General features: G+C 39.4%; 3 protein-coding genes across 4 annotated transcripts in view; 1 reads left to right on the top strand and 2 right to left on the bottom strand.

Moving 5' to 3' along the window:
• Window positions 1–1,679, top strand: part of LOC306845974 (kinesin-like protein KIF2C) — a 9,325-nt gene extending 7,646 nt beyond the window's left edge. Inside the window, exon 21 of the mRNA XM_079379004.1 lies at window positions 687–1,679. Coding sequence (XP_079235130.1) covers window positions 687–751 — 65 coding nt within the window. The 3' untranslated portion in view covers window positions 752–1,679. The remainder of the gene's footprint in view (window positions 1–686) is intronic.
• Window positions 1,680–14,413: 12,734 nt separating this feature from the next.
• LOC306845619 (protein patched homolog 1) lies at window positions 14,414–39,170 on the bottom strand (the record flags this gene model as incomplete). The annotated part of the gene is made up of 22 exons (XM_079378524.1): window positions 39,012–39,170; window positions 37,307–37,499; window positions 29,316–29,505; window positions 29,149–29,218; window positions 28,891–28,982; window positions 26,585–26,780; window positions 26,365–26,486; window positions 25,554–25,701; window positions 24,529–24,660; window positions 24,263–24,418; window positions 24,089–24,181; window positions 23,887–24,012; window positions 23,080–23,198; window positions 22,241–22,980; window positions 21,209–21,351; window positions 20,931–21,111; window positions 20,558–20,838; window positions 19,331–19,468; window positions 19,094–19,236; window positions 15,193–15,583; window positions 14,587–15,094; window positions 14,414–14,448 (listed from the first exon to the last, which is right to left on the bottom strand). Exons 1-22 carry the CDS (start codon window positions 39,165–39,167, stop codon window positions 14,414–14,416), a joined length of 4,353 nt encoding a protein of 1,450 aa, XP_079234650.1. The 5' UTR covers window positions 39,168–39,170.
• A 7,451-nt stretch (window positions 39,171–46,621) lies between these two features.
• The window catches only part of LOC306845621 (translation initiation factor eIF2B subunit gamma-like), a 39,199-nt gene continuing 13,731 nt past the window's right edge, over window positions 46,622–72,089 (bottom strand). The window contains exons 4-12 of one of the 2 annotated variants that reach the window (XM_079378526.1): window positions 70,049–70,208; window positions 69,651–69,762; window positions 58,946–59,035; window positions 55,818–55,951; window positions 55,507–55,697; window positions 55,314–55,376; window positions 55,065–55,213; window positions 50,359–50,462; window positions 46,622–46,795 (exon numbers count right to left, since the gene is read on the bottom strand). In XM_079378526.1, coding sequence (XP_079234652.1) covers window positions 46,743–46,795; window positions 50,359–50,462; window positions 55,065–55,213; window positions 55,314–55,376; window positions 55,507–55,697; window positions 55,818–55,951; window positions 58,946–59,035; window positions 69,651–69,762; window positions 70,049–70,208 — 1,056 coding nt within the window. In that variant the 3' untranslated portion in view covers window positions 46,622–46,742. The remainder of the gene's footprint in view (window positions 46,796–50,358; window positions 50,463–55,064; window positions 55,214–55,313; window positions 55,377–55,506; window positions 55,698–55,817; window positions 55,952–58,945; window positions 59,036–69,650; window positions 69,763–70,048; window positions 70,209–72,089) is intronic. The other variant, XM_079378527.1, reaches the window with a different exon arrangement.

The raw sequence follows: 72,089 nt of genomic DNA, 5'->3' as shown, positions 1-72,089 counted from the left end.
GTTTGGGGTCAGTAAGAGGTTTTTTTAAATGGTTTATGAAAGTTTATTATTAATGGTTTGTGTAACTATTGCAATTCAAAATACTCTATTTTTAATAAATTTTAGAATGTAATTTATTCCTGTGATGGTGTAGCTGAACGTTTAGCAGCCATTACTCCAGTCTGCAGTGTTACATGAACCTTCAGAAATCATTCTAATATGCTCATTTTAGTGTTCAGGAAATATTTCTTATCAGTGTTGAAAACAGTTAAGCTGCTTAATGCTTTTGGGTAGACTGTGATCATTTTTGTTTTCAAAAGAACAGCCTTTATATGAAATGGATGTCTTTTGTAACATTAGAAATGTTGTTACTGTCACTTATGATCGATTTAATGAATCCTTTCTGAATAGTATTCATTTCTTAAAAAAAAGTGTAGTCTAGACTTTTGAAAAGAAAATGTACATTTTATTTGGGAAAAATTAATTACCTCTGAAGGTTCCCAGAGCATCTTGCACCTACTCACAGAATTATGTAACATTTACCTCAATATTACTACTCCCTCTCCTCGTACACCTCTGTTTATATAACTTGGTTGAGTTTCACTACATGTTGAAGTGACACAAATTGTGTGGTTTGAGAGGGTGTTGAGAAAAAGCCTGCCATTTCCTGCTGAGCATTGAAATTGTTTTTCTTCTCCTTGTTGTAGAGTCTTACCAGGCTTTGAGATCAGCTATTGAAGCAGAACAGAGGGTCAGGATGTCACCAAACTAATCTAAGATGAGATTCAGCTGCGAAAAACTGGAAAGAAACCTCTTACAAAAGCTAATACAATTTCAATTTGTTCTTTTAATAATCTTATCTGCTATCTGGCTAGAGATATATCAAGTGTTTAAGTTTTTTTTTTTTTGTGTATGTTTTAATTGTTTTTGTGTACTGAATAAAGGTTCCCTTATCTTGAATCTTTTGTAAATCACATTTTGAATGCTGCGTCCTGGTTCTTCAAGGCCGTCTTCATGAATCATCAGCTGTTTGTGCTGCATTTAGATTCTTACTCCTTTCACGTCTCCGCCTTGGAACTGCTTCTTTTTTTTTTCATTCTGATGACGCCAAAATGAGAGGCGGTTTGAGCACTCCCATCACCCCCCAGCCTTGACATCCAAACCGCCACTATATACAAGCCACAACCAGTGTATACACTTGCCCTGCAAGCACAAGCTGACACATGACAAATCAAAGGCCTAATAAACAGCTCACACTGAACAGTTTACCTCAAAGGATGAAAATAAACAAAATCGGCCTGTGGGTGGGTGGCCCCATATCTCCGTGTGAGGCCTAAAAGCTGAACTGCTTCCTCTGAGCTCTTTGGGTGGCATTTCCCACCCCCCTCCAGCTATTTACCCCCTACTCTGTAAATGCAAATAGCTGTGCTACATATATTGCACTAAACTTGGGAATATGTATCTTGTTCTAGCACTACATTTTATGTACAGATACAACTGTATTCATTTTACAAAACTCCTTAACTTTTCATTCGTGAAATCTAATTTTCATTGTAAAGTTGCTGTCCAGTGCCGTTTTGGTTATGTTCATGTGTTAAACATGTTTCAATGTAAAATATTTGTTCGGAATGTGTATTTTAACATGTCAATCTTGTGGTGAACCGATTAACATTTTCTGTTAAATAAACGTTTTGTTCAGACCTTTTTAGTCTGATTTAAAATTATCCTCACTCGCACATTTGGTCCAAGGGACTTGGAGGTTCACCTCAGACGAACCTTAATTAACTTCTTGAGACCTCGAGTGTTGATTCTAATTGAATCCTTCAGTGGTTTTAAGAGACTGAAATCATTTTGATCCAGTGTTGCATTGTGGTTTTGTTATCTTCTTGGGATGTAACTACCCAGCTTAGTATCCGAAAGAACACTTGGAATAGAATAGGACTAAAAAGGACTGCTGGCTTGTTACAGACATGGTTTCTTCAGTTCAGCTATCCACCATGCATTTGAAAGAAGATGAGAGAGCTGAAGGAGCTTTTGCTGGGCTTTTCGATTTGGAAATGCGAGCCGAGTCTTGTATCTGTTGGCCCCGAGTCTGTTTGACTCTGCTCTCTGGATTCCAACTGTCCACATGAATATTTTCTCAGTGTGGAGAAAATTGGCAGTGGCCGATGCTCAGTTCCCATCACCTCCACAGACTAAATAAACAGACAAACCACCCAGCGAGCCCATCGGAGGACCATGCAGAACAACCTATGTTTTTCTTTTCCTTCTGACCCCTTTCTTTCTTCTGTCATTCTGTGGCTCTGGATTGTCTGTGAATGGATCTGGAAGGGGAAAGTATCCGGCAATGCCAGAGCTGTGGCAGGCCTGCCTAAATGGTGTTTGGAGAAGAGCCTTTCTATAAACACATGCCACACATTACTCCAGTTACTTTTTTTCTTTTGCATACACAGTCTATGATGTGATTTTCTGTATTTTACAACAAATTATGTTGGTCTCTAAATTTAAAAAAAAAAAAAAAAGCTTTCTGTGTAAGAAAGATGGATTACAAAGATGTTCACTTTCCCACCAGTTAGTTTTTAACTTTTACATTATTATGCTTTAAAGTCAAGCAACTGCACAATATCAAAAAGGAAAATAGTGTGTCGATGTAAAATGAAAAGATTAAAAAATTAAAAGATTTTCAGTTAAAGGCATTTCATTATTGAATTCAGTGATGTCCTCGTCCAGCTCAGTTCAGTTTAAATAGTGTCTTTGCAATAAGGTCGACGACATTTTTAACTAATCTTCATCTTGAACATCCATATTTTTCATTGACCCACATGCAATTAAATTGATTGGAAAACTTGTGGTTAAAGACTGTATTTTTAGTCAGCTTCAAAAGTTGATCAACTATAAAAACAGATGTTGCCATTCTTATGGTTATTAACTCGAACTGTTCTGGATTTAGTTCTTTTTAAGGATGTCACAAGGCTGCAGTGTTTCAATGTTAAATTTGTTGTCAAGCACATAACATGTAGTTACCAATAGAGGGCAGTCAAACTATGCACACAGAACTCGCCCATGAATGTTGCATTAAAAATCTAATTTCCTGCATTTGTAATAATGTTGTGGCGTTCATTTGCATTTTTATTTATTTACTTTAGCATGTTTACTCATTTAAAAATCAGTGTAGCACACTAGGAAATTCCCAGCATCTTATTTGGCCCTGAAGCATCAAAATAGTTTTAGAGTCAGCCACATTGGAGCTTGCTTATATTTCATGCAGTTTGGCATCTTGGCACGCTCATTGGCACCAGCACTGGGCATCAGAATTTAATATATTCACAGAGGTGTTTTAATATTTGATTTTGTTCATGAATGCTTCACTGTTTTCTAGGAATTGTTGAATATTCCTAATGCTAATTTTGAATGTTTCCTATGTCTTTTGAGATTTTTTTGCAATTCTTTTCCAGTTGGAATGATCAAATGAAAAGATACAGGTGCTGGCGGCAGGCCTGTCTGCGGGGCTGTGGTGAGTCTGGGTTTCCCCAGCTGGATATGCTTGTTTATGCTTCCATTTCAAGGCGGCTAGAGCACAGCGTGCCCGTCAACACAGGTGTGCAAACCACAGAGTCTAACAAAGAGGGTGTATTATTAAAACTCATGCAGACGTTCATTTTTTTTAGACCTTTATATAAATACACTGCGAGGAATAGAAATTGTAACATGTTATTCGATTTTGCTTGTGAAATGTAAAAACAAACACATACAAGGCGAGTTTCTATAATCTGAATGCGACATATTCGTTAATCATCCTGCTTTACAGTTCAGTTTTGTAGTTCTGTGGTCAGTATGTATTATTACACAGCTCGCTGTAATACTTGATTCTAATTAATATTGTTAAAGACTTAAAAAAAAAACTAACTGGTTCTCTGTGGCCAGAAAGGCCCCGCTCAGGACCAGTCAACACATACATGCTTACACTCTCTCATTTAAACATCCAGAGAAAGAGGGACTCGCATGTCTCCGCTGCAGTGATGGATTTAGGCGATGAGAGGCATTTTGTTTGGAATATTGGGCCTCCTTGTGCCTTGGCCCTGTCCCTTTGGGCCGAACATGCCAGACTGAATACATAGCTCTGAATGAGGACGAGAACTCCCTTGTAGCCTACGAGAACACCATTTAAAGTCGTACTATGTTAGTTTACAAGTGTCCACGTTTACAAGTACTTTTTAGTGCGTTTATCCAATTTAATATGTCTATAATTAAAGTTTAAAACACACAGTTCACTTTTTTTAATTGTATGAAAGCTGAATATGACTGTTGTGGGTTGCTGTTTTTCATATTTCAGTCGTTATTATAGTCTGAACAGCACCTCCTAGTGATTAAACACCTTCATAAATCGAGATACCAAACTTCTACTTCCAAGTTAATGCATGTGCTTGTAAATTCTTGCAGTTTTTGCACTAAAACATGAACTATTTTAAACTCTCATAAACATTACACTTCAAATCCTGCTGCAAAAGAACACTGCAATTACAGAGAGTGGTTTAATACTAACACTCATTCTGTTTAAAAAAATTTTTTTGAATAAAGCTTTTTGTTTTTTTAAATCACACAAGTTTGCTTGACCTTGAGTCAAGCTGTAAGCAGCTACAAAGAATGTAATTTACCAGAACCATCTGTTTTGCTTTCAAAGTTTTTAAAAGTCCAAACCTGTCATTTACAGTAATTGTTATATATATATATATAAATCTTGGTAATAAGTAAATAATTTTTTTTTTTTTTACTCTCTCAGTGTCGCAAACATGACACATAACCCTAATATTTAACAAAAATAAATAAATTGAACAGCATTGTAACTAAAAAAAAAGCTTGAGCACACATCTTTGGATTGTCTTTGTTACCCACAAGGCCACTTCCATGTCAGTACTGTGAATGCGTTTAAAAAAAGTGCTACAGCTACCATATATGGACAGACGTTTAAACCCAGAGCACCCAAGGACACATATGGCGCAGCTTTCAGCACTACACAACATGTTGTGCTGGCCACATAAAATGGCTCTGCCAGCCTCCTCACTACGTTCATTACGTTTTATTGCCTCTCACATGTGTTTAATTATAATCTGATGGTCTTTTACCCCGAGTGCCATACCGCGCACAACCGCTTTATGATTATTCCCTCTCCTATTTCGAACGTAGACAGCTCTGCCCTGCGAATTGCAGTACAATTTGTAGAGAGCAGTCTAGAAAGATTTACATCCCCAAATAAAGCCCTTGATAATTAATTGTGAATGACTACACGCATGCTCTGATTTGTGACTGCATGTTTTGAGTTTGAGCTCCATCAAGTTGATTCTTTATCGTCTATTTTCTATCTTAAAAACAATTTTATACACTATCATTTTCGTTTCTATAACGTGTGAATATATCTCCTATAGCATGCTAAAACAAAACCAATCAGAGTGCCTTGTTATCACTAGTTTTATTTTGATTTCTCGAGTCTGCTATTAGCCTATAGCCCATTAGCATCGGGAGCGTGGCTGCCGCTAATCTCACTTAGATTGAGAATACTCTATTCACACACATTAACATTGTTTCACTGTTACTTGCTTAAATGGCGGATTTGTGTCTACCTTTGAGTGCAGGTGAGGACACATTCGAGCTGCATTCGGTGCAGCTGGAGCTGGAGGCCGTGGAGAAGCAGATCCGCTACCTGGTGGAGAAGCAGGCCCAGCTGAGAGAGCCACGCTGGAAACATCCCGGGCTGACGCTCACAAGTCCGGGGTAAGTATACAGCACGCTGCTAACACTCCCACCACCTCTACTCCGTGTGTTTCTCTGCGCAGACGCTGTGCACCCAGATCTTCCCAGATGTCCTTCACTCCGGAGCCGGGACGCTACGGACCCTGGGTGCACCAGCAGCGGAAGACGCGAGCCAGGCCCCGGGCGATGACCTCTCCGCCTCTGGTCTTCGAGGTCTCCACCCAGAACCGCTTTGCTCCCCTCCGCGAGACGGAACGCAACGCTGTGATCGTCGGAGACTCCATCGTCCGACACGTCCGTGCTACGTTAGCTGAAGGTAAAGTGGACACTCACGCAGATACCTGCGATCCTGAAGGGCGACGAGAGCGTCGACACCAAGCTGCGGCAGACGGAGACACTGAAGAGGGACTTCAGGAGCCTGATCGCAGCACATCGCCCGCGACGGCGATCATCTTGTCATGACCGCTTCCCACATATCGACAAGGACACGAAAGGTTCAGTAGAATTTTTGCTTTAAACGAATGGTTATTGTCATGGTGTAAAGAACAGAAACTGCTCTTTGTTAATAATTGGAATATTTTCTGGGAGCTTCCTAGGCTTTTCCGTCCTGATGGTGGAACTCCTGTTGGACAACATATCCAGGACGCTACGCTCCATCTGAAAAGAGCCCCGTCAGACTGGTCATGGCAGCAGTGTTGCAACAATACATAGTGATATTCTCAATGTTACTCAGAAAACAGGATACAGGAGTTTATGAGTTTAACTCATTCAAAATACTTCTGCTTATTGTTACACTGTTAGATATGCAAAAGAAATCTCTCCTGTCTCTTGCTCTGGCTACTGTCTATAGACAGCCAGGGCCATATACAGATTTCCTAAAAGAATTTGCAGATTTCCTCTCATATCTATTGATCAATGTTGATAAAGTGCTAATTGTCCGAGATTTTAACATTCACGTTGATAATACAAATGATGCGTTAGGACTTCAGGAGTCAAGCAAAACGTCACCGGGCCCACTCATCATTTTAATCATACACTAGATTTAATTATATCGCATGGAATTGATCTTACCGATATAGATATCATACTTCAAAGTGATCATGTTACTGATAATTTTCTTGTATCGTGCATGCTGCGTATTACTGATATTAATTATATGGCTCCGCGTTATCGTCCGGGCAGAACTATTGTTCCAGCCACCAAAGACAGATTCACAAATAACCTGCCTGATTTATCTCAACTGATCTGTGTACCCATAAATACACATGAACTAGACGAAATGACTAGCAACATGGGCACTATCTTCTCTAATACATTAGAAGCTGTTGCCCCCCTCAAATTGAAAAAGGTTAGAGAAAAACATACTGCGCCATGGTACAACAGTTATACCCATTCTCTCAAGAAAGAAACTCGTAATCTTGAGCGCAAATGGAGAAAAACTAACTTGGAAGTTTTTAGAATTGCGTGGAAAAACAGTATGTCCAGCTATAGACAGGCTCTAAAAGCTGCCAGGGCAGAGCATATCCGCAAACTCATAAATAATAACCAAAACAATCCAAGGTTCTTATTTAGCACAGTGGCTAGATTAACAAATAAACACATGCCACCCGATCTAAATATTCCCTCACAGTTTAATAGTAATGACTTTATGAATTTCTTTACTGATAAAATAGATAAAATCAGAAATACAATATCAAATGTAGATTCTACTGCGTCTAGTATTTCAGCTTCATTCATCGCACACAAAGAAAAACTGCAGTGCTTTACAACTATAGGACAGGAAGAGCTAAATAAACGTATCAGTGCATCTAAACCAACAACGTGTTTATTAGATCCTGTACCTACTAAACTACTGAAAGAGTTGTTACCTGTAGCAGAAGAACCGCTTCTCAATATTATTAACTCATCGTTATCTTTAGGCCACGTCCCAAAACCATTCAAACTGGCGGTTATTAAGCCTCTTATTAAGAAACCACAACTAGATTCTAATGAACTGGCAAATTACAGACCCATTTCAAATCTTCCATTTATGTCTAAAATTTTTGAAAAAGTTGTGTCTGCTCAATTGTGTTCCTACTTGCAAAAAAATGATCTCTATGAAGATTTTCAGTCAGGTTTCAGGCCTCACCATAGTACAGAAACGGCACTTGTTAAAATTACAAATGACTTGCTTCTTGCTTCAGACCAAGGCTGCATCTCATTGCTAGTATTACTTGATCTTAGTGCTGCGTTCGACACTATAGACCATGACACACTCATAGATCGATTACAAAACTATACTGGTATTCAAGGGCAGGCTTTAAGATGGTTTAGATCCTACCTGTCTGATCGCTACCACTTTGTTCATTTAAATGGGGAGTCATCTCAATTATCACCAGTAAAGTATGGAGTGCCACAAGTATCTGTCCTAGGTCCTCTGCTATTTTCAATATACATGTTGCCCCTTGGTAATATTATTAGAAAATACGGGATTAGTTTTCATTGTTATGCTGATGATACTCAACTATATATCTCAACAAGACCAGATGAAACTTATCAACTATCTAAGCTAATAGATTGTGTAAAAAGTGTAAAAGATTGGATGACCAATAATTTCCTCCTATTAAATTCAGATAAGACAGAGATATTACTCATTAGACCAAAAAACAGTACACAGAATCTCTTGGATTACAATTTGCAACTAGACGGATGTACTGTTACGTCCTCTAAAGTCAAAAATCTGGGTGTTATATTAGACAGCAACTTGTCCTTTGAAAATCATATTTCCCATGTTACAAAAACAGCATTCTTCCATCTTAGAAACATTGCCAAGCTTCGAAACATTCTACCTGTTTCTGATGCAGAAAAGCTAGTTCATGCATTCATGACCTCTAGACTGGACTATTGTAATGCACTGCTAGGTAGTTGTCCTGCATCTTCAATAAACAAGCTACAGATAGTCCAAAATGCAGCGGCTAGAGTTCTTACCAGGTCAAGAAAATATGATCATATTACTCCAATTTTACAGTCTCTGCACTGGCTACCTATTCAGTTCCGTATCATTTACAAAATATTATTACTTGCCTATAAGGCCCTAAATGGTTTAGCTCCTGCGTACCTAACTCGTCTTCTACCACGCTACAATCCAACCCGCTCCCTAAGGTCGCAAAACTCTGGACTTTTGGTAGTACCTAGGATAGCAAAGTCCACTAAAGGAGGTAGGGCTTTTTCACATTTGGCTTCCAAACTCTGGAATAGCCTTCCCTGATAACGTTCGGGGTTCAGACACGCTCTCTGTTTAAATCTAGATTAACGACACATCTCTTTAGCCAAGCATTCACATAATGCATCTTATAATCTTGTACTGCAGTTATATCTGATCAAATGTACATTATTATTATTCTTTAGCTTGGGTTGAACAAATAATTTTTGCTTAGATGGAACAGCAGCTACGCTAATTATGTCTCTATTTGTTTCTCTGTTTCTGTCACGGGATTAACATCCCGTGGTAACTAGGAATTACAGAAGCTTCAGTCTGGATCCAACCCTTAATGATCTGAGATGACCGAACACCTGAGAAAGATGATGCCAACCCCTCAGAGGACCTCAGAGGATGCCAACGCTCAGACAACATACAGAATTACCAAATTTTGCCATAAATTAAATATATTAAGGTTCTGCAATATATAAATATATTGTGGAAACTTAATTTCCTGTAGAGCTGCTTTGCAACGATTTGTATCGTAAAAAGCGCTATACAAATAAACTTGAACTTGAAGCACACAATGCAACTCTAACATGGCTGGCATTCAAACTGTTGCCAAACAAACCACTTCTAAACGCTGGATTTGCATTACAAGTTCATATTTAGGCCCTTCTGTAAACATTGCTGGGCAGAATGAATAAATTAAAAGAACATTACGTTAGTTCCTGTTTATTTAAAACATGTTTACACTGCAGGGGCCGTCTTAAAAATTCATATTGTTCTTCCGTTGAAGCAGGACCTAGAAATTGCAAACACATTTGTTAGTTTGAAACAATTTCTGTAAATATTGATCTGCGCTCTGTATAATCAGGTCAGTGAACTAATGATGATAGTTAGAGACTATCAAGACCTATAAACAAGACCTATAGATGGACACAGGTTAAGAAATTTCAGAGCACTTCCTGTGGTATCATTATATGAAGGGCTTTGTTTTAGGTTCTTCAATACCCAGAACTTCTGCAATGGTTTTACTACTGGACTTGTTTAGACATAATAATATTCCATTGATTCTTGGGAAGTAGTACCAGGACAAAACAACTGGCAGTGTCGACAAAATTATTTTACTTTCATTATATATGTTTTAAATGCAGGAGCCATATTGGTTTTCTGGTGTTACTAGCTACTATAAGAGCTATTTTAAGAGCAGAAAAAAATGATAAAACTCACCACTGCCAGTGTTACCTAACTGATGCAGGTAAAATAAGGAACGAGGACCTTCAGGATGAAGGCTGTCTGGGATATTGCCTGATTTGAAATGTTTTATAAATGTGCTGAAAATATCTTAAAATATCGATTAGGATGTTCATAATGAACGTGCAATTATGAATGTGAAAAATATTTAATTATTAAAAAAAATACTGCTGTGTTATATACATCACTGATGTACGGTTTGGGGTCATAAGATTTATTTGATCAAAAATACAGTAAAAATAGTAATATTGTGAAATATTTAAATTTAATATGACTGTTTTCTATTTTAATGTCTTTTAAAATGTAATTTATTCATGTGATTATTCAGTCATTAATGCTTGTTTGGTACTCAAGGAACATTGTTATTATTATCAGTGTTGAAAAGTGGTTAATCATTTTTTAGGGAAACTGTGATTTTTGGGGCGGATTCCTGAATAAATGAAAAGTTCAAAAGAACAGCATTTATTTGAAATAGAAATGTTTTGTAGCTTTTAAACAGTATTTTGATCATCTCTTATTTCAGTGTTCTGGTAAAATTATGCCAGCCTTTTTATGAAATTTTCATCACCACCACCACCCCATTCCAGCCACATCAACCATCCAAAAACCATAATACTGGTTAAAACAGATAAACAGTGAATATAAATGTAATCTTTTAACCCATTTTCAGTCATGCTGAGAGAAAGAGAGACCCGTGCCAGTCACCATAAATGTAAAGCACACACACACACACACACACAAACACACACACACTTCTAACTAATCAGCCCTATTGAATTCAACCAACAATGGGTGTTCATCCTCTGGCCACCCAAGCAGCACAGCAGATCATGTGTTCCTTCTTTTGTTCTCACCCAATTTTTGTCCTCCCCTTTTTGCCTGCCCCATATAGACACTGCTTTGCTCCGATTGTTGCCATCCAGACGCAGCTATCTGTTGTTAAAGGTGTCAGCTGTTATCTCACCCGTACATTACAGACTATTTAAAAGATTCTTTCAGTTTGTGCCAGCTGCTGCCCTCCATTTCTGCAGCACGGCTCTCTCTAAACTGCTCTAACAGTTGTGTTCTCACACACACACACACACACAGAGCTCTTTCTTTAAATCTCAGTCTCAATCTACTCTGATAAAGTTTATAGAATAGGAGGAAGAGAGTCAGACCCCCCCCCCCCCCCCCCCCCTTTGAATTGCACAGTGCCGTTTCCTACCTTGCTTTGGTGTTTATAACCCGTTAAGTGCCAGAGGATACAGTTTAAAGTCACATTAAATCTTTCCACTAAATCCTGTTATATACATTAATGCAGAAGCCGCCTAAACTTAACATTTGAATGACAACTGAGTGTATTTAAACTTTGATTTGCTTGTTGGCCCATAAACTCTCTCAGTAGGTACACTTACATGCACTAATTTTCATCAAGCTAAATGAATCCAGATTATTTCAGGTCTACACTCCCTTTTTCAATCCAGTTGAAATTTAATTCAGATCAAGCTCAATCAGATCAATTAAGATGTTTACATGAAGGCTTTTAATGTGACTGATCTATCAATTCGATTACTATAGATTATTTAGGTGCATGTAAACATAGCTATTGTAAGTGCATTGCAAGGTATTGTAGTTTCACATCAGCAGTTTTGACATGGAAGCAGCTTTCAGCATGTTCCTTTTGAGAAACCGAAACTCTAAGATGTAGAACGTGTTCGTGCCCCACGGCTTCAATCGCTGCTCTCTAACTCCACAAGGCAAAACCCTTGACCCGCTCTCTGTCTTTCCTGATACTAAGGGGCCTCGACAGTAACTTCAAAAGCCAGAGGTGTATCAGATTCAGACAGGCCCGAGGTAGCTGACAGATGAGCTTGTGTTGTGGGAAGCCGAGGAATTTATAGCACACGCCTTTCATCTCCATTGGTGGGCTTATTGTACTGAGGACACTAGCCTGGGGAGTCACAACAATAAAACAGGAAGTGTGGAGCTGATGCATCTAAACTGCCTTCCCTCCCCACACCTAATCACCTCTCACATCTTTTTAGTATTTAGTCACCCGAAATAGCGTGGCTTTTTGTTTTGAGTCTCAAAATTAGTTTGGTATAACATATACAAACAAAACATCAAAATATGATAATGTTTCAAACAAAAAGCAGCCATTGAAGAAAAACAATGAGTCGAAAAGATTTGTTTTATTTTTATTTATTTTGTTAGTTGAATTCCTATAAAGGGTGAAGGAAATGATGGTCACAAATGGTTTTTCTTTTCTTTTTTTCCTCAAAGTTTTCTGAAGTCACAGTGTTTTAGACAACAACAAAAACAGAAACTCTTCAAATCTTTACATGAAGAAGGAAAGGCAGAGTCTACACAAGGTGGACAATCGTAGCCACCCTTTCCTTCATTATTTCCAACAGCAATATGAAGATTTCAAAGCCCGCTCCACCCAATCTCCCCCCATCCCCAAAATAAAAACAAAATAAAATCTCAGAAACAAATATATATAATTATATATTTATATTTATAATATATTTACTCTTTAAAAATATAACTTCAGTCTAGTGACTAACATCTGTACAAACTACAAAAATAAAAATTTTATATAAATAATTTATATGGCATGACATACATTTGAAACAAAACCCCTATGCAGGACCCCCATCCCCTACCCTTGTCTCCTGTCTGCTCAAGCCACTTCTGTCCTTAAGCTGTACATGTGCTTTACATTGCTTATTTTGTGTTGCTTTGTTTTCCAGATACAGTAGCTACTTGGTTTGTTTCCGTTAAAAAACATATTTTTTTACATAAAGAGAGAGAAAGGAAAGGAGAGTGAGAGAAGCTGCCACTTACATTAACACTTTTTTCCCTGCATTTAATCGGGCAGTGACATGACCAATACTGAATGAGTGAGCTTTTATCGGAAATTGGACCTAAGAAAGAGAACTGAATTGCAGACAGAATACTTAGAAGACTAGCACCAGAGCTGTTTATCTGTCCCTACACTGGCCTTGTGGGAGAAGCCCAGAGGGCAACTACCAGGTAAACAATTGCACAGGGCTTTTGCTATTTACAAAGCAGCCAACAAGATGGACAAAAAAGAGAAAACAAACAAAAATCTCCTTTTGCACTCATGCAAAATTCCCTTTCTGAATGATATTTGGGTAAACAACATGTTTGCCTGATGTCTCCCAAACTTTAGCTGGGGCATATATAGTGACAAACTGAAGCTTACTCATGTATGGCTAAAATAACCATAAAGTAAAATCAAAAAAGTATCATTTAACCACCCCTTCAAGTATATAAATGCAGACTGCAAATGAGTATATAATGGACCAATGTAACAGGAAACACTAGACCCATATTCCTGCTGTTCATTGCAAACTGTACTAGACATAGACTGTTTCACACTTAAAAGGATGTGTAAAACCATGAGAAGTCATAAAACAGATGATAACATTACACTGATAGTCCATGTCAGTGACAATGTTGACCCTTAACAGTATAGGGATGTATTACTGAACAGTTTGACAAATTAATTTTGTAAGAAAATAAAAGTTAAGAAGGCACAATGGTTGCTGTCAGTAAAAAGTCAAATAAATAGGCTAAAGGAAAAAAAAACTGAGGAAATTTTAACTGAGAAAACAGAAAAACTGTTATCTATACAGGTCTTGATTTTGTACAGTGCAATCAAAGATAAGTCTACATCTTTGAACAATACAGATAATCTTCCTATTGGCTGCCGTTTAAGAACTTGTTAATATAAAGTTAAATCTTGGCTTATGTTGGGGAAAGGAGTACTGCATATTTTCAAGACACGTTATCTTAAATTTGAAGTGTAGCAGCAAAAAAAAATGAAAAAATTAAAAAAAGAGAACACTGACCTTGCATTTCAATAACCTAATATAATTTCACTTATTTTACATATATCACATTTTATAATCTATACAATGGAGGGAACAAGGCCTCCAAATACTCTTATACATCTTACTTTTACACAAGAGAATACACAAGTTATACAGCACATTTTAAAATAGTTTCCCTCTTTTTAGTATTAAAAAAATTATATATATATATATATATATATATATATATATATATATATATTTCTTTATAAATGTCTAAGAAGACCTTTTTAATAATTTTAAAATAAATCCTCTTGTCTGTGTGAGGTCTATGTACAGTTCAAAGAGATAAAAGACACCGGGCTGGGGTTGGGAAGTTCCCAAAACAACCAGAGATTCCAGACAGAAGGATGTGGGGGCTGGGAGCAGTCTAGCAATCTTTGGCTGCTTGGATCCATGCACCACCTGTAACACATGCAAAAGATAGAACATTGTTATGACCGGTACAGACAGCTGTCTGCATTTTCACAACAATCTAAACTACGTAATTCTCTAGTACTGGGATTTGAAATTTGAAAGCTATGAGAAGGTCAGAGTCTTTACCTAGCGCCTGGTTAGTTTGATGCTGGTTTTTCTCTGTGGATTCCAGATCTTGAAGTTCCAAAGAGTCCCTCTTAAAATGTGTAGCCTTCCCATACGTTTGAGAAGTCCTCTTAGAGTCATCAAAACAGTCTGACTCATTATCCTCAAACCCCTCATGCATGTAACCCTGGTATGACCCCGGCAAACTGGGGTGCACTGCCACTGTCACAGAGGCTGTTGCTGTAACCATAGTGATTGCATTGTTAGGGCGCTGCAATGCCCCAGGGCTGTGGGCTGGGGCTGTAGTCCTGTTTTGCTGCTGCCCTCTACCTGGTTGTGGCCCTGGGCCACACTGAGTAGTCCTACGAGGACAGTGGGTCCTGTCGCTAGGTAAATGTTGTCTCCTCTGCCCTTGGTACTCATGTTTGTTGTCCCACCGTGTGATCTGCGAACTGACTGAGTTGACTGCATTCTGCTTGGACTCGCTGCTCTGTCCTATAGAGATGTTTTCGTTAAAAGGTTTCACCACCTTGGAAGCAAGAACAAGCACAAACACATTACAAAAGTGCTCAAGCACTACATTGCAAACATTTTGATTCATAATTTTTTTCTGTCAGGTCAACTCACTGTGAGCTTAGGGAAGCTGGGGTTCTTGCTGGCTTTAAGCAGAATATGAGAGGTTGGTGGTTGAGATGGAGACGTGATGTATGCGCTCCTGTCACAGTACTTGTACTCCTCCTCGCCGATTCCAGAGGTGGTTGTGGTTTCAGAATAGTATTCAGAATCAGAGGTCTCAGAGAATGCCTGACGTGGTACCTTGGGGATGTGCCCAGCGTAATACCCGTGGTGGTTCATAGGAGGAGGCATGGGCTCAGGAGAGGGACTTTGCAAATGATTGCCATTGTTAGCGGGTACGACCTCAGCTGGGGGGCCCATGAGCGAAAGCAATACCGGAAGTAGTACTAAACCATTAAGGATCCCCAACAATGTCAGTATGGCCAAAACTGCAAAGAAGTATCTGCAGGCAAGAAAACAAGTGAAAAGAATGTTAACGTTAAAACAGCCACCAAACATCCACAGCATGTTCAAACATGATATGAGACAATAGGGTCATCATCTGAGAGGAAGGTGATATTCAAGAGTTCCTGTAGGATGTAGCTTCCCTTCTTATCCTTCATTTCCTTCCCTACATTTCCTCTCTCCTGGCGACCTAACAAAGCTGGAGAGAAATTCCTGGGATCCATCTTCGTAGTGAGTACTAGCTCTCTCTCCCTCTGGGAGCCCTCATCTATCACCACTGCCCTGCCACTTCCTGAGGAGATGTGTTTACATTAGTGAACAGATTCTATGCGTCAGAAACACTCACCCCTCTCCATTGCTTTTCTCCCTCTGCTTTCTTCCCTCCCTCTGTCCTAAAAGCTGCCATTGCTGTTAATGTAATTTTCTCCTCAGAAACTTAATTATTGAGATCCTATTTCACCCTGGCCAGAGCACGCCACCTCTATGTTTATGCTGAGCAGGCCAGGCCAGACCTTTGCTTTCTACCTTTTTCTTCCTCCTACTCTCTGTCCCTCCTCCTGGCCCTCAACAGCCATACTGGCTCGAGAGCTAATCACGAAACACTTGTGTGGAGATCTGCTGAAAGGTATTTCTTTCATGTGCGATAAACTCTTATTTGCAAAACTGTAAAACTGACCTTAGAATCCACCAACAACACTTTCTAAGGTCAATTAGTATTCCATGTGCAAAAGGGATTTGTTCTGACAAAAATCTCTCTCTGAAACCAGTATGATTAAGACTAATACTAAGACCAGCTATTTTCTCAGTGGAGGTGACTAAAGCAGGAACCTCAATCCAGGGCTGAAGACAAGCAGGAAACACCGCCCTCCACCTCCAGAGCCAAGAACATGGAGGTCTGGTTGGCACAGGCGCTAGCGGGTCTGGTGGAGCAGTGTGAAGTGGTTCAGAGTTGCTTAAGGCTGGAAGCAGCGCTGAAAACGTATGTTTGAATAAAGGGGCCAAAGGAGAGGGTGGTGAATGAGGTTTCCCAGGCTTTAGCTCATGGGTGAGCTCTAGCAGTAAAGGCTAGAGATATAAGGCTTAGAAGAGCTGTAGCAGTTTTGCCCTGTATACTGGTTTGCGTGTTAACATCCAGTGCTCACTAATAGACTGCAGGGCTGTGAGGGTGTCTGCGCCTCTGTGCTTCAGCTCAGAGCACTGAGGGAGGGCTCTGATTCACCACAAGAAAGACAGTGCATGAGAAAATTAGAGAGCACTCCAGTTAAATGGTTACACTAAAAAGAGACAATTCAGCTGTGGTTCAGACTTCTGGAGGTAAGAAAAAGAGGAATAGAATCTGGAAAAAAGTCTGGAATGTTCTTTTAACCTCCCACCCTCTGACCATTTTTGCTTCTGTCACATCTACAAGAACCTTGGGTTTAAGAAAGAAAGAAAGAAAGAAAGAAAGAAAGAAAGAAAGAAAGAAAGAAAGAAAGGGGAAAAAGTTCATCTTTGGCATATCTGCTTGGAGCATTCCAGACGTACAGTGGAAACTGCTGTCCATTGACCCGTCTCCTCCAATGAGGCCATGTGTTTACTTTGGCTCTCTGAGAACCGTCAAACAAATGAATCAAAAAACCCTGTTAAAAAGATTACAGGTCTGACGGTTATCGCACCACTGAACCTCCATTTTGGATCTATTTTGGTTTTGTCTCTATTGCAGCTCCCTGAGGAACCAAGATCTGTACTGTATCACAGAACCTCTGGTTTTAAAAGACTATAATTACCTATTTTCAGTCATTATGCACAGTCAGGGAGAGGTAATATTTAAATTGACCTCTAAAACCCAAATTTCCAAGGTGGCCCGTCGGGGTCTGTGTGTAAAACGCAGCACTACCGGAGACTCTGGTCAGAATTATATGCCACATTTAGACCAGAGACTGAGCTATGCTATGGGTTTCTCAGATGGAGACAAGCAAGCCTGCTTTCATTCCCTCCACTCCTTCCTCCCACTTCTCTCATGTCTGTGTCGTTAACATAGATGAATCAGACAGCTTAAGTGTGAACTGTTTTCTTTTTCAGTCATCTCTCTCTACGGCAATGGTTAGAAACATTTAGAAGAATCACATAGTTTGAGTGACTCTTTGATAGGAGTTCAAGAAAGGCACAAACATCCTTTTCAACACAGTTTGTAATGTTCAGTGAAAACATGAAGGCTGTTTAAGAATGGGAAAAAAAAAACAGACAAAGCAGCCAACCATCTCTGGCTGCACTTATGTCCACCTTTTGTTAGTTAAAAGCACTCATTCTGTATGACGGTCCTGTATACATGAAAAGATTGGAAAAAGGACGCATGTTTATTTTACTAAGTCAACATTCCGAAAGTGGAGCGTGATTTATTTAAGGAGTAAAAAAAAAAAAAGAAAAAAAAATGGGGAAAAAAAGACTAAACCATCCATGGGCCTTGCCTGGGTTAGACCTCCAGAGTAGACCTAGTGTTAGGAATTCTGTTGTTTATATAAACTGTAATCTTTTCCATTCCAAGTCAGGGGTTGGAAAGGGTGGCTCGTTCTAAGAGGGGCCGCTGAGCTTGTTCTCCTGTTTATTCAGTGTCCCACAGCCAGGAGATGTTTACAGCAATGTATTTATGCTACTCCCCAGCTAAAGGGCCAGACCTCTCTCTTTTTCTCTCTACTTCTAAACAGGACCTCCCACCGTGAATGCCCCAATGCTGGCACACCGCTTGCACCAAATGGTTTGCTCCAATCCCCAACCCCCAATCTTTCCTCCGGGCTTTACCACTGTCCAAAGGCAATCTGCTATAACAACCCCATGCAGTCTCCTGGAGACCCAAACCACACTGCTCTTCCTCGTTTCCAAATTACTCTTTAGTGCAAAAAGTGAGTGCTTGAAAAATGATCAAGAGGCATATTTTTTATTTTCAACATGCAGCTATGTTGTCCTGGAACCTCTAACTAAGCCATTTTTTTATGTCATGGGTCTGTTTGAAGTGGATCTCAAGGTTGTGGTTTACTTTCAGCAGAGCCTAGATCCAGTTGAAAAAAAAAAAGCTTTTTGACATTTTTTCTTTCTATGAAGCAGGCATTAAACCAGGCAGAAAATCTGCCCAAATGCAGTGGCTAGAGGGAGTTCACAACCAACTTGATTGGACAGTTGACATCCTCCCCGCAATCAGGGTGGGAAAAACTGTGAGCATGTGTGTGCATGTTGAGTCACCGTGCAGTGGGTTGTATATTTACATGTTTACAAGCAGCTGCTGCACTCGCTTGATGTTTCCTCCATTTGTTGTGCATTCAAGCGGCTCAAGGATGTTTGTAAGAGTGCTGTGGTGGTCTAAGGGGAGTTAACATCCAGACTGACAACACCAGGTGATGAGGAGGCAAACGTTACCCCCTGTACCCTACAGCCACATGCACAACTGTCTCCCTGCCTAAGGCCCACCACCATTTTGGACGTCAGCATATGGGCTGACCTCAGAGACCCGCCTAGAGAAGTGTCAATCACTCACCTCATGATGAAGTCAAACTCCGAGCCGGCAAGCATGAGCACTCCCAGCAGAGTAGAGATGGCGCCATCAATCACAGGAGCAAACATATGCTCCATAGCCACGGCTGAACGAGTGTTTCTGTCCCCAATGGCAGTCAGGAAACCCTACAATGTGGAAAATAGAGAGAATGAAACTAGTCTATTTTATTTATTGGCAGAAATACAAATACTGATGAATTACTGTGCAAGATGCCCTTACCAGTGCAATGTGCACAGTAAACTCCACTCCAATACCAACGGATGCTATAAGGATGACGACAGGAATGGCACTCAGTTTGATACCAATTAGGCCCATGATGCCAAAAAGTTCCACTGTCATCATGGCCAAAATAAAAACCTGGCGAGTAGAAGACAAAAATTTGCATGTTAGCAGTTACATCACAATGAACTATGTATATGGAAATAGCACTACATGAATCACAATGCAAAAATGGGCCTCACTGGACCAATATCCTCTACATTTTATCTATATCCTCTACATTTCACATGTCATCTGCCCCGAGTATCAGATTACATAATGAGTATATCCTGACCCCTCCCCATGTTTTGTCAATTGCAGGGCTAGGGAAATGACCATTCGGCTCTCACTTTCCTGGCGCAGTGTAGTCCTCAGTGCTTTCCTACTCAGGAGAAACAGTTTTTCTATAAATTAGATAGGGCACTTGGTTACGTCTTTGCCCTGAAAACCTTTGATGCTGGCAGGGGTTCCAATTTGGTCATGCTTAAATTGGAGATGGTAAAACCCATTTTACTGCAGCCACATATAGGCTGTGAAACTGAAGAGGACAGAGCTGGTTTTGAGTTTTTAAAAAAAAGCAAGTGCAGTAAACTTTACTTTATCATTTAAATAAATACCATAGGCTTTTACACAAAAATGTCTTACATGTTACAGCCAAACCAGAAATACATGTCAACCAAGGCCAATGGCCACTTCTAGTTCCTTGCTTCTTTATATTGATCTGCGGACCCCACCAGCCTGTGTGAAACACCTCCTAGCCCATGAACTAACTCATCCACCCACTACCCCCACTATACACAGTCCCTGATGGATGGGTTTAGCAGGCCAAGGTCGTGACTGGGCAGATCTGTCCTGTCCCCAAATTTCTGGACAAAGGCAGTTGGAGGTAAAAGCCTTCAGGAGAGCTTTGCATTTCTTCTTTAGAAAGTCTTGCTGCTCCCATTTGAATGACAAAAGAGATGAGGGGGAGAGTCCGTATGTGTGTGACTGTGTGTATATATATGTGCGTATGCAAGCAGCACCCTCTAGACAACCCGCCAAGGCCCTCCCCAGAAAACTGCCCTGGTGGCAAAGTTATTGAGCTGTGCTGAGGGGATCAGTGGGAGCAAGAGAAATAAGAGAATAGGAGAAGGGGCTAGAAAAAAAAGGAGTTAGAAATGGATTAGGGTGAGAGGAAGGCAGACTTACAATGACGCCTGCAGTCCAGGGGTTGAGCAGGAGGATGGCGCACACCAGGAAGGTGCAGGCAAGGACTACGCTGATGGACAGCAAGAACCAGTGGCGCAGACCAATGTACTGTTCCCAGAACAAAAAGGGGTAGCCGTTGGGATAGTTCTGGATTCCCTGACGTATAAATTCCTCGCAAACTGTACGCACACTCTCAATGGCTTCAATGAAGTCTGAGGCTTGTCTGAGGCCATTTAGGTAGAAAGGAAACTGAGCGAACTCTAGAGGCTCTGCTGCAGGGACTGAAAGAGAGAAGAGGTAATACTTTTGAAACATGCATCCATAAATATGACTTTGACAACCTTTCTAATGTCATTGTCTTTGGTTTACTTACTGCGAAGGTTCTCCCCAGTGGTGTCGTACTTATCATGGATCCACTCCCGAGGATGGGGGTAAAAGTTGGCTTGGGAGGCAGCGTAGCCTAACGGATCATTACTGACCCATACTGTCAGGTAGATGTAAAAAACCTCTGGTGGAATGAGACCATCCTCGTCCACCAGACGACGAGAAGTGAGCTTTACAAGAAACAATATGTGTAAATGTAAGTTTTGGGATAGATGCAAAGTTTTGGATGGGTATTTAAACTGAATGCTCCAATAGTTGACCACACACCTGGCTGTAGTTAAAAGGTTCTTTTTTAGAGCCAGTTTGAATGAGGAGCTTGTAGGCCAGCGCTCCGTCCTCTGTGCCATTGCGAAAGCTGTCATGGGTGATTCTGCCAGCTTCCCAATCAGCATCAAATGTAGCCTGCAGACCTACATGGAGCATGGATGGGTACAATTAGACCTACTGTGAGAAAGCTGTTCAAACCTTCCTACTTTTCTTTTCACAATTCAGTAAGCTATGACAGAGGATTGTTAAAATCGCTCCTCCCTTAGAAAGGGGGGTAAAAACTTGGGTCAGATTTAATGCCAATCCACACACACAAACAGGCGTATAAACCAAAAGTCCCCCTCCCCTCACTGGGTTCTCCATCTTTCTGCCTGGTGCTGAATAAATGTGTGTGGGCTGAATAAACTAACCAGAGAAAGCCTTTCGTGCTCTCCAAATTACAAAGTCTGGCAACAGCTGAAAAACAGTTTCCACAACCATTCTGTAATTACAGAGATCTCCTCACAAGAAAAGGAAATAGCATAGGGGAGAAAGAGAGAGTCTTTCAACTACCTCCAGTTTCCACAGCCTTTCAAAATAAATAGCTTCTTTTCAATTCGCTGGGTTTTAGTTATTGTGGATTCACCTCACGGTTAAGCTCTTAATACAAACTAATGTGAGCAGAGAGGTCACAAACAGTCTGAGATAACCCCTGACCCTCCCATAATCTTCTCTATGCCCAGGTGGGTGAAACACAAAAGCAGATGACAGAAACGAACTTTCACTGAACTCCTTTCTTTCACCTTTATAGATAAGAGCATTTCCCACTCAATGAATGAGCGCAACTAAAAATAGTTTGTGGCATTTTTCACCATAGCTATGTTTCATATTTACTGATATTTTGTAGATACTTATATATCCTTATCTATAAACAACACAATAGTGCAAGATAAGGTATGGGCTGATTTTTCAGACATAGTGTTAGGCATTGTGAAAATAGTTGTAGTAGTAAAAGTCGTAGCCTCAGCAAGCACTGCTAGAAAAATAACTTACCTTTGAGCCAGTCCTGGAAGTAGTGCAGCCACGTTCTGGGAAGTTTGTGATTGCTGTCCTTAACTACATATTTTACAGAGTTGAAGGCATTGTGAAGCTGAAGAAGCTGTCTCTGAGAACGGGCATAGTCAAAGCCATCCATGGTAACCAGGTACATGTTATAGAAGGAGAAGTATTTAAATTGGGCAGTGATAAAGTCATACTCCTTTGTGTCTCTGGGGACAATATCAGTCAAGTAGAGTCCATCATGAACCATTGTGGTACCGTAGAGGCTGAGGCTCAGAAGAGCCACAAAAACGACGACCACCACAGTCTTAGTTTCGGGCTTTAACAACAGGGGGGCATACTTTTCCCGTGCAAAGTTTGACAGATTCCAACGAAAGAAGGGCAAAGGCACACACTCGCGGCCCTCTTTGGGGTCCTCCACCTGGGCTAGAAGGTCTCGGGTGGAGCTGGAGGTGGTGAACAGCTGGGAGCCATAAGGGTCAGTGGTCGGAGTGGGTGTGGATAGGACCATGGATGGAGGACTGGTGGAGATCTGGGAAGTGGGTGGCAGAATGGTGACAATATGCTGACCAGCTGCATCACACTGGGTGAATGCCTGCACAGTGGTAGTGATGTGGGTGCTGGTGGTTATAGTGGAACCAGTGTAGGTGGGGGTGGCTGGAGCGTGCTGGTGGTTGTCGTTAGCGTCTGAGAACTCCTGAGGCTGGATCTGGATCACCCGAGATGAACAGGGGCTGGAAGAAAAGAAACATATAAATCCACATTTTGTGTAACAAAGGCTTTGGCATAATAAAAAGGGTTTATATTAAGTAAGGGCAGTGCATCTTAGTTACCTGTAGAAACAGCACAGGATGTCCAGTCTTTTGTCCTCCCGCCTGTGCAGGTCCAAACTCAGGATGGCAGGGAAGATAAGTAGAACCATGGCAAAGTTAAAGACAACCACAATAGCCGCCTGAATAAAGAGTAAGAGAGAAAGAGAGACTTCAGGATAAAGGCCAAGTCTTTTCGTTCATGAGTTCTACGCTGCCACCCGACTCCACAGCTGCTGTCTGAACTTGAGAAAAACCACTCTGCATTCAGGATCCCTCGCTGTTTTAGTGCCTCGGATTGAATCCCAGAAAGTAAAATATGCACCCTAAATCAACCAGCAACCCCCTCCCCCATCACTCCACAAATAGTCAACAATCCAAGGAAAGGGGACTCCCAAGGTCACAGCGAGTCTGAGCAGAACCCCCCAACTCCGCTAGCCTTAGACAGACATTATATTTTGTATCATTACAGTGCAGACCACCCAGGGTTAGCCTGGGGAGATCAGAGAAGTACAGTCTGATGGCTGGGTGATATACTGATATATTCACTCATCTCATTACCTCTCTCTCTCGGTATCCACTCCCCACCTGAAAACCAGGCTGTGACTTTGGTTGGATCAGGGGGTTTGACCATAAAATAAAGAGAGAATGCAAGAAAGAGCAACAACAAAGGCCATCCTCACTTTCAATTAACTTTGACTGCTTGTTTTTTTAAAGCCAACTTTCACTGCCCTTTTCAGAGAGTCAACGCCCCTGCCAGTCTTTCTCAATGGGCATCACAGGGTGCAATGGTTGATGACATGTACTCACACACAAAATACAAACTCCTACCTGAAGTGAGAAGGCCCGGAGAGCAGGAATAGGCACTAGGGCAGCCATGAAAAAAGCAAGCATGTTATTGATGGAGGTGAGAGCCACACTGGTGCCAGTTCTTCTTAGGCAGTCACCTGTCCTCTCCTATGGACAGATATGGCAAACAATGAGCTGTGATCTTCAAAAACAACAACAGGAAGCCTAAGCAACATTTTCGTACCTTGAACGGGATGTTGGATCTGGTCTCGGTAAAGGAATGAGCCAGCAAAAACATGTCATCAACTCCAATGCCCAGGGCCAGGAATGGCAGCACCTGTGGAGGAACACACAGCTCTGAGTTACAGCCAAGCCCTGAGGCTGAGTGTGAATTTAAGACGTTTAGGTGTGTATTTACCTGTGTGGTGGCGGCATTGAAGGACAGCCCCAGCAGCGAGCACAGACCAAGTCCTGCAGCCACAGACAGAGCAACTAGAAGCACTCCTGCCAGCCCTACAGCACCCTGAGACTTAGCACAGTCCCAGCGCAGCATGGTCACGCATGCGTATGCCAGCTGTGCATAGAGAGAGACACATGTAAGGGAATAGCTCCACACATATGCAGACATGCTCATCACATTTCCATTAGCCTTAACTAGAGTTGCCACAGTAATGGATGTCTTACCATGAGAAGATAACCACCTGCCACCCTGATTACACTGACGTCGGAGAAGGACTTCATGATGTCATTAAGAGTAGTGGTAGAGAAGGCATAAACGTTGGAGGAAGAGTTCTGAGGAATGCTCCCATGGACAACCTACACACAAAATCACAGTTTTAAACATCAATCCAGAGAATACAACTACAAGATTTTCAATATTTGGATTGGAAAGAGCATATATCCATGGGTCAAATCAAAGAGGCTTGTGACTGGCTGCAATTTAATAAATTTCGGCATGAGCAAAGTTGCTTAACCTAACATTGTGTGTTTTAAATGAACTTGTGCACTCATTGCGGAACAGAACAAATCTTGAATTACTTTTTCTGACAAGCCACACAAATATTCATTCTTCTGTGGGCCGTACCCTCATCCACCTCGTATTTTACCCTAATAACACACAAACAAGATAGCACGAGACCCTATGAAGTTTGACAAGTAAGAAATAATGAGCACAGATGCCAGAGGGCAGAGGTCAGATGGATCAGATGAGATCACATGGTCTCTCAGGCAACTCCATCAGCACCATGAATGGCCGACAACCTTAAGGGGAAAGGAATACCTCTGCACTTTGTTTTTACAGTGCCCTATCCCCCCAACCTCCCCTGACTCCACTTCCCTCACTCTTGCTATCTTTTTGAGGCAGCAGACATTACTGGAGACTCTTCTCACTCTGTAATTCTCTCTCTCTCTCTCTCTCTCTCTTTCAGTGAGCATGCTGGGTGTCAGTTATCACAAAAACAGCTTGTTCCTATAACTGGGAGTCTGTCAGTGGCCTCCTAGGAGGACTCCGTTTACTAGGCAGCTGAGGATTGATGGAATTCAGGCAGACGTTGCCATCCTCTGGTCTAAGGAAAACAACCCTCTTGCACCACTTGTGACCTCCTATGCTCTTTTTACCTTTCCACCCCAGCTGGGCACCCTCCACAGTCACTGAAACCATTCAGACCTCACAAAGTGATGTGTGGGTGTGTTATGAAACAGGAAATTACCTCAACGAATTTCCTCTGCCAGGACTCCAAGATGGCAGTGGCCTTGTCCTCGTTCCAGTTGATGTCATGGATCTCATAGTCGTCTTTAAAGTGCTCATAGAGCTGTTTGGGACTCATGAGGAGGAACATGGTCTGAAAAGCCTCCGCACTATACAGGAAAACACAGAGGGCTGAGTGAGATCTGAACGTACAAACATGCATGTGCGGATACCATTGTGTTGCAAAGTGATAATAAGAAAACGTTAATAGGGAGACATTATAATAAAGACTGGAATGATGCGTGTGGTCCCATCTTGGGCTTCTATAAATTACTCTAACACTTCCACTGAGATAAGAACAATGCTCAGATACTGGGCAAAAGGCCAATAGACCGCTCTCTGCAGAGACTTTCATTTATTGCAGATTAAACTGTGCATTGAAAATACACACATATGAGATTAAATTACAGGTGTCAAATATTTGTGCTCTTGCTTTTAGTTTACCTACAGTTTGTTTACTTTGTATCATATGTTCTTTTTTTCTGTTCAGTATGTTTTCATTTTCCTCTACTCTGCATTTCAGATCTGCCCATAGGTTATGTGGTTGTCCATCGTGTTTAATTGGTCTTTCCTATACTGGGGTCAGAGGTGGAAACTGATCCCTCTTCATGTAAGGAATTCCTTGGATGTGTGAGGTTATTAGGAGTCAGAAAGATTCCTCCCTCTTTCGGGTTTTCTCTCTTACTTTCTCTCTTGTTAGGGCCTCCTAAGAGAGGCCCACCCACATGCCCCCTCCTCTTGCCTCTCCCTCTTTCTTTCCCCCTCTTTCTCACCTCTGCAAGGCATTCTGGGAGTCCTTTACTCTTTCACCCAGGATCAACTCCTCCTGCCAGTGCATGAACTTCTTGGAGAAACCATGGCAACCACCCTGAAGTTCAGCAGCAATGTCGGGGACCTAAATAAAGCACAGACCACACAATTAATGCAAAAGTATACATTTTACAGACGCATATTAATAAGCTATTGTCATTAGCATTACAAAACTGTACTCACCTGCCGTGGATCTTTATTAGGGGCACTGTGAGGGCAGTCTGTGTCACTGGGATCCAAGCATGGGCGGTTCATATAGGCGTGGCCCACCTGAGCCTTATCTAGCATCTCTCGGAAACCCTCTAGAGATGTAAACTGGCTCAACTCCTCCATTAGTTTGAGGGGGTCCAGATTCATCCACTGAATGTCAGGCATGCCCCTATGACAAGAATCACAAAAAACTAAATTGAGACATTTCAATTAAGTTAGCAGACTAAAAGTGTCAATTGTATTACTTTTTTCAAATGACAGCACACTTTTTCCAAACAAGCCCCTTTACCCTTACCTGCTGCTGCTTCTCCGAGCCTGCCAGCACCAGTCCCTCCCTGGTGGTGGCGGACTACAGATGCCGCATAAAGTAGCCTTTATTATCCTGTTACACGGAGGGGCATAATGTGCCGGCGGTCTACAGGCTGCTGTCTCTTAACTTTGTGCATCGAGTCATAACGATTACCTCTGCCTCTAAAACATCTTGATAAGGATGAAGGCGGGCAGTGGGAATGCTGAGAAGGGCTGTGCTGACTGTCTTGAATGCTGCTTCGAGCCCAGTATTCTTAACCCCATAGCCTGCAGGTTTTAATCTATCTTCTCTCACTCAGTGGGTATTGAGAAAGTGGACTGTTGTTTATTGATGTGCCAAAGACTAATTCTCTAGGTGTAGTGGAGTTACAGTTGGATTCTTTTTAAAATTCTGATTTTCAAGGGAAGGGTGATTCTGGGAACACTGACAACCTCTAACTTGTAACATTATTTCATTATTATGGCATTGAAAATTATTATATATCACAAGGAAAAAAAACATTCCAAATCAACACCAAGTAAACCCAAGTAAAAATGGCATAGAACCCAGAGTGATACCCCCTGAGTAAAAGAGGGGCCTTTCACCGTGATGAGTATTTGTGGGTAAAGAAGAATAAAAGAGAATAGTGTCCTAACTCCAGGCCCAATCTCACTCTAATAACTCATGAAGAGCAGCTTCAAATAAAGCTCGTCCTCTCCCATTCCCACATACCAAGCGCCTTTGCTCCTGTTTGCAAAGAGAGTCTCCTTTATCTCCTATTTTTTGCTTGAGTGAACCGGCCTGGGTCCTTTTGTTTTTCCATAGATTGCTGCTCTTTGTTCCCTCAAGTTTTTTTCTCCCTCACTCACTCTCTCCCTCCCTTTCTCTCTCTGTCTCTCTCTCGCTCTTTTCCCTTTAGATGAAGAAAAAAAAAACAGCTGAACTGAAGCGGAAGCCTGAGAGGACATTAGCCTCAGTGGCTAATGCAGGCCCTCTTCAAACATGTTCAAATAGAGAAAACAGGGCAATAAGTAACACAATTTTTAAAGGCCAATCATGTTTCTCAGAAAACCTGGGTATTAGTCAACCTAGGTTGATGAAAGAGAGAAAAAGTCGATGAGAATTGATGAGAAACAGTCTCAGCCAGTCGAAACCAATTTTTGTCCTGCATGGCATAGAATGCAATATGGCTTTCAATTTTCCACCATCAAAATATTAAAGAGATGTTTTGGGTGGAAGTGTAAACTACAATGCCCAACATCCACAGTTAATTTTTCCTACTTTTTCCTCCATCTTTCTCTCTCTGGGCCCACGACTTGAATAATGCCCATTTTATTTGTTGGACAACTTACAGCTCCAAGCCTGGGCGATTACCATGAGAATGCACAGTGTTACCCAGTGCTGACAAAGCCGGGCCCCCTCCAGGGCCCCCTCACTGATGGACACTCACTCGTAAACTGAAAGAATGCTTACCATTGTCTGACCCAAAGGCTCCCCTGCCCCCCCACCCTTCCCTCCTACCCACCCAGTAGCAGTCATCTCTCTCTCTCCCTCCCTCTCTCTCTCTGTCCCCTTTCCGTAAGAACTTCTTCAGGCTGGGGGATTGGGTGGTGGGACAGGGGTGCAGGATTAGAGATTGTCCTGTAAAGCCCCTCACCACACTGTTGACAGCTCAAGCCACACTGACGACGGAACCAGGCTTCAGCTTATCAACAGACTAAATAGAGCTTTTGCTAGGGGCTTGATGTCAGAGTTTGTCGCAGCCAGCGCCGTTTTAGTTGAAGGTAAAGGCCAATTGTTATAGGAGCGTGTGTTATATCAAGGAGGGGGGTCAAAAGTTTCAGAGTTATAGTTCAGGCACAGTCCCTTGTTTCATGGTTAATTCTGGTCTCTTGAGTTTAGATATATTTATAATAGTCCAGTGATGCTATGTGTGACCTCATCAGAGATAGGTGGTTATATATTAAATAGGAATAAGCAGAATGCTTACGGTAAATAGGCAGAGCCTCCCTGCAATTTAGAGCCTTCCCAAAAGCAGTCCAAAGGAGTCACGATCATACAGGGGAAAAGCTTGTCAATCATCTGCAAAGAAATAGAATATAATCTTCAGTAAGGCAGATTTCATGACACAAAAATAGCCAAGTTAAGTTGAATAAACACTATAATAGCTGTCTAAAGCACTAAGCAAACAGTAATAAGAAAATTATTATGAAGCAAGCCAAAAATTGCATAATAAAAACATGCTTACCCTCTCAATCATGACATTTTCTATAATTGGGACTCCAGATTTGAAGCAAATTTTATTAAGATCCCAAGATCTGTGGGTAGAAATTGTACAACCACATATTAGAAGACTGGCCCTCATGTTTATAAGTGTTTGAAATTCCCTGTAATCCTGCTGGGGGTTGTACTCACTTTCCATAAAGAGACACTTGAACTTTGCTGGCTGACAGAGCAGCCTCCAGGTGGAGCAGCATAGCCTCCTGGGTAAGAATATTGTTTCCTTCCTGTTTGGGTGTCTGTATGAGCATCTGTGAGGTGAACACTGACTCCTCTCCCTGCTTCTCTTTTGTGTAGCGTAGCTCCTTGCTCACCCGACTGCCAGCTGAGAAAGAGAGACAACACAATTTGTTATTTTCAAATGTTCAGAAAGGAGACAACTTTATATGAGGAAAAATATGGTTTTGTGTTAATGGTCACACTGCAACAAAAAATCATGATCTCACTGAGAGGTTAATGTCACATTTAAACTCAAATTAAACACACTACAGTTCTCATTTAGCACACTAAAGAGTAAAAATACTCATGACATAGCCCACACTTCCACACAAGGCTAACAAACACAAAATCCTCCATAAATTCTCCAATGTGGCTGACTTAAAACGGACAGAAACTCTTTCCCAGCCTAATCTTGCCACCACCATTTTAATGAATGGCTAACTCCACACTGCTTAGCACAGACTGTGGTTCCTGAAAGTAAGGTCGCTCAAGACGTTGGGTCTTGATCTACAGGTCACCATGCCTGCTCCAAGATGTGAGCAGTAAATGGAAGGAGAGAGCAAGGCAGAAGAGCAGAGGCAGAAATGCTGTTCATGTGGTATGTGATGTTGGGATGAATAGCATCAAAGAGTGCAGAGGAAACTCCGTAGTCCAGCCCCCTAATTAACGGAGACGGTGGTGAAAAGAGAACGCGGGGTATCTGCGGCCAAGCCAAATGCACATGAAACGCACCGGCCCAGATCAGAGCCTGTCCGTCTGCCCCTCCACATCCCAATACATGATGACAAGCCTGCAGTGGCTGGCTGAGCCCACCGAGCCACTTTTTCTCCCCGGCACATCTCGCTGCCTGCCTCAGTTAATTGAGAGAGGGAGTGAGAGAAAAAGAGACACAGAGAAACAGTAAGAGAGAAATACAGAGAGAAAGAGAGGGGTACTGTTCCTGTCAGGGGTAGCCCACAGCATTGTAAGTGACTTAGAGATCCTTTAAGAGCAATCCTTTAACACACATGAAAGGTTCTGTTTAATGAAAGAAAAAACTGAGCAGAAACAAAAAAAAACTGCAACGCAAATGTAAATGCTATGTGACTTGCCCTGAAGCTTACAACTTGATGCATGCAAACATTCAACCTCCTGGTTCCATTCATGCAGCTATCTGACATGTAGGTTACATAAACATATTACTTAAAAAAATGTGGCGGGCTGAATCTAAAGGCCCTTTCCATTTGCAAAATGCAAACACGTATTTGTGTCGATCTACAGACAGCATGTTCATATTTAATGCATTCAGGCATCTGCAGGAATTGAGCTCCAATCCTTGGGCCTGTAATTACAGGGGCTCCTGAAGTAAATTATAGCTATTTGTGTCTGGTTCCTCCCATCTGGACCACCCAGCTAGAGGCCCGAGTGGGCCCCGCCGCTCAGTCACCGCTCCACTCAGCCATCCTCCAGATGGGAGCTTTGCTCTGTTCTCTCGGCTCGCTGCTGCCGTACACTTAAAGAGACAGGCACGCAAATACTTTCACAGCCAGAAACGCACCACAGATGGGGGGAAAAAGCACTGTGATGCACAAGAGTGATCTGGGATGTACATTTGAGATTCAAACAGCTAGAACTCTCAAACACAGAGGCCTAGGGCGATTTTCAAAGCACTAATCTTTGCTTTGAGTTGCTGGGACTGGAACAGGGTAGAGGGGTTTGTGATAATGAAAGCTTTTATGTTTAAAAAACTCAAAATGAGAGCAGCCTAAAGGTGTTGTGTGATATCAATCCAGCAATACTGCCATACAGAGCTTACTCTCTCCCAAGCACAGACCCTCCTTCCTTTGTTGTCCTTCATTTTTCACAGCCTTGGGGGTGACATCACCATCACGGGCCAATTATCCATGAGGAGGGTCTGACCAATGTTCCCCAACATAGCCGGAAAGAAAACCAGCCTCAGTGTCTCACAGATTAGATAGTTCTGCAACTGTAAATACTCTGTAGCACATGAAATGGTAAAAGCTGAAGCTAATCTAAGGTCTGCCCTCACTGGTAGCAAGCTTCAGCAAGCCTGTCTCAAGGTCCCACCCAGGAGTAGACCAGCAAAATGAGCTGGTGTGAGGGGGTTCCCTCCCAGTGGGCAGTATGGAAAGTGACATGTAATTAACTATGAAGAAGAAGCCCCCTGCTCCCCAGTGTCACCCAGCCAGTGGACCCTGTCAGCTCCAATCTCACTCATGTCCACCCTGGCTTGGCCTATCCAATGCTCTGCAACACATTGCCAACAACTTCCTGCTCACACTCACCTGAAATATAGTTACGATTACCATATTGATGCACGAAGGGGAGCAAGAAAAGTCTGAATGAGAAAGGTGAAGAAAAAATTGCATAATAAAGATACAATATACTAAGAACTAATTACAACAAGCATCAAGCTAAATTAACGTAATTTAAAGATTATGAAAAAATATGCTTTTACTGTCTACGAATTTAGGATTTCCATGTGGCGCAGTAGCAATGACCAGCAAGGTCTGAAAACCAGTGCTTTCTCCATTAGGACAGGCCACCTTCAAAGTGTTGTGGGCCAGATTAGAGGGATTAAGAGGCTTCTAAAAGGACTCATGCTGTTCTGGAGGAAGTCCCACAAGGAAGAGTGCTGAAAGAGACATTTTTACCTGTTTTCACCACCCAAGTAAACCCAAGAGCTCAGATACACAGTCGGGTGCCAGTGCGTGCCCACGCACACACTCTCCCATACGAGCTTTCACTCTCTTTTTCTGTTTCCCTTTTTCTCCCACACACATTAGTATATGAAACCACCAAGAACAAAACAAGCTGGTCCAGCTCTTTTGCCTTGGGTCCGTCAAGACCCCATAATGTCCATTCCAAGTTCTTTGTTAGATTTTTTTCTTTCCAGACACATTATGTAGACAAGAAGGATAGATTTGGCTCAAGTGCAAATCTTTTTAAACATCTCAGCTTCACTGGAACTCTCAATCACAAGCAGTCTCAATGGCTTGACCATGACTGAGAGAACCACCCCATCTCGCACGAATACAGTGGCAGATGGAGACTGCTCCACCTCTGCCTCTATGAGCGCTAACTCAAGACCACCAAGAGACTCAATGCAGGTCTTTGTCACCCTCATTTTCAGTCACTTTCAGTTGTTTCCCAACAAACAGGAAAAAAATAAAGAGAGAAACTCACTACAAAAGCAATTGGATTTGGATTTTTCCCAGCGGATAAAACAATGTGAGAGGGAGGAATGGTTAGCTTATCTTTGTGTGTGAAATGCATACACACACATGCATGTCCTCCTGTACATCTTTCTGAGGCAACTGTCGGCCTTGTTGAAAAAACGTAACATACATATCATTCATTGTAACCATCTAGATGGCAGGTAAAAAATTATTAAAAACAAATCAAGATGGCTAAAACTATGCTTGAGCTGGCACCTATTCAAACCTGATACTTCTGTCAGCATTGACATAAATTTCCACTGGTTCTGGCATTTAGGTCCTGGCCATTTCCATATGTATAGCCTTCCCTGTACTAATTATGCTAATCAGCCCTAGTGTTGGCTGCTGTGAAAAATAACCACATTAGGCACTCCACTGGCTGCTAATGCAGCTTAATGTGTGGTTGAAACATACATTCATCCCATGGTGAAAGGCAAAATTTTTCCACGTTGCTGGTTTCATTCAAACTGGAAATGAATTTATTGAGCCCAGAAACCATTTCTTTTCCACCACGTACCAAGAAAATGTTTTTTACCCTAACCAAAAGGACAAACTGTTGAGAAGGACAAAAAGGAGACCTTTTTTTCCAAAAAAGTGACCAGTTTCTGTTTTCTTTTTTTGTTTTTTTTTAAGATTGGATCAAAGAAAATTACCCTCATTGGACTGAATGTAAGAAATACTGTCTGAATCGGGCAGCAAGAGGGGCAGCTTCTTGGGGGTCTGGTGTCCTCCTGCCTCTGCTGGCGTTGTTCTAGTAACATTAGCTTAAGAATATAAACAGAAAGGTGTATCCTAGCACTTCTGCCATGGAGTCAGACCTCAGTTTGCCTCTCTGATCGTGCCACCAACGTCAATGGGACGCGTTTACAACCTAAGTATAAAACATGTTCTGTTGCTGCACTGACAACCTCTGGAACTGCATTATGCTCTTAACCAAAAAAAAAAAAACAAGTGCAATGCCAAACAAACTGATTATGTAGAGAAAATGAAAACCCAGAGTGAGTGAAGCCTTAATTGGCAACGCTCTGATTTGGGGTAGAAAGTTGCTAAACTTTGAGAAGGGATGCATTCAGTTCATATGACCGTTCTTGAGTAATGGGGGCTGGAAGGCCGGCCTGTGTGGGGTGGGGGGTGGAAACGGGGGGGTTGAAGTAAACATTTTCAACTGACCCAGGATGACTCTGGCCTTGTTTGTACTTTCTACTGGTGAGGTCTAAGTCTCAGCAGTTAGGGTTTATTTATGTAGCTGGGGTACTGCGGCTTGCCATTCACCTCCAATAATGCTTCATAGAGCTTGCTTTCTCTCGAATCCGGCACCAGGACTGGAAGACTGTGTATTTTCTAATGAATTATTGCATTTACCTTGCATTTAATTTTTGTTTAGATAACTGCTACTAACACTGAAAGGTCCACATGTGTCTGTGTAAATCCTGGACTTGTGCTGGTTCCCTCAGTCTACATGCATGTGGACAAGGTCATTCATGCAATGTGTATATATTCTTTATTCCACTCTTCTGCTGCCTAGTGGCTTCATACAACTCAAGCGGGTCTGCTACCCAGATATCCCTGCACACATTTGAGTAATGTTTGTACAGCTTGTCTGTGTGTACACGTCTGTCAGGCACACCAAAATCGTGTCAAAACGGATGAGAAAAATTAAGTTACGACTGTATATGAGTACATAAACATGTCCTTCTGTTTGAAAAAGTTTGCCATTTGTTTAGCCCGGCACACATTTTTGCAATGACCGTTAAATGCCAACAATCCTTTTGGGAGGCCAGCATTACTCAAGCATATAATCACATATCAAAGTCTGCTTTTTTGCCCCACACAGATAGGCAACTCGTCACTGACAAATCTTTCTTCATCCTTCACTCTACAAAAGCTCAATCAAATATTAAAATCCACAAAATTAAAACAAGATGTGGTACTGCTCGGTTTGGTGTCAGAAACCAGATGAAATAACTTGAGCTCCTTTGAAAACACAACTTTCTCAATCTTTTCTCCCCTTCTCTTAATTCTCCAAACAAATTCCCCTCTGCAATACGACACTGCACATAAGGAGCAAACATGAAATCCAGAGTAATTTAAGGGTGTAGATGCTAGAATGTTTCTTCGCTCACCAGCCCCCAAAACCGTCATCCTACATTTCATTTTATCACCTCTTTCTCCTGCCTCCATATGCAAGCTAAAATCACACTTTCCCAAGAATTAACCCATGACTTAAAGTGGTAGTTCAACCAAAAACGAACATTTTGTCATCATTAACTTACTCTTGTGCTGTTTTAAACCTGTATGACATTCTTAAGCGAAACACAAAATAAGGTATTTAAATAAGATATACAACTGTGTCTATACAATGAAATTCAGTGGGGTCTAAAACAACAATGGACCCCACTGACTGTCATTGTATGGACAAAATACAACAAAATGTCCTTCAAAATTCAGAAGAAAGAAAGTCATGCAGGTTTGGAATGGCAAGGATGACTAAATGACAATTTAAAATTTTGGGGTGAACTAACATTTAAGTCTTCATCTATACTTTTTAAGCAGCAAATCATCACCCTCTAGAATCTCTAGAAATCTAGAATTTCAAACAACAAACCATAACTTGCAAATAACATAACATACAACTTGCACATTCTGATATAAACATACTGATGCATTTTAGGCTAGGTTGGATAAATATCTCTACATTATGACTTCTTTGACAGCTCTAAAGGTATCTGTGGCACAACAGACAAAACACACAGTATTCCTAACAGGGTGCCTAAACCTGATTACTAAACTGTTGGTTCGTTTTTATAAGGCATCTAAACACAAGGTTGCTACTTTTTGCACATCATTTGATGGAAGGCGGAAGCAATTACAGGTGGCCCGGGTGGTCCCTGAGGACAGGGACACTTGGTGGCCTGGGTGACATTTGGGTGGGGGCTAGAGCAGAGGTGAAGATGGGATAGTCATCGCCTCAGGGGTAATGAGGAGGCACATGCTCCAAAATGCACAGCTGGGCAAGTGTGAGATCCACAGGCCCTGACTGTTTTGGTTTTCTTTACAGCTCCCCCACACACAACAAATTTGAATATTTGTGACAAATGGGTTGGAACATTTAAAATGTAGCCTAACTGGTCTGTCCTTAAAAGTCATTGAAATGGGGAAATGCTTATGCCACATTAATTTTGTAATAAAATTTTTTGGCTTGCCAAGTCATTGGAAAGCCCTCTTGATACATGCAACTATTTAGTAATCGCTGACAGCACCAGGGACCTTTTTAAATTAAATTCCCAATCACAAGACCCATTATAAAATCTTTTGTTTGTCCCTGTGACTTTTTATGTGTATGTGTGCAGAAGTGAATGTGTGTGCCTGTGTGTGAGAACTAACCTCTCCTTGTTACCATACCACTTACTCCCCATTCAGCCCAGAGCAGCTTTGTCAATGGGCTATTGGGGGAAACAACGCAGGCAGAAACTTTAGAAACACAGGCACTGCCTCTTAAAGGCACAGCGTTCCTTTTGAGCACTTTGGCGTTTCACTCCAGGAGCCCCATGCTTTATGCCTGCTTTACATTAAAACACAAATTTCACTGACAACGTCTGACAACTCCCTTTGCTTAACTCCAGCTAACGTTCCCACCAGAGAGCATTTGTTCATATATCACCTCCTTTAGAGCTCTGAATATTTCACAAGTAATTATAAACTTGTTTCAATAACATAGACAAAAAGTGCTTTTACACAAGTCAGAGAACGTATTTTTTGACTATGATATTGTGAGAAAGCATATAGGATTATGTCTAAAAGGTCCCACCATTTCTTTCTGAAACAAACCAATGCGAAGTTACCATGGATAGCATGTTTTATTTTCAAGTACAAAACTAAAAAAGCACAAAAAATAACGATGCCTAATATGCTTGTGCATGAGCATGTGCACGTTGTGTGTGAGTGTGAAACAGGTGGGTAAACTTCAGCTGTATTCACTTTTTTTGGTAAAGGGGGGTGCCTTTATTGTTGAATGGAATCCAAGAATAGTGAAGGACCACACAACGAGCATGAGGGGGAGGGTCAGCACCTCAAAGATGGCTAACGATTCACACACAGCCCATCTGTGCAGGGGATCAGCAGTGTGGCGAAAGCCTAGGGAGCTTAGAAGGAATTTGGCAGTGTGAAAACCAAATAAAGCTGCCTGAAAATGCACAGATAAGTGAGGTGCACGGAAAGGACGTCAAACGAGAAAGGGAGAAAAAGAAAAACATCAAGCGCAGCACCCACCGCAAACAATATAGGCTGGGGAGAGAACAAGAGAAGGCTTGCATGCGCTAGGAAAAAGAATGCTACGTGTGCGTGACAGGAGATATGGAATTCCAGAGGCCACGGTCTATGTCCGCTCAAAGATCCTGAGACTTCATATCAGAAGCCCACACAAGGTCTGGGTCTATATCGCCCAACAACTGCACCACAATCACATTTTCAATCAGTTAAGCTAGCTAAGCTTAGTTAAGCTAAGCAAAGGCAGTCAAATTGTTTGAGAGAGAGTTCTAAAATTGAGTTGCAATAAAAAGGACCATGTCTGTTCTGACCTTATGCAAAGTGACATCACAGCATACAGCTCACAAATAACTCGTTCCTTCAGATCAGCCCCAGAAATAAACCCACTCAGCGCATAAGCAAAACATGAAAGCTTGGACTCACCTTCCACCCATAGTTTCTCAATGTCCGTTTCAATGGCAGCGACCCGCAAACCAACAGACAGGGCTCCGAACACAAGAAGTCCAATGAAAAGGACTTTTCCACAGTGTCGCTGGATGTGACAGCCCAGAGAAAAGAGAAAAGCCTGGAACCTCGCCCGAATCCACAGTGGTGCTTTCTGTCCCACAGCTTTCCCCTGAGACACAAGAGAGGAACACTTATTTCACATGTACAGTGATGCTATTTCAGATCAGTTGTAGCACACGGTACCCTGCCAAGATAGTGAAATGTCCTGACAACACATGAATCAACATTTACAAGTCAGGTTATTTTCATTTTTGTGTAAAACATTTCTAAACGTGACACTGTTTGCTTGTTGTAAAGTAGAGAAAGTTAAAGACGTTTCAAAGCAAAAACTCAGCAAACCAAATGAAAATAATATGTGAATTATTTTAACTTTCTGTTCAAATACCACTGTGACAATTTCAGAACTGTTTCCTTATTAATCCACCCTAACCTATAGAAAACGCTAAAATCCCACCAATTCCAGGCATGTTGTTATATAACGTAGTAACTTGGCATGAGTTAGACAACTTAAAAAGCCTGTTAAAATGTTTTTATTGTGATATCTTTGTCTTCATCCATTTAAATAGTTGTATACCTAATTTTTTTTTTTTGTCTTAATTAAATTCAAAGTTTAAAAAAAAAAGTTGTTTTAAAGTTTGGGGTTTAAACTGTTAGAGTATTAAAGGACTTTCTCCAAACATCTCACAGGCCTGAGGATTCTCATCTGGTCTAGATTTGCTGCTCATCTCTTTATTAAAGAAGATGGTTCATTCAAATTATAAAAGTTAATCTATCGTACAGCTTTATAAAAGCTCCTTATAAGCTTTAGCTCTAAAATGTAGAATGTTAAAACATATCGGATCATGTAACCTCAAATAAATGCTGTCAAACATGTCTTGTTATAAACTAGAACTGTTTCAAGATACTTGGTTCTTCTGTTATCACACAGCAGCATGTTGCAAGGAAAATGAATTTGTAAGCATTTCTGGCAAGCTATAATAGAAAAGCAAACACTTTTATAAGCAATTTGATCAAAAATGTAGATTCATGGCTTTGCAACTACCTCACAAGCTTCCTGTAACTGGCAGTCCGAGCTGCAGTATAACTGGACATGTTTTGGTTTCACTCATGGGAGTTTTGACACATAGCCAAGCGTTCATGCGCTTCACTGATGCTTTGTCAGATCAAACTTAATCAGTGAATTCCTCAGCAGGACGCGCGCATTGTCAAACAAACACGCTATATTGTATCTAGACCAACCAGATTGAACACTGAGGCAGCATTAGGGACGAATTAAACGTAAAAAAGACTCAAAACGCGCGGACAGAAGAGCTAAATGAATGAAAACTCGGCTTTCATTCATAGAAGTCGCTGTCCACGCTTCTACTTTCATATTTAGCGTCGTTAACTCTCCATCTAAACCTATTTCCACCAAACTAGGTTTTGAGATGTATGTGTAGCCTGTTGATCAGTTCCTTCTCTCTAGCTTCAAAAAGAGAGTAAATAGCCTCCAACACTTCTAAAACTAGGCTAAAGAAAGTCCTTAACAGTTCCCTGGCTCCCTGAAATACACACGTTACCACCAACACGAAGAGCAACAACGTAGTGTGTGTGTGTGTTCCAGCGGAAAGGCGTTTATCACCTTAGAAATCTGTTTTAACGCAAAAGCGGCGTGGCAGTATCTGGGTCTCCGGAGGAGATCTGAGTTCACAGGCGGCGGAGAGCGTGTGTAACTTGGGGGTAAATCTCCAAAAACGCCACCACCGGCCGGTCCCGGGTCTCTGGGATCCGAGGCCATAGTCCAAACGCGAGGCAGAAGAAGCGCTGAAGAAAGTTGAAGGCAAACGCGGCGCGTTAGGCAGAGGCGATAATAATAATAATCCAAGATTCGCGACACGCGCATCCACCGGGTTCAACTTTAAGAAATATTCTCTAGTCTTTCCTTGAGCCAAAGTCTTCCAACTCCATCCCAACATTATGTGCTCGAATTCGTATAGATCCTTCGGTCTTCATTCGTCCAGATATAGCGCGTAACTCGTTTTAAAGCAGAAGAAAGTGGCGAGCGGATTCCGCCAGTCTACCTCTGATCCTGTTGCAGTAACATTTGGAGAGGTAGCCCCTTTGCAAACCCTGAAAAGGGTGGTTTGATGGAAAAGTGCTCTGGTTCTCATTGGCCGAGGAAGAGGCAAATTACTTTGCAAACATCTCCTATTATTAGCTGCTAAGCAACAGCTCACCAAAGTGGAGAGAGAGGGAGACCACCCAGGCAGGCAGCCCCTCACATCAACGCCGGGAGGGGGAAGTGCTAGAGGAGCTCTTTCACTGCACTGCTGCTCCGCTCTGCACATTCCCAATAGCCTCGACTCGTATTTTAACACGCTATCACACAGGCCATCTATTGATACTACAGCCACACATTTCTTTTATGCTGACAGTCAGATGCGGAGGGAGACTTTACAAATTAATCTGCTCGGGCCTCATAAAAACTTAATAAAACCAATACAATAATGTTTAATTACTAAAAAGCATAAATAATAAGAATTATGAATAAAATATAAAACAACAATAAATAAACAATGATAAAGATGAACAAAATGTACTGATTTCATGATTTTGAAACCAACAAAATGGCTAGAATAAAAACCTTGTGTATAAATATCATTTGTTGGGCTTGTCAAACAAAGCAATCAGCGCCAGATAAAATTCACATTTTCCTTTCTATATGATACACGATATTATATTTTTTTGTTAGGCTATATTTAGTCAGTTTTTCTAATTACATTCAAAAAAGGAAATATATATATATTTTATGACAGAAATGGTTACACTTTATTTTAAGGTGCCTTGTTACAATGCAATTATACATTTAAATACTGAGTAATATTAATTAACTACATGTGGTTATGGGTTTGGTTTAGGGTTACTTGCATGTAATTATGCATAATGTATTGTTATTATAATAGTAAGTACATGTAACGTGTAACAAGGACACCGTAAAAAATAAAGTGTTACCACAGAAATTAAACTTGTCATTCTTTGCTACATCTGCAATTAGGTGACCCCTACTAATTGCAATGGGTTTTATATATTGCATAATGGCAGGGTCAAGTCCATTTCAAGGCTACTCCTAGTGATATACTTATCAAGATTGTCTGTGATGATTGGTCCAGTTATAAATGGGTCATATGCTACTAATTTAATTCGGTCATTGTACAGCAATGCACAGATTTTGTGGACCTAAACACACTGATACAATTCATTTAATTTAATTTCTATAAAAAAATGCACATTAAAGCTAAACATATACAAAAGCTCCAAATGTACATTATATACAGTTACAGTACAGTAGAGTTCAAAGGCCCTTGCTTGTAAACTATAACCAACGTATAACACTGAGCAATCCATTCCACCTGTCATTTGATGATTATTAACTTTAATAAAGTTATAGTCGTGATACTGATTCAAATACAGGTTTCTTAGTATAAAGAACTATTGGGAAAGCACAAAGGCATGCGTGTCTGTATACTATGGCAGCACTGAGCATTTCTCGAAATTGTTTAATTTGATGAGGGTACGGGCAGCTGGGAATGGGAGCTAATGGGGAATCTGAGGAATTGCTCCATGCGGTAGGGGGCCCCTTTAAGCCTAACAAACTGAGGGAGGTCCGAGCCGAGGTCTAGAGGCCTTGGATAAATAAACTAGGGGGATGACCATGCGCTGTCCAGAAATCTGCCATCACACAGCCCCTAAACATAAACAGCCACAGCCCGTCCCTGCTTGTGTAAAGGTAAGCTCCAAAATAACGAAGCATGGATATCAAACGACAGCTGAGAGGCTCCGCAGGCGAAGACGTGTTTATTTTCCCCAAAAGCTTCAGGGCTGAATTTATTTGTCTTATGAAGGCATCGGCACCGTGAACGAATTGCTTTGAAAAAACCAGCCAATAGGTTTTGATGGTAGCTCATGCCTGGGAGCATCAGTAAGCATGCACTTGGGTTTTTATTACATCTGATACCATCCCTGTTCCACACATCACATACATTATATATTTAAATATGTTATATGTATACATACACACGAACAAACACACACACAGACACACACACATGCAAACACACATGTATACATTATATATACACGTGTTTTATATATATATATATACATATATATACACACACACACACATATGCGTGAGTTTGTGTGTGCGTATGCATACATATAACTTAGTAGTGTGATAGTGTGTGTGTGTGTATGTATATGTATATTATATATATTACATAGTGTTTTAATGTCAGTGCTAATTTGAATACAAATTTTGGTTTCCTTTCTTCCTTTTTTTCAGATGTTTCATGTTAATGGCTGTAGCAGAAACGTTTTGGTAACCATATTAAATATAAATATTAAATATAAATGCTTTAACATTTTAATATTAGAATTATATTCTTTTGGAGATATTTTCAAAATTAGTCATGTTTTTTTTAAATTATTATTCTTTCTTATTAGTGTTCTCAATGAGGTAAGTTTCTCTCTCTCTTTAGGAAAAATGTTTTTGTATTGAATATATTTTTTGTATCAAACCCAGTAATTCTGAAAATGAGCCCAAAAGAAAAAACAAATATTTTATTTAATATGTTAAAGCATCGATATTAATATTTGACAAAAAAAGCTTTTCTGGCACAGCTATTAACATGAAATCAGCAATGTGGAATTTTCACATACTAGAAACCTGTGTCATTGTGCTCTGGAAATATCCTTAAGAAAGGAAGTCAAAATTTGTATTCAAATTGGCAGTGGCTGACTGTTTTGATGTGGATAAAGGCATGGGGAGACATTAGCCTCCAGCTAACATTCAGGACTTGTTTAGCGAATGTTTACAAAGCTTAAAATATTCTTAGCCCCCAAAGTGCTTTGTGACACACTGATGTGTACATGTTGGCATTGTAAGGGTCCGTCAGTCTCAAAAGGGAAAGACTCGCCACCCACAGCCACAGATAAGATTAATTATGATAATGTATTTCTTTGCCCTTTGTCATCGTAATGAATGGCTCGCTTAAAAAAACTTTTTCAGCCGTCTTTGTTTGTGGCGCTTTATCAGGGGTATTGTTGGGACAAAACTAGCAGGTGGCAAGATGAAATCAGACCCCTTTGTTTTCTTACTTATCGCTCTCTATTTATTTAATCCCTGTTGGAGTGTATGTATATATTCTGTATGTATTTGATATCATTCATCAAGCCTGGTCTAAAACTATGAACTTAAGAGCTGAATTCAAAGAAGAAATTGCAGAAATTGTGCACAAAAACTTGGGTAGCCTACAGGTGCATGACATAACATAGAAATCATAGTATTGATTCAACGAGTGCAATGATTCAGATGTTTCTGGCTCATTACAACTCATCCATTTCCCTTTGCACATAGCGCTTTACATAATTGAGAATCTGATAAGTGGTTTGATTAGTCCTTGGCTTTATTTCTTACAGAAGGAACCGAGCCACCAGTAAAAGGGCTGTAACTTCGCCAGGGTCGTGTGAGATAAACAAGCTCGGACGTTATTTAGCGAGCGTCCTGGGGAGAGTAAAGCAGCCAGTATGTTCGTTTCAAAGAGCGCGCAGTCCCTCACATGTCATAGAGGTTATTGGCCTTTACAGGCCACACAGCTTCCATACTGTCTTTGTTCAGCAGTAAGAAAGTACTAATTGTTAAGTGTGTGTGCACTGAAGGTGGGCGTGAGGGTTTGCAGGAGGCTTGTGGGGGATGCGGCGTCTTAAAAGGAGGCGAAAAAGAGAGGAAATTTCGTTTGTGCCTCAAGAACACAGAAGACAAATTGAGGAAGTGTTCTGTTAATGTGTAGGGGTCAGCAGAAAACATGCAGGTTTTCTGCCACTTGGGTGGCCAGCGAGCCTCTCACCACCCTCCACCATGCTTAGGACTTCAGCCTCGCATCTCTCCACCCCTCCCCACCGACTGCACACACACACCGCCCACCCTCAAAACACACCCCACACACACACATACATTCATACAGTTCCTCAGAGCAAAGGCGGCGACCGTGCCTGTCATCTGGCCAATCAGGTCACTGGCTCGCATCGGCTGGGGAGACCAGATGTACATTATCCCAACTGAAGACTGGAGGATGTAACAAGCTGCATATTTCTATCCAGGGCACTATGATTTCTGATGACTCACAAGCACTCACTGTAACTACATCCTTCCATTCCATCCATCTATCTACATTAGTGGCCAAAATTGTTAGAACACCTGACAGATCTGAAAATATTGAACGTATTGAACATTTAATTTCATAATGTTCATGAAACATTCAGATGGTTGCTCTGAGCACAACAAATATCAGATGAAGTGAGTCTTACTGTTTTTATTCACTTTTAAATTTAATATTTGGCATGTCCACCTTTTGCAGCAATTCCAGCAGCACATCTCTCTGGCATAGTGTCAATATATTTCCTGAGACCTTCAACACTAATGTTATCCCATCTATCTATCCATCCTTCCATCCCTCCATTTAAAAAAAAAAAAACATTAAAAACGAGTAATGTAATATATTAAATTCAATTCTATTGAATTTGAGAAATAACTATATAATATATTTTAAAATGTAATTTATTCCTGTAGTGGTGAAGCTGAATTTCCAGCAGCCATTACTCCAGTCTTCAGTGTCACATGATCTATCAGAAATCATTCTAATATGCTGATTTTCAATATTAAAAACTGCTTTTAAAAACTGGATTTGTTTGATGAATACACAATTCAAAAGAACATCATCTTTGCTAAATAAAATGATTAATTATAAAAAAACACGCAAACAAACAAACAAACAAACAAAAAAAACTGAACCAATATATATTAGAATACCTGTTTAATCGGCAGTTTGGTTGGCACATCTTAAAGCTCATCTCACTTATGAGCAGGCCAAGAAAACTGGGCTGGAAGCTACACAGAGACAGCGAGGTGGGCCTGATATACGATCTGCCAGTTGACATCTGATCCCAGGCCCAGGAAAACACAAGCATCTGTCACATTTGGCCCAAAGGCTGGGGAATGACACTGAACACAGCTCCGCACAGCTCCAAACCAACACAGCCATGGGGACTCCAACTCTGAGAGGCTTTGTCTAAATATACAAACCTTTGAAAAACAACGGCTGCCACATCTCCTGAGCCAGGTCTGGTGGTCCGAGCGCGGACACTGTGGCGAGAGGGTGCAAAGGCCACGACATCTGATTAGTTATCACACTGACAAAATGGAGGACACATGTTTCATATTAGTAGACGACAGGCATTCAGAAAGGTCCTGAGGCATTTGGGGATTTTAATTATTTCATTTCTACTTAACGTGTGCAAAGCATCATAGCATCAAACAATTTAATAAATATTATCCGTCTCCAGGGAACAATTCAGTATTTAAAAAAGTTTTTATTAAGCCATTCGGGGAGAAATCCCAGCACTACCGCAGATCCCAATGAGCTTAATCTGCCAAAAGTCTTGAATCATAATGAAGAAAAAAGGGAGGCCCGCATGGAGCAGTGACAATCTCATAAATACACAAATTATTTTATGGATTCAAAGACAGCAAGGGGAAACACGAAAGAGATATCACTTGTGTTTGAAGACACTGAACATGCAATCATTCCACCGCTGACACTAAATGACTTGGATTGGCCCTAAAAACAATAAGTTGGAATAGTTATAAATCACAGAGCATCTTCCTCAGGCTCTGAATCCATCGTCACCAGGGAACCGGGGACCTGTAATTTAAGTCACACAAGTGCTGGAATGCTGTAAATCGTTGACAGCAAAGAGGGAAAATCTTTAGGAAGTATTCCTTTTAGGCGTTTTGTGAAAGCCTGCAAGTATGGGAGAGAAAAAGTGACTGTTAGTAGTCGCTGTCTGACTGGGTGGTCCATTTCTTTCAGTCTTTTTGTGTACAAATAAACTTATCCCCATTGTGGTTATCTGTTCCTTTCAGCACCAGAGCATGCAGTCCCAGTCACAGCGGTCACACAGATGGGTGATGGGATATCCACTGGACAAACAACCAAACTACACAGACACCCACCAAGATCAACACCTGCAACCAAACACACTTTATGAACTCAGTTTCAATACATCAAACACTTTATACCCATGTATGTCTCATGAAAGCACCTATAAATGAAACCCCAAGAGGAAGTGACGTATCAGATTTGTTTGTTTTTTTTCATGCGTGTGTCTACAGACAGCAGTATCACAATCCATTTACCATGGTATAATTTTCAGGGCTGATAATTAATTTACAATTAAGGAAAAAATACTTATTTTAAAGTTCGCATTTCAAAGGATATGTTAATATTTTCAGAATACTAAATTAAGTTAAAACTGTAATTATTCATATTAAAATTTGCATATTAATTACAAAAACATAACGATACAAAATTGATTTAAAACTATGGAAAGATCCTTATTTTTATTTACTTTTAGATCACTTTTTAAAATATGTTCTTATTTTAATAATACTAAATTAAGATTATTCATATTAAAATTAGCATTAATAATAATAATGTTTTCCCTAGTTTAAAATCTATTTATTATTATTATTGCTGCTAATGTTCATTTTAAGATGAATAATAATTATACTTTTAACCTAATTTAGTATTATTAAAATACACGTATTTTTTTATAAAACGTGATATAAGTAAATTCTTTCATAAGGATTTTCCCCTAGTTATTTACTTTTATATCGCTTATATATATATATATATATATATATATATAATTAATAAATGACTTAACATTATTAGCACTTAAAAATAATATTTTATATAATTAATAAATTATTAATATTAACAATACTAAATTAGGTTAAACAATTATTCATATTAAAATGAGTATTAATAAAAATAATAAAGTTTAATTAATGATTTTAACATTAATGACATTATCATTTACATTAATGTTAATAATAATTACATTTTCAAAGTTCAGTATTAACCATATTATTGTTAATAAATGCAGATTACTATTATTATTATCAACATTTATTAATGCCAAAGTTAATATAATTACACTTAAAATTTTATTTTTTATGACATATTAATAATAACATTTATTATGTATTTATTATTAAAGAACACACTGAATTGATTGAACTATTTGTATTTATTTCAAGACTTTTTAAATGGTAAAAACACCATGGCACTTTTTGTAAGTGGCTGCAACCTACCAAACTGATGAAATACAAAAAAACAAAGCCAGAAGTCTTGAGATAAATAAATCCATTTTTATTCAGACACATAAAAAAATGGATCCTGTGCAGGGATTATGCACATGGAGGCAGGTTGATCTGGGGTCTCTGGGTCTGTGATCCATCTTCACCAGGGTTCTAGATCTCCATGAGTTGGTCTGATCCAACGATGACCTCATTGGTTCTTTCAGCTGTGAGGAGAAAGAACAAGATTCTCAGAAAGAGCTGCCGGGCATCTGTCATGCCTCAAAGGAGATGAGCTGTGTGTTCTGTTAAGATTCAACACTCAAATAAGTTTTTTTGTTTTGTTTTTTATCTGGAGTTTACCTTTGTAGGGCATTCCATCACATAGTGACAAGCAAACAGTTTACAAATGTGTCAGGCTTATGCACACTCGCTTAGAAAGGATGATATCCTCTTGCCGAATGTGACTACTCCAAACTAAACGTTTGCGAGCAAGATTAATGATCCATATAAAGACATATTTTAGTGTGAAGGAATCTGCACAAAAGACTGTTTTTGTGTTCTGAGTTTGGGGAAAGACAAATAGAGCGTGCTATGCTAGAGAGAGCGAGAGAGAGAGAGAAAGGGAGAGCGAGAGGGACGAACATAAAGAGAGAAGGTTGGAACAAGGGACTCTAAACAGTCTGAGGAAAGGTACATGTCATCAGCCTCCAAAACACCTGCAAATCTACTGCACCTTACAACACTGTGTCGAGCGGCAGGCCGGGTGGTCCTGGACGTACTACCACGTCTCCAGGGCCTGGGATGCTTTTAGCAGCCATAACCCAACACACTCAATCCCCTAAGGACAAGGATGCTGGGAACACAGAACCTTATAGAGAAAGCGTTCGGCTGGAGTTTATGAAATGTCTATCACTCCTTTGTGGCTAACACACGCCAACAGCCAGTAGCAGTAAACAGGCTGGGAATAGAAAGCGCGAGAGTGAATGAGAGAAAGACACTGAGACGACGGAGAAAGAGAGTGTGTGTGTGTGTGTGTGTGTGTGTGGAGTTGATTGTATTAGACCACCATAGTGGAACAGCTATAAAGTCTACTAAGAGTTGTCTAATCACTCAGCAGCTGTTTAAAGAGATTACAAGTGTAGCAGAGTCCAATGTGGGGGTAATATATAAACTACAAGTGAACACAAATCTTGGCATCAACACAAATCTATTTTACACTACTGCTGACAATACTTCTGATGGATATAGCAACACTGATATTTTAAAATTAATTTATAGAAGTTTTACTCAAAAACCATTTCGTTTCAAAACGAAAATAGCATAATAGATATATGTCTGGATATTGACCAACTATTACCCGTTTTTGATTAGGCCAAAATTAGAAATAGACAAATGCAACTTTGACAGTATACTCATATACACATACATATACATACATATATACACATATACATACATAAGTAATTCTATATACACTATCATTCAACATTTTTTTTTAAAGAAATTAATAACTTTATTAATCAAGGATGCATTAAATGGACTAAGTTAAAAAACATTTACAATTACAAAAGATTTAAATTTCAAATGCTGTTAGTTTCTGCACAAATATTAAGCAGAACAGTTGTTTTTAACATTTATAATAATAGAAATTAATACTCTTTTTATCATATACACTGAACAAAATTATAAACGCAACACTTTTGTTTTTGCCCCCATTTTTCATGAGCTGAACTCAAAGCAGCTGTCTGGGTGGCTGGTCTCAGATGATCTTGGAGGTGAAGATGCTGGATGTGGAGGTCCTGGGCTGGTGTGGTTACACATGGTCTGTGGTTGTGAGGCCAGTTGGATGTACTGCCAAATTCTCTGAAAAGCCTTTGGAGACGGCTTATGGTAGAGAGATGAACATTCAATTCACGGGCAACAGCTCTGGTGGACATTCCTGCAGTCAGCATGCCAATTGCACGCTCCCTCAAAACTTGCGACATCTGTGGCATTGTGCTTTGTGATAAAACTGCACATTTTAGAGTGGCCTCTTATTGTGGCCAGCCTAAGGCACACCTGTGCAATAATCATGCCGTCTAATCAGCATCTTGATATGCCACACCTGTGAGGTGGATGGATTATCTCGGCAAAGGAGAAGTGTTCACTAACACTGATTTAGACAGATTTGTGAACAATATTTGAGAGAAATAGGCCTTGTGTGTACATAGAAAGTCTTAGATCTTTGAATTCAGCTCATGAAAAATGTGGGCAAAAACAAGTGTTGCGTTTATAATTTTGGTCAGTGTATTTGGTTAAATAAATACAGTCTTGATTTCTTCAAAAACATAAAATTAGCATACTGACCTTGAACTGTAGTGTAAATTTATGGATAAAATCAGATTCACAAAATTAAAAAGGAAATAAAATTGTTAGAAATAGCCATATTATTAACAATTTAAATCTTTTTTTGATTGTTACACTATTGTGATAAATCCATTTTCCCCACAGTTCTAAAAATCTGGTTTTCCTAATGTAAAATATAACTCATCTTAATCTTAGGGTCATATGGCAGATGTTTCTTGACAGTTTTTAACAAGAGTCATCCACTCAGCACGTTTGTAACTCGTAAGAGAGCAAACTTTTTGAATTGGGGGAAAAGCATGATAATTCCAATATTGATCTAGTCAGCTTGATATTGTCCGTTATTGATATATCGTAACAAATAAATCATGCATCCGTAAAAATATCCTATAGACGATCATCGTATACACAAACAAGTCTCTAATATCAAGAGTGTTTCCAGACATTACCCTCTATATATAGGTGAACAAATTTTAATCCACCATTACATTTAAGCTACACTCAGCTACATAACCATCAGAGGGAATCTTTTAATTTTCTAGCTCAACCTCAAAGGAAAAACAGCCTTTTTATTTCAGGAGGTAGACACATCAAATCCAAGCAGCGACTCTTTAATGAACTTAATTTCTCTCTTTGACTTAACGTTAAATTTGTGCATCGAGTGTCAACCTCAAGGCTACTGAAAGGGATTTATTGCAGTTATTATAAGCAATGATTTTTAAATAATAGGTTACATTAACCTCTGCTCTGGGTTTTTCTGGGATAACTTTGAATCGTGGTTTCTCGCTGCGCTTAAAGCGCTGAAGCCGGAGGGTGGTTGTGCGTCGGGGGAAGTACAGGGGGTCTAGCTTGTAATTTGGGATTTCTGGGAGCACTTCAATAAGCCTAAGTATTTTTCGAGGTTATGGCCAACTAATCGAGTCCAGCTCTAGAGTGATGATGGAGAGGTGGGGGGTTGAGATGGACAAAAGTTGCAGGGGGGGTGAGAGGGGGTCAGTCAAGGCAGCAACACCCTGTTGTTCAGTCAATTAGACTGTGCAGCCTCTGGACATCTTAGGGCCGCCTTAAGGCACTGTCATTGATGGAGAGGTTAGAGACCAGGCACGGACCACCCGGAATACAAGAGCCTGAAGCCACACACACACAAATAGACGCACACAAACCTCGCAGTGATCTAAGACTGCGAGGATTAAGCATATTAAAAAATAAAGCTCAATTGTACACACAAGCTTAGGTTTTAATACGCTATTAAAACAGATTAAAACGCACATACACACACAAGATCACACAAACGAAAACGCAGACATGGGCGTGAGAGTGCACACATAAACAAAAACACAAAAGGCTGGATTTAATACGAACACTGCGGACCTACAGAAGTGTAGAGTGTGTGTTTTTGTGCGTGTAGTGTAACCCGCAGAGCGCTGGACCACAGCGTTCTCACCCTCTGGCTCTACGCGCTGGCCGCTCCCCACCAGACAGTACTTCATGTCGGCTCCACGTCCAATCACTGCATTGTTGCAGATCACGCTACCTTGAATGTTACACCTGGGGGAAGAGAGAAGTGTTGGGTTAGTGTTGTTTTCATGCGCATACAACAAACATGCCTTCAAAACTTTGGGGTTGGTAAGAAGTCTCACCAAAGTTGCATTTATTTGATCAAAAATACAATAAAAACATTAATAATATGACATATTATTTCAACTCAAAACAACTGTTTTCTATTTTAATACATTTTAAAATGCAATTAATTCCTGTGATGGGAAAGCTATATTTTCAGCAGTCATTACTCCAGTCTTTAGTGCCACATTATCCTTCAGAAATGATGCTAATGTGCTGATTTAGTGCTGAAAACATTTTATGGAAAAAAATATTTCAGGATGAATATAAAGTTCAAAGAACAGCATCTATTTAATAGTGAAATTATTTGTAGCATTATAAATGTATTTACTGTCACTTTTGATTAATTTACTGCAATCTTGATGAGTATTCATTTCTTTTAAAAACAAAAATCATACTGACAACAAATTTTTGAATGGCAGTGTAAAAATGACAGAAACAGCACTTATGTCATGTCAAAAATGGTGACAAGTTGGACCAGTATTTGAGAGACGTTTTGAGACTGTCATATTGTTGACACCTACGTCTATTTGGTCAGTAGTGCTGGCAACAAAAATCTTGCCTCTACCTTGGCTCATTCAGTTCTTTTTAGAAGAATTTTAAAAATATTTTTGAGTGAAAAAATATTCTGAGTCTTAAGTCGCACGGGTATATTTGTAGCAAAAGCCAACAATACTATATAATATAGGTCAAAATGATTGATTTTCCTTTTATGCCAAAAATCATTAGGATATTACATAAACATCATGTTCCATGAAGATATTTTGTAAATTTCCTACCGCAAATATGTAAAAACTTAATTTTTGATTAGTAATATGCAGTGCTAAGGACTTCATTTGGACAACTTTAAAAGTGATTTTCTCAATATTTAGATTTTTTGCACCCTCAGATTCCAGATATTCAAATAGTTGTATCTCAGCCAACTATCGTCCTATCCTAACAAACCATACAACAATGGAAAGCTTATTTGTGTATAAATCTCAATTTTAAAAAAATTGACCCTTATGACTGGTTTTGTGGTCCATATATTGTGTCAAATAACACTTTGGCTATAATTTATTATTCAGAGTTTTTTGGATTTTGCAAGGCCCATATCATTTGACCACTATTCCAAAGCAAACCATTTTTGTAGCTCTGTTCACACAATTTTATCTCCAGCATTCAACTTGACTATTAATAACCCACTTTACTTTCATAATCTGTCATATACATAAACATACCAGAATGAAGCCAGGCTTCATGTGAATTTGCTAAAACAATAGTCAGATAGCTATTTGCTCAAAACGATTGAATATTACAATGATTTCTCTGGAATAACACAGACCAATAAATCTATCAGAGATAGAAAGCAAATAGCCAATATTGATTTAGTTGCTTTTAACTGTTGGTCTCTGCACATACGCATCAAACCAGATGTCGTTTAAGACATTTAAGACATTGTTTCAAGTCAAAAGTAGTTAAAACAGAATCAAGACTTCATTGCATTGCACTGCACTCCATCCAGCTGTTTTTGAACTCCAGAACACTTCTTGTGTAAACACTATCCTTAACACTAGATATCAAACAGTAAATACCTTGCTACATTCAAATAATACAGGAAGTACATAAGTAAAGAACCACTGACAGTGCTTATATGCAACATGACTTCTTTTCGAAAAACGCAGTTTACGTCTGGAACCTTTGAGCATATTAGCATAATGAAAGGCTGATATTTGTGTATGCGAGTTTTAGCGAAGTGCTCAGGAGCCTGGCTTTGAACTATGTGCACTAGATGCACACACAGACGCACACACACACACATCCCTGTGCTGCTGTCTGTTTACACCATACAAAGAATAATATTTTCCTGGGATCGCTTTGGCACCATAAAACTTTATTTGCACAGTTTTATGTTTACTTGGTTTGCCTGGGCCAGCTCTTAACTTTTTCTGCACTCTCTTGCGGTGAAACATATTTACCACGAGTGTTCGGCTTTCATGTCTTTTCGCTAATTGCACAGCTGAGGGTCTTGTCCTTTCCTCACCCGACCCTATTACCCCACTCCCCCCTTCCCTTCACGTCACGCCAATCTGAAACCTGATACCTCAATGTTTTCCCAAGGCTTGTTTTATTTTCCTTTTGGTGACATTAGCATATATATTAAAAACAACATCGCCTTATGACGTACAGGAGCGGTTTAGTGTCCGGATGCAGGACCTACATGAAGTACCATTTCACACTTTCTCCAGCCATATAGTGATGCAAAATTCAAAATCACTACTTTTTATTTAAGATTTTCAGCTCACGGAACAGGGACAGTGGATTGGGCGTCCTGTCTTCAAGATCAAGCAGCATCAGACAGCCCGGCCCGTGTTGTAGCTGACGGAGGCAGGTTTCTATTGGCAGCTACACAGGGCGCTCTATTCAGGTGCACGGGTGTGTACAAGAGAGAGAGCGAGCGAGCGGGGTTTGAAGAAAGAGAGGGAGCGGGTGAGACAGAGGGGGTAGATGGGAGATAACAAGGATTGGAGTTTTAAACAGAGAGACCACCAAAGATGCAGTTGCTGAAATAGCACTAATTACTGACACTATGCTCCTCCTCGCTGTGACCCCCCTCCTTGCCCTCCACCCCCACAAGCCACCAAGCCCCCGCCCCATTCCCATCAACCCCGAACATCCAGAGCTTTGTAAACAACCACTCCTACATGCAAACAAAGGACCGAAAAATGCAAGTGGTGCTTTTAAATGCCAAGGATTTCCTAATCCCTTCTTACTTTTTTATGTTTTGAAAGAGTTGCTGTTCCTTTCTTTCCTTCCTCTATCCTTTCTTTCATTCCACTCTTCATGCACAGGCTAATTCGTACACGAGGGTCGCCACGTTGGCTCCAAGCTTGTTTTTTTGAAGGGAAAAACTGGTTTAAACCAAAGCTGTCTCCACCGAACAGGATGCTTTTTCTTTAACACCTAGAGCTGATTTGGGACAGTTTGTGTTCAATGGCAAGCAAGATTGCTATTAACCCAAATCAGCTTAAATCTAAAACATGTTGGGTGAAGAAAACAAAAAAACAAACAAAAAAAATGCGGTGGGCAAGAAAAAAAACCCTCTGTTCATTCACAAGTCTATGATCTCAGAAAAGCAGCATGTGAGTTTAGAGAGATGTGAATGTTTGCTGAGGCTTATTTTACTTGTGCATGTAACACTTGTAGCGAGACGCTTGTTTCTTTGGGAATCATTACATCTACATTCATCACTTTTCTGTTAATTTGTTGTACTGGGGGCTTGTTCAGGGTCAGCGAACACCTTTAGGGGTTTGACAACGCAAGTTTCTGCTTTTGCTCAACACAACAAAAAGCAGCAGCATCCATCCCAACACCACCCGCAGGCAGAAGCGGGTCAGTCTCTCTGCGCATTATGTCCAGGTCAAACCCACTTTTAACCTAACAGACAAAATCTGAACTTTTGTTTCTACACGCTGAACATCTCATCCAAACCACTAAATACTCTGGAGACAGCCAATCTGTCTGTCATCCTAGACTGTGGACGGTACAGGACGACACAGGGGTGCATGAAATTGCAAAGGCTTTGTACACTACTATTTAAAAATTTGAAATGTATACTTAAGGATGCTTTGAGTTGATAAGTGATTCAAGTAATTTTAAAAGTAAATTTTCAAATATTTCAATGATGCTTTTATCAAATAATCCTTAAAATGTTCATGGTTTCCACAATAATATTAAGCAGCACATAGAGTTTCAACATTAATAGAAGTAAGGATCATGTGACACTGAAGAGGAATGGCTGCTGAAAATCTAGATTTGAAATCACAAGAATACATGACATTTTACCAGATCAGATGTATTTTCGATCAAACAAATGCCACCTTAGTAAGCATTAGGAGATAAAATCCCGAAATTTTGGAACAGTTATATATAATAGCCGATATGTCAATCTTGTGGATGGGCTCAGTCAAGTCTGATTAATTTAAGCAAATCATGTCATTTCATCTTAATTTTTAAATCAAGGTTCCAATGCCTTATGACCAACAAATTTCCATGATTTTCTTGTGTTTTTGTTCCTAAATCATAGCAATTGCACTGACAAGTGACTAAGCATATGAATATAACATTATATAGAATATTATAATCAACACTGACATTTTCATGACTTCTCTAGCTCTGAAAATCACCATTTTAAAATTCCCAAATATTTCCAGGTTGTCCATGACCACTGGAAAGCAGCTAAAATAACAAAAAAACAATTGACAGTCTATGCTGAAAACTGTTCCCCAAAAGTCTGCAACGCATTTGGCTTTATTTGATCTATTGCAGCAACATGATTTAGTTATTTATTTAAACTATTCAGTTAAATATGGCTGTTTATTAGTATGTTTTTAAATATTATTACATTTAACCACTCAAAGAATGCAAATTACGTTATTTTGGTCAAACATCCTGTCTGGGTTGGATTTACAAATAAATTACCCATAAAAAGACTCTTTCTGAGTCATATTCTCATAAACATTCAGAATGCACTTGAGTAAGATCACTTACCCTTCTTCAATAGTGACTCCATTCATGATGATGGAGTTGGTGATCTTCACCTTCTCCTTGATTGTAGATGATGTGCCAATATTTGAACGCTTGATGGATGTTTTATCTGATATCTGACAAAATGGCCCAATAATGCTGTCACTTCCAACCTAAATAAAAGAGACGGCAATGTATTTCAATATACATTTACAATATGCATTTTTTTTAAATCACAGACAGCATCATATTTGTGACACCTATGGGACTCACCAAAGAGCGTTCTGAGACCACAGCAGTCGGATGGATTGGAGGGTCCTCAAACAGCTTTGGAACCTAAGGGATAAAGGAAACATCCCACAATTCAGTGCAACCATTGCAGTGTCTCAAACAACTGTTTCAACTGCGGACAGTACATTATGAAGAAAAATGTGCCATTGAAACAGTTCTTTCAGTGTGTTCTCACCACACGATTGGCCTCTATATAAGCGGCAAGCGTGTTCACACGGTAACACATGCCCTCCTCCATGATGTGAACATAGCAGCGTAGCTTTCCGCCATGGTAGGCCTCACTCATGTCTCCACGATGATCGTTCCAACATGACCTCTCCCGGGCAAGCTGGAGCAGCGCCTCATCTTTACTAGTGCTGAGGAGCTCTGTGAAGGCATGTATGCGGTTTTTGAAAGGTCACCATTTATTATGTACACCAAACATTCTCTTAAAAGAATGACAAATATGAACTGTGCAAATGCGAGTCATTACAAGAGGAAGCTTACCCAAATTGTGGTGAGCATCCTGTTGTTTTTGATTCTTCTCTGTATCCTCTGTTGCATTTTTGGAGTTTAAAGACTTGGAGAATTGCTTGCGCACCAAAAACGGCACTAATTCCCCCCTGATTGAGGTGACAGACCTGTAAATAAAAGCATACGGCAACAACACAGGTTTGAGCTTGTACTTGAAGCAAGGCTGTCAATCATTTAAGACAAAAATCATTTTCTCACCGGTAGTGTATATGCTATTATTCTATGAAACTGATTCATCATTTAACTAACTCAAAGGCATTACTGTGGCAGAAGAGTAAAGTAATGAATAGACATTACATAAAAGGCTGTCAAATCAACACTACTATTCCAAGATTCGGTTCATTTTTTTTGTTTTATGCTTTCTTACGCTACATTTGTTTGGTTAAAATCAGGCTGGCTCTATGGGGGTGCTAGAGGGTCCTACGCACTCTCAAATTAAAATCAATAGCACCCTCAGTTAGAGCTCGGATAAAGGCATTTCATTGCAGATTTGGCAAACTATTTCAGTGCGTTATGTTTTGCGCTTGGGAGAACAGTTTCTATTTCAACGTGTTTTTGCAGCATTGAGCAATGTAGCCAATCACAGAGAACTTCACTGATTATAACGTAACTGTGAGATCGCGATGAAATAACATGATCGAGTGACAGCTTTTTAGTGATTATAAAAGGAGCGCTCTTTGCGCCATAGCAATGGATGGCACTAAAGTTTAGAGCACCATCACTAATTTAAGAAGCACCCTCTGTGATTTGATTCTCAAGCTGGGCCTGGCTAAAATGCATTCAAAAGTGTAATAGTGTGAAATATCAATTTAAAATGCCTGTTTTCTAATTAAATATATTATATAAGATGTCATTTATTCCTGTGATGGCAAAGCTGAATTTTCAGTAACCATTACTCCAGTCTTTAAAGTCACATGATCTTTAAGAAATAATTCTAATATGCCTGATAATGTGCTCAAGAAACATTTTGTCTTATCAATGTTGAAAATGTTTATGCTGCTTAAAAAAACAGTGACAGTTTTTCATTATTATTTGATGAATTTAAAAGTTCAAAAGTAGTTCAAATATTTTGTAACATTATACTACTTTTGATCAAATTAATGCACCCTCAAATTAATGCACCCTCAATTAATAAAAGTATTAATTTCTTTCGAAAAAAAAAAAAAAAAAAAAAAAAAACAATGTGTATATACATAAAACCTATTATTTCCATAATTACACATCACAATTCCTTAGTCAGCTTTATGTAAAGACATTCATAATGGAGTAAGTGCATGTGAGTTGAAAAAAATGGGAAAATTTTTAAATCAATTCAAGAGACATAACAGCAAAGAGGAACATTTTAACATTTCAATGTCCAATTGAATTAATGGTCTCTTATATATAGAAAATATAAAGTGTTGAATCACGGTTTGAAAAAAAATCATGTATACTTGGAGCAATTCTAAATCTACATCACTCCTTAAACCAGTCTTTCTTTCTCTTTATTTTCTTTTAGGCAAGATTAGAATTTCCATCTGAATGCAGAGAGAGAAACAACAGTTACTATGTCCATTTTCTCCTTCAGTACTCCATGGCACTGCAGGCTCAAGGGCGACAGAGAGAGAGCGAGACGGAGGGAGGGAGGGAGGGAGGGATGGATGGATGGGGAAAAAGAATGCGAACGAGAGAGAGAAAAGGCAGCATAAAAAAGTCAAACTACTTTGATGAGGGAAAGCGGGGAGTTGGGGAGGGCTGGGGGGCAGATTAGATGAAATGATATTTATATCAGGGGGAGAGTGAATTAAAATGTCAAAGCGGAGAGAAGCCTCACGCTTTTCTGAAGTCTGTGAGAGGGAGAGGACCTAAGAGAGGCCATGCACCACACCACTTTACAGCAGGCTGCCTGGCCTCACAATGTCAGTTACAGGAGCACAAAGGGGACTGGAGGGCTATTGGAGAGGATCAATGGAGAGCTGAGGGAGGAATGGAGGGGTGGACTGTAGAGGACACAGGCCCACTCCAGGATTAGAGACACTGCGGAACGACTAGTTATGTGAAAGGGGTGCTGATAAGATGTTTGCAATGAAGTGCGGAGAGCAATTTTTCTTTTTTAATTTAGGCTTTAAGTAAAACAAAATTAACTTTCACATATTAACTTTCAAATTCAAGTGATTTTAATTATACTAAAGTAAATAAATAGCCTTGACTTTGAAATTACAGGCGTAATTTTTCCTGCTTTACCGTATTCTCTCTCTCACATATATATATTCTTTATTTTTTATTTACCATGCTGTCATACTTAACGTATTTTATAGGAAATGAACAGCGACATAGTGCTGTAACAGACCCAAATCATCGCTGCTGCATAGTTGCAATTTTCCAGCTGCCAAATATGTTAATGTACTGATTACTTCCATTTCTGGCGCTATGGAATTTCTGTGCGGTGTCTGAGATGTTAGCGTGTCTCTAAGATCGGTCACAAACATGATCCCTGCACGATCTAATGTGTAGCGTCTTATTAACTCACCGTCATGCATTGTGTGCAACACATTTCTTCTCCATGTTTCATCCATTTTCTCCGCTGCTAAAGAAACTCTTAACCCTCTTAAAAGTCCTCGTCCGTACTCCTAACAATTTTGGTCATTAAGACCTTTTAAGGGTTAAGATGCTTTCTGAATTACTTTTTTCTTTACTAGGATCATTTCTTTAATTTTTAAGAGGAAACACCCACATTTCTAAGAATTTTCTTAAGATTTTGTTACTAGAAGCAACTCTTAGCACTAAGATTTTTTATGAATACGGGCCCAGAAGTTTGTGTAAAACCTGATGATCTGGATGTTATCCAGCACGATTTGAGCAAATTGATTCAATGGATGCAACACCTGACCTTGCGTTCAAAAGGAGTTCATGCGGTCAGTGTCATAAATTTGCAGACCTTATTATTTCTTCTTTTTAAGTAGTAACTTTTCTTTGTTGTAAATTCAAAAACTTTCTGCTTTTTTGGCTTATCAGAATATTCCTCATAAAGTGCCTGTGAATTCTTTGGCACAACATGCAACTGGCAGAAATGGACACAGAAAGCTGTGAAATTCTTCCTTCATTGGGAAATCTTGACTTACTTGTTATGTACTAAGAAATCAACCACAGATCTCTTCAGGCAGTACAGGTGGGCATCCAGCAGGCCGGTCTTGATGAGCATTCTGGGATGTCTGGAAGAGTGATATACATATAAAAAGCGTGTTAGAGAAAGGGAGGGCAGTGAAGACGGGAATCTTGGAGTGCAAATAAAAGATAATGACAGTAAATGTGAGGAAGGAGGCTGCGGCTGCTCCAGAATAAAACGCAGTGTAAACGTGGAACATGCTTGATGGTGAAACAAAGTAAATACATAACAGCTCTGACAAAAACACTGTAAGGCACCCTGCTACCCTGGTTTCCTCAGATGTTTTATAATTAGACTATATAGCTTGCCTTTACGTCCCATGCAGTCTTTCATTTTCCTGTCTCACTCCCACTCTAATTGGTCTCTTTGAGGCACTGAGAACTATAATGACCTCCAAAGTAAGAATAACAAGTGAAACACAAGTGAAGTGACATGAAATAGAAGCGATGGAGGTTGTATCTCCATTTAATCTCAGACAAAATTTTAATAAATATAATAATTTCCGTTTTTTAACATACCTTTACATCACAGCCATGGCAACCTCAGCCGGATTACGTTTGCTGCCACAGCTTGTGAGTAGTGAGATGTCAGGCGCACCATCGGACCCCCCAGACTGTTTTATAGCCTGCCATTGACATGAAAATGCTCCTGGAGCCCCTCCACAGTGCCACGAGAGGCCCACAAAATGGCTGCCCCCGGGGCCAGAGTGATTCACATGGAGAAAGAGTCGAGTGCATCCTGACGAACTACACAAAGTGTTACTAAAGGTAAAGCAGGCTAGACAGCAACGCAAGTTAAGTTGTCAGATGTACGTGAGGATTTACAGTCCCATGTTTGGAAAGAATAGTCTTTACATTGAGATTACTGGGTCAAGGTTTTGCTCAATGGCCTCAATTCATAATGATTCAAGGCTATCAAGCGCCACAATGAGGTTAAAATAAATAAATAAAGATCTAGAATTCAAAATATAAATTAAACCTTGAAATAAAATTTAAGTATTTTAAGAAATGGATAAAAAAAGTCAAAACTATACAAAGAAATTATGAAATTCATTCAATTAACAAATTCAGTATATTCAATGTAACAATTTTAAATTACTATTTTGAATAAAATTAAATTGACTAATTTATTTTTTTAAGTTTAAATATATATTTTTAATGAATCTTTTCACAAAAAATATAATTTGTAGGTAGTATCTCAATATAATCTTAGACAAAAAACATTAATAACCATAAAAACCATTATTATTTTATAACTTTTTTGTTATTTAACATTTGTTTATATCATGGTTATCTCTGCAATCCCAGTTGGATTGCTGCCAGAGTTTCAATGAAAGTATAATTAGTATAGTATAATTTTATAAATATGTACATACATACACACACACACTTCTGACTATTGCCTACTCAGACTTTTGAACCCCACCGTACACTCCCTCCTATAGTGATGCACCACATAAAGGCTTCATGCTGGACGACCTGTTGTAAACACAGAACAGGAGGTCCCTCGCACCCCCGGTGACATTTACGAAGCGAGAACATAAGAGAACCATCTCATCTCTAGAGCTTTACTGTTTCCCTCCAGCGGATAACACACTGAGAGGCTGAAATGCTGCAGTGTTTGTTCACCCAAATCTCAAAAACAGACTGGCTGTGTGTAAATCAGAGCATGTGTGCGTGTGGATACATTAGAAATAAATTATGATGACACTAAGCTGTTCCGTTAGCCAGCAGTGGCTGGATTCCTGAAAAGCAGGAAAAGTGCGTGCAGATATAGAGGAACGTTCAGATGTTTTCCACTACATATGGCACCAATGTGCTCAGCTCACACACGCAGACTGCAAGGAGAGATCCAGAGGAAGTGAGGAATGAACAAAGGCATGACACTGATTTATGGGAACACCCAACATGTGACATCATGGTCTGGCACCTGCGGGCAGGAGAATGAGTGAATCAGAGAGAACGATGAGTCGAACGAAGGAGTGATGAGTAACAGATACAGATCCTTGCGGTTTCGGAGGAGGAATGAGTGTTAAAGACCGGGGAATAGAAGGCCAGGAACCTGCCAAACAATGAGGAACAGGTGCTGTTTATGAAGTGCAGTCACTACAAGGATCACAGTGCAAAACAAAACTACGAATCAACTTTTCAGTCAAACTACTCACGTGTATTGGAACTTATAAAAATGCTGTGAGTGGTTCAAACATGACAAAACTATGTCTTCATGAGATTCAAAACCCCAGACATAGCTCAAGTCCCTCCTTCAATGAAAGTCTAGTGGGGCAGTGGTTCTCAAACTGAGGGCCTCAGAAAAACTTCTAAAGGGGGTACAGAATAATTTAAAAGTATTTGAATTAATAAATCATTATTATTAATAACAATCTAATCTAAATTAAAATTCTAAATTGAAGATGAAAACTGAAATCATATTTATTTTACCTCAACTATTGTTTTTATTGAAGAACTTACTATTCTGAAATTCAGTAAAGAAATTATTATATTTAAAAAATATAACTAAATTGCTAAAATGCTAAAAAAAATAAATGAAGATTTGAATATGATGAAATCATATTTTGATTTTCCCTCAATAACTACTGTTTTTTATTTAAAACACCGCTCTGGAACACAGAACATATCTTAATATATATTAAAATAATCTAACTCTAATCTGAATTAAAATAAGAAAAATAAGATGTAAAATGATGATGATGAGGATTATTATTATTATTTCTTAAAACTATTGTTTGTTTATTGAATAAATTACTATTCTGGAATTCAGAAAATAAATTATTATACTAAAATAATCGAACTAAATGAAAATTAAAAAAAAAAATGAAGACGTAAACTGAAATCACATTTCTTTTGATTTTACCTCAATAACTATTGTTTTCATTTAAAAACACAGTTCTGGAATATGGAACATAATTTAATATATTAAAATAATCTAATCTAAATTAAAATGAAAGAGATGTATTTTTTTCTTAAAAACTATTGTTTTTATTGAATAATTTACTGTTCTGGATTATTATATTTAAATAATGTAACTCTACTCGCTATTAAAATAAAAAATAAACAAAATGTGATTGTAACCGTAATTTTATTTTCTCTCAGTAATACTGTTTTATTGAAAAACATACAGTTCTGGAATACAAATTTATAACGTAAATTTATCAATAATTAAATGTTTTTTTTTTTTTAAATAATACATAATAAAAATTAATGATAATATGTTCTAAACGTCAAAATGTTAAGAATCTATCACCCACCCATCGATGGGATTATTTTTTAAATAAAAACGTTGACCTATAGAGCTCATGTGGGTGCCACAGTTTCTAATCCATCTTGCAACATTGTGCAATCCAGTTTCCCCTACTTCCCATTACTTAAGGTCTCCTGACTGTCTGTGTGATAATAAAGAGACAAAAAAGTCAGAATTTGCTTAAATAATTGTAATCTTGAAGCAATTGTCATGAAACGTCATTTACTGTAATGCTCCAAGCTAAAACTCTGCTGTAAAACCAAATGTCTGCAACAGTCTCCAATCACATTCCCTCGCTGTCTGCTTCCTCCTCAAGCTGACAAGGATGACAAAAATCTGGGAAAGGCCTCCAGGGTTGTGAGTGACTCACACTATTAGTTTTAATGGCTTACTACTATAAAGCCCAGCACAAAAAGCAGCGTTACAGCGCAGTGAGGTCATACGTTACACAGTGCGCCATCGAATGAGCCCAAGCAAATTTATCCAGGCCTCTTTGAGCCCGGATGCCCCCGCAAGACGCAAGGCCTTTGTTCTTCGCTCGCTCATCTGAATCGGCAGGGTAAATAACTAACAGACTGACAGTAGAGGAGAAAGACAGGAGCTGACTTTGGATCTGATGGGTTGGCAAATCTTAGCACAGGACATATGCCTCACACCTTCCCCTCAAACATCCTCAGACGATCTGGAGAGTGTAATGTTTGAGCAGCGTGTTTAGGAGGGGGAGCTGGATTGCGCACAATGTTAAACACTGCTCCTCACTGACTTTGTTAAAGCTGCGAGTGTTTAACAATGTTAACATGCCTTTTCTCTGAGCTGTCTGAGAAAGTTTACTGCTTCCATAGCTGTCAGACTGAGATACACGCATGCTTCCTGTCCATCTTTCTGGATGTGTCTTTAAAAATAATTTAATCTAGTGTGTTATAGTATGGAAGTGCTGGAAAATTGTGAACCAAGAGTCAATTAATATTTCATTGTGACAATAAAAAATAGGATGAGAATAAAAATACACGTGAAAATATAAATAGACAAAAATAGAAAAAAAAAATCATAAATTGAAAAACTAAAATAAATTTGATTATTTTTAGTATTTGAAAAATGTTGGTAACCAAAGCTGATGGTAAACATTGATTTCCATATGAAAAAAAATACTGGCTATACAATCAACTGTTTGGTTACCAACATTCTTCCATATATCCCTTTAATATATAATATGTAAAATAATCTGATCATAATGGGATTGGGATAGGGGCCGCAACATTCAGTGTTTTTATTGATAGCTAAAACTTGAAAGTGAGAAATAGTCTTCAATCATTGAAATAAAGCTGAAAAAATAAATTTAAATAATCACAAATGAGAAATTCTGCCTTCACAACTAAATCAAATAAAATGATTTAAAGAGTTCTAAGTTTTAAAGTATTAAAATTACTGAAACTAAAATAAAAATAAATTCAAGCTAAACGGATATTAATATTAATAAAACATTTAATAAACAGAAATACATAGAGCCAACTGAATTTAATTGAACTGAACTTAAATTAAAATAAAAAAGTTAATTGATAAATGGTAATAAATACTATAATAGCATATAAATATTTCTAAACAATACTAACACAATTTCAGAGACAATTTTAAGTGAAAAAAAGTAAGATCAATGTGACTGCAATCTGTAAAAATCAATTCCAGTTGCAACTAACACCCCATTTTTAACCGTTTCTGCTACTAGACCGCACAAAGATGGAGACACCAATCTCCAAAATGTTTTCCTCAGACATTTCAACAGTCTTTGACCCTAAAAACACAAACGGACCACCGGTAAGATGTACTTCAACACTGTTAGTGCCTCTTTTGATGATGCAATGCTAGAAATGCGTCGGTCATTGCAGAGTTGCCAACTCTGCCAGCTCGCTTTCAGGCTCTGTCTCATGCTCTCACACCATCCAACTAAATCTCGTGCCAAATTACAAGACGGCGCAAAGTAAATCTCTAAATCTGCTCAAAGGATTTTCCAACCAATGTAGAACTTGTTTGGTCTAACATAGATATTATAAATTGGACTGGTCTAAAGAGGCAGGAATCTGCATCAATCAAATTTCTTCTTACACTTGCAAAGCGACTACATAGCTAGCTGTCAACAGCCGGATGGAGAACATGAGTGTTTGTGTTAGTGGAAGCATTCTATTCAGCTGGTGAATTTCGCAGTGTTACAGAGCAGGCAGGAGATCATTTTGTTGCGCATTAGGTGAATATGTGCACTGTGGCTTGAAGAATCTCTGTCAGTAACAGTGAAAAATGATTTTGTAAGATAAAAGATACATTTAAAAATGTCAGGCGCCATAGAATAAAACTCTGACAAATGAGCATGACACAATTTGTCTTGAACTTCAAAGGGACTTATTCATAGAGCCACTTAAATTTGAGCAACTTACAGTGTAAGGTGATGACAAAGTGCTTTAACTGTTTAAAGCAATCAAGAGACGCTTTCCCCAACACATAACTTACATTACAATTAAGCGTACCATGTATAGTTGAACAAAACTATAGCTATAAACTTCAAAACGTGTGTGCATGCTTGTCAAACAGACATGCAACATAGAAATTAGCAACAAATTAGATTAAAATATGCATTAGGTAGGCATAAAAATAAATAGTTCTGTCATGTTTACATATAAATTTACATCATTTACATTCACATTGTTTCAAAATGGTATGACTTACTTTCTTCTGTGAAACAAAATAATATTTTTAAGAACACTAGGCTCAAACAATTTTGGACCCCATTGACTGTCACTGTACCGACGAAAAAAAAAAAGGAAGATTTTTCAAAGTATCTTTTGTGTTCCACAGAACAAAAAAAATCATACAGGTATGGAACGGCACTAAATTTTGGGTGAACTATCCCGTTAAGCCCTAATAACACAGACAAGACAGTGTTTTTACAGGTCTTATAAATAATGAGGACTGGTTTAACACATGTGGACTGCACATATAGGCTTCACTGTGCCTGTATAAACACACATCCAGACAATGCCAAGGCTCAGAGACATCTCAGACAAACAGAGCAGTATCTGAAGTACTGTTAAACATTAGCAGACATCTCCTAAACCGCACTGAGAATTCCTGTGTCCTTCAGAAGAGCCCCCCAAAAAAGAAATGGCCAGGTCATATTCCAGCCAACATCAAAAAAACAGAAAAACAAAAATTATTATTACGGAAGCCTCTTTTCCACCAAAGAATAAAAAAATAAATAATTTAGTAATAATAATAATAACAACAACAATAAACACTTTTCCCCAATTTTTACAATTATGTATTTTTTTCAGAATTAAATAAACTCCGAATTGTGATATAAAAGCATTGTGAGATAAAAAGTCACATTTACCTTTTTTTTTTTTTTTTTTAACATTATTTTCAAAACAACTATGCATTTTTTGTAATTCCCAATAATTATTTTCATTAGATTCTCACATTACACAGCATATATTTTTACTAGTGCTGTCAATCGATTACAAAATTTAACCGCGTTAATCACAGTCCTGGACTGTGATTAATCACGATTAATCGCAAATTTAAAATATTAGAATTTACCTGTAAATGTGTTGAAATAAAGGAATGCATGACAAACTAGTTTAAGGAAACATAACCTTTCACATCTCCGCAAGGTATGAGACATAATCCTTATTATTCTTTTGTTTTAATTCAGCCATTATCAGCCTTTATACAGGCAATAAAACATTTACCAAGCTTCAATCCCAGTACACATTTACCCAACTATTATCAAAAGTATTTCTAAATAAATTCAACAAAACATTTTCTTGCGACCTTACATGAAGTATTATGATAAAATGCATTATGAAGAAGAATTGGACCTGTTCTGCAGGTGCATTAGAGCTAACATTAGCATCATGCTACATAAGACAATTTATGAGATTAATAGTACACTTTTACTCAGAACTCACTTTAAACCACCATCGAGTGTTTGTAATAACTTCCTTTTGTGATCACATGTGTATATATAGGCTACACTTTGTGCGGCCGCAGTACATTATAAAAGTAGCCCAAAAAACCGCAAACCACGGCTCTGTAATTTTTCCCGCGACTGGTTCGCTGTACCCTTATCACATATGAGTATACATATCTCTCACGCTCTGTCTCTCTCTCTCTCGGACACTCGCTCTCTCTCTCCGCGTTCGCTTCACTGTTGTTGAGCCCGGCGCCTCATAATCGCACAAACCCTGCGTCCCAATGTGCATACTATCCACCCTATATACCCTAAATAGTATTGCAAATTACTAATATCACATAGAATTTAGGATGGATAGTGTGCACATTGGGACGCAGGCAATGATTACCTTCCATGCTGCGATGACGGCAAATAGTTGGGGTCAAAACTTATCAAATGATTAATTTGCGTTAAAAAAATATTAACGCGTTAACATTTTTAGATTAATCACATGTGTTAACGTTGACAGCCCTAATTTTTACTACAGTAAACAATTAAGAAAAAAAACACTTTAGCTTTATTTTAAAGGGGTCATCAGATGCCCATTTTCCACAAGTTGATTTGATTCTTTAGTGTCTTAATGGAAAGTCTATAGCATACTTTGGTTAAAATTTCTCAATGGTAGTGTAAAAAACATCTATACCCTGTAAAAATCAGCTCTGTTTTCATCAAGCCATTCTAGTTCATGTTGCTTTAAATTCTAATGAGCTCTGCTGGCCCTGCCCCTCTCTTCCGTGGGGTGATGAGCAGACTTTAAGCCCGGTACACACCAAGGCAACGGTCGGCCATCAGGCAGTTTTTGTTCATCGACCGACTAAGTTTTCTCAGTGTGTTCCATGCTGTCAGCTGAAGTTGGTCCTCGTCTGCTTTTTTTGGCCGATTCGACATGTTGAATCAGCGTTGGAGTTCGTCGGTCAGTCGAGCCATCTGATCATTCTGATTGGCTGTTCAGCTGGCGAACCAGTGCATGAGAAAAGATCAGATCGGACGTGCTACTTGGCCGTCGGGTGTCGAGCGTCGGCTTGGTGTGTCATGGCAACTTTTGACCCTGCTGACGTGAGCCGACCCAGCAGTCTGCTTTCGTCACCACTAGTTCATCGGTGTCGCTGGGTGGATTTTTATCATTATAGGATGGATGTGTACACACACTTCCAACATACATTTATGTTCAAACAACTCGTAAAGTGAATTTTGCATCCAATGACCCCTTTAAATAAAATAATTTCTTTATATTTTCTTTTTTATTTTGTGGTGAGATTTGACTCAAAATGAATTTTTTTATTGTTTATACTTTGAATATGTGCTTATATTGTGAGAATATACTGTATTTGACTTAGGCTGGTGCGATACATTACCAAACGTCAGATTAGGCAGTGTGTGTTCATTCTCCTGCTCACCAGACAGCATGCTAACAGCTGCTGCAACCCTTCTATTACTGAACAGGATTTACAGTGGCAACGACTCCCCAAATTATTTATGAGCTCCCAACACAGCCGCATACAGAGCCCCATCACACAGCTCTCCTACATCCAGACCCCTGATCACCCCCCCACAACCACGAACGACAGGACCTTTGGCCTCCAGTGCTCAAAGCACAGGCCCCACACAAGGTGCTGACAATCTGAGGAGCCTTTCCAACATCAGGCATTAAACACAAAAATGACAGCATCAGATAAAAGCGCTAAGAGGAAAGATGGGAGGAGTTATTAGGGAAGTTCAAACTAAAACAAGACATTTGATTTTTTAAATATGGAGTCTACCCTGATCTAAGCTTTAATTTTGGTCACAAAATGCAGATTTCATTAATAACAGCTGGCAAAATTAAAATTTTGTCATTAATCATTTACCCCCATGTCCCCGAGAATACTTTATGTATGCAAAGAAAACTAAAATTTTCGTTTTCTACGTTTATTTACGCTTTGATTTGAACGAAAACAGCGTATCCTTTGATTTGAACGAAAACAGCGTATCCCAGCATATCCAGCGTACATTGTTAGAACAATGTACGCAGTTTGCGCTCAGTGGATACTCTCCAAAATGCCACTACGTTGACACGGAGGAGACGAAATGTTGAATAAAGTCATTATTTTTGTTTACTTTGAGTACAAAAAGTATTTTCGTCGCTTCATAACATTCAGATTGAACCACTGATGGCAGATGGACTATTTTGACGATGTCTTTCATACTTTTCTGGGCCTTGACAGTGTTATTTACTTGGCAGTCAATGGGACAGTCACAAGCCTCCCGGTTTTCATCCAAAATATCATAAATTGTGTTCCGAAGACAAACAAAGCTTTTACGGGTTTGGAATGACATGGGGGTAAGTGATTATTTCATTTTGGGGTGGAGTAAGCCTTTAAATGATTACAAAATAAAGCTGTTGCTTTGGAATTTTCTAATAATCAAAGATTCTTAAAGTTAAAGAATCTTAAAAAAAAAAAGAAAACAGTTTCCACAAAAAAATAAAAATAAACAGCACCACTTATTTTCAACATTATTAAGGAAAAATGTTTCTCACATTTACATAATAAAATATACTAAAAAAGAAAACAGTTACATTATATTTTTGTGTTATATTATAGTTATATTAATATATTAAATTGTAATAATATTTGACAATATTATGTATCAAATGAATGCAGCCTTGGTGAGCATAAGAGACTTCTTTCAAATACCTTATCGCCCCCAAAGTGTACAAATATATCGTCATGCAATCTAGTCAGCAGTGTATTATGCATCATTAGCAAAGTATAAGCTAATAAATTATACTGGCTTCTGAAATTAAGTACTCACACATTAAACACTCATCAGATAAAACATTCTAATAAAATGTATTTTCTCATATTTCTGGGAAATATTACACACAGATCCAAAACCTCAGACACAGAGAAAGTCCAAAGAAAAGAGAAAACAAGTGAGAAAACAGTAAAAGAAAGACAGAGCAGAAACGTAAAAGTGGGTCTGGAAGGGAAGAAAGCTGAAAAACAGTTAGGATCAGTTAAGAAAGGCAGCCGCCTGCTAAAACAGAGTTGACAGGCAGCACTTAGGACAGGCCAGTGTGGAAGCACCAATTTTATTAGCTAGCCCACATAAACAGCAGGTCATCACCCCGTGAGGCTGCCATTGTTCTGAGGAAACAACACCACTCTGAAGGCAGTGGCTTTAAATTCTATTTAGACTAATCAAGTCAGAATTTCAGCATAAAAGATAAGCACAAGAGCACAAAATGGACCAATGCCTATCCTCTGAACACCAAGTCCAAAGTATTGTATGATCTGTTTTCATTAAAAGGCCAGATCAACATATAATTTGGTTCTCAAAATAAAATAAAATATATAAAAAAAAATAAAAAAATAAAAAAAGTTATACTCCAGGCTAGATCTGAAGTGGGGTTGACACTTACTTGCACATGATGGACTTCCGGAGAGCAAGGCCTTCCTCCAGGTCTGCCTCATTGGCCATGAACAGAAGCCTCTTTTCCGTGACATCCACGCCTACAAAGTCCCGCTGCTCTCCTGCCACAAGGCACAATTCCAATCTGTCATAACCAACTCATAAAATACGACAGTGGGATATTGTACAGTCAAACTGTATTTTGGCTCAAGACAGATGGCCAGTCAACAACCTGGATGATCTGCAGGAATGCAAAATAATACAGTCTACTGGGATGTGTTTTTTGTTCATATTGGGAAGAGAGGAAATGGTCAATAAATAGTTTTTGGAAACAGTGCAACAACATCACTCCGTTCAAAACCACACCATCTTTTTCCTGCTCAATTACGTTTATGTGAGTGATAGTACCTGCTTTCTTCTTGCCCTTTTGGCCAGGGACAGTCTCTGTGAATTCATGCACTTTGCTCATGAGCATCGACAGGGTGGCGTTGTGTGCACGAAAGAGGTCCACAACCTCATGCAGAGCCACATCCGTTATCAAATCACAGCTCACCACCAAGATGTCTGTCTGTGGGAGAAAAAATAAATAAATAAAGGCAAATCCTATTTAAACCAGCATCAAGACGGAACAATCCAGCTTTTCCACCCACAATTTGATTATAATGTCCACTGGAAGGATGATGTGTTACCTACACATAATTAGAATGATTACTTTCAGGTTCTGAAATCCCCAGTTGGGTTGAAATACTTGAATAAAAAAAAATATTTTGTGCCAATGGGCAAGTTTTTCAAGTATTTGCTACAGACACTCAGCATCTTCCTTGTTCTTGTGAAATTAAAGAGTCAGAAATTCTATTCAGATATATTCGTTCACAACATAAAGCTCCCAACCCAGGTCCATCCAACCCAAACTAGTCATTAATTGTCATAGCTGTAATGTCACAACCAATGACAACTGCAATAATATTACCACCAACACTGATATAAATGGCGATTTAGTCTTCAGAAACTCAATTGAATATTAATTACATATGTGACCATGGACCACAAAACCAGTCATAAGGGTCATTTTTTTTAAATTGAGATTTATCCATCTGGAAGCTGAATAAATAAGCTTTACATTGATGTATGGTTTGTTAGCCGAGATACAACTATTTGAAAATCTGGAATCTGGTAATTCAAAATACTGAGTTCTGTCCAAATGAAGTTCTTAGCAATGCATATTACTAATCAAAAGTTAAGTTTTGATATTTACGGTAGAAAATTTACAAAATATCTTCATGGAACATTCATGATTTTTGGCATAAAAGAAAAATCAATAATTTTGACCCATACGATGTACTTTTGGCTATTGCTAAAAATATACTCATGCTACTTAAGAATGGTTTTGTGGTCAAGGGTCAGATATCAAAGAAGCTAGCATTGTTCCAGGAAATGGAAGATGCATGGTACCAAGCTTAGACACCAAAAAAGTCAAAAGTGGGACAAACTTCATCAAGTGCCAGTGTTCCTGGAGCACAACTTGTGCTGAATGGTCATATTATTATTTCACACCTCAGACAAATTACCTCAGCTTGTTAGGCTATAATTTCCTATTTTAGCCCTATGTACAGACTACTTACTGGCATGCTGAGCTCCAAAAACTGTCTGGTACATTAAATAAAACCAACAACCAAGTTTTCACATATCCTGAAGAAAAATAGATTTTTGCTCATACAAAACACTGCCACATGCTTCAGATGACACTTTCATTGCCTAATGTTCTCCACTTCATGTATGAAGACTCTTGTCGATGGTCACAACAACAAAATAAATGTTTATAACATGAGAATGATGTGATAAAACGAGAGACCCAATCTCTCAAAAAAAGCACTGTGCTCTGCCACAGTTTGCGTGAGGGTGTGTATGAGTGAGCGCAGGCATGGAGGGGAACCCAGCGATAAATCCTGTTCTCCTTTGCCATTGTTTCTGTTTGAGTTGTCTGGTTCCCATCTGGTCTGTCCATCTCAGGCATGTGGATAAATAAACATGGGAGCAGGAGTGGGGAACAACCCATTAGAGCGTGCCTGGCTCAGGGAGAGCTGCATGCCTCATTGGGGAGGCCCAGGGAGAGGCCCTGCCATGACGCTGTGCTCCGCTCCGCTCCGATACAGTTCCGGTTCTCTTGTACTGGCCCTGGGGCAGAAGGCCCAGGAGCCACCGGAGCACACATGCTCAAAAGATAACAGGGTGCACAGCGCTGTCTGTTTATAATGAGCTAACTGTGCTACTGAGGAAGGAGAGCAATCCCTCCCCACTGACCACTTCAAACCCTCAGAATGACTTCAAGCTAATGCACATATGAATCCTTACAAAATCACAGCAAAGTCAGAGCCACACACAATCCGCATTCATGTTTACATATTCTGCATTGAACTGGGTGTGGGGGAGGGGTGTCTATATATTTATT

Source organism: Barbus barbus (genome assembly GCF_936440315.1).
Source record: "Barbus barbus genome assembly, chromosome: 26".
Taxonomy (NCBI): Eukaryota; Metazoa; Chordata; class Actinopteri; order Cypriniformes; family Cyprinidae; genus Barbus; species Barbus barbus.
Note: the sequence above shows the minus strand (reverse complement) of the source record. Positions and strands in the feature narration are given on the sequence as shown.